The following is a 72089-nucleotide window of genomic DNA, read 5'->3' as shown; positions in this document are numbered from 1 at the left end:
AGAACTTGCTATGCCAAAAATTGGGTGTCCCTCTCTGATCACTGAATTACCCCACTGATTCATCTCTGATTGGGAATTCCATGCACACACCCACATACTCCCAACCCCCCACACACTGCGACTACAATCATCAAATACAACACTTCCAGTTTTGAAAGTAACCACATTGAAGACTTACTCTTGAACAGAGAAGTATAGGGTTGTGCTGTCAGCTGACATTGCAGATTTCCACATGTAATATATGCCAACACGCTTTTCTTCCCCAAAAGGAGTTTCTGCTGTAATTTTAATCTACCAAGCTATTTTCCTATGAGACGTGAGAAAGGGTCACGAATTACAGATTAACTGTCTTTCCATCCTTCCAAAAGTTTCATGTTTCACATTATTATTTTTTTCAAGTCAGGTGGCAGAAAATAGTAATGAATTAAATCTCAAGCATCTTAATTGGCAACAAATACTTGGGTCTGCAGGATCCTTCCTTGGGGACCTCCTGGGCATACAATACTATAGCATGTGTTGTTCAGGCAGGCTGAAGATCGTTTTAAGGTCAATACTATATGATGTAAAAGGTCAAGAATGGGCTATGTAAGCCAATCTACTACCATGACCTAACTTGTTCTGCTGAAGGTTATTCACTAAGGAGGAAGGCAAGACAAATGTGGCAACAGAAGTGCTGGTTTTCTCCTTCACTTCCACATTGACTTCACACTCCAGTGTGGTTTCATATTTTTTTTAAAGTGACTGCTTTTATTTATTATTGAAGAGAGTTCACGTTTGAACACCAGAAAATGAACATCTTGTCATATCAGATATTTCACAAGGCAGTGGAGGTTGATGCATTCCAGAGGCATGAAAATAGCTTAAAAGCGAAGTGAAGTTCTCCATCCCCTTTTCCCATTCTATTGTTTTGTTTTGGTTTTTGATACTAAATTTTTCAAACGTTGCTTCAGGTGGTGGGAAAACAGCAACACATTAAGGCTCAAGTACCATTTAGCATTCAGACGCTTTGGCCGGCACCTCATCTTGTAAATCTCCGCATTGCTTAACTAGCTCTAAGTGGAAACATACTTCCCAAAGCACTTTGGAATCCCATTAAGGGGGTGGGGGAAGGAACAGCACACACCTCTGGTTAACTAAGACTCAAAAAGGAATCTTTCTCCCCTCTTCACATTTCTTAGATTCTTAACCTACTTGGATCACATGCACAACACCAGTGGCGTAGCATGGGGGAAGGCTACAGGGGCAGTTGCCCTGCGTGCAAAATTGTTAGAGGCATAAAATTTCAACACCCAGTGCTGCCTCAATACAGCCTCGTGCTTCCGTCACTGGGCTCAGTTGAAAAGGGCTTCTCCATGCGAACTAGGAAACAACCTCTCCAGACAACGAAACGACTCATCTTTTCTTATCTCTGTGGCTACAATGCTCTGGGTGACATACTGCTACATGAGGGGTGCTTAAAAGACGGGTGGTGACTGGGTGGAGAAAAATAATGACATCTTCTAGTCTTCTCACCTCCTTCAGCAACATGGGAAACAGCTACCATGCAGCTGTCATGGTACATAAACTGGGAACCAAAGGAAATGGGTTTCTCTCTCTTTTTTTCTAGTGAAGGAAATGTTTACAAATTCATCTGAAATCTCTTTAAATATTGTCCTCCCTCAGCTCAAAGCACAACTTGCCACTGGAATTAGAAATAATCTACAAAAGTAGGTTATTTCTGGGAGCACAATAATTAGGAATGAAGATGGTTGCAATGAAAGTCTTTGGAGCCAGATATCTCCCCGGCAAAGTAATGTGATAGCAACAACCCTTTGGAGAAAAAGGCTAGCGGAAGCTTTTCAAAATCTCATCAGCTCCTGCCAAAAAGTTCCTGCATATAAGAGATTTTCCAATTCAGTTCTCTTTTAAATCACTTTTAAAATAAAAGGCCTTAGTGCCCTCAGAAATGTTGGCTTTTATTAGGAAGAAGGAAAGTGGACAAGCTCCAGTCTCTTCTTGTTATCAGTACAAAGGCTCACATAAAACAGCCTGAGTTGTTCCATATTGCCTAGTGAAGCAAAACTCCAATAGCTGAAAGTATACTGTGTCGACTGTGTCTCAAAACCACAAACATCCTTTGAAAAACAACCATATCAAGTTTCTGATCAGCATGGTTTGGTGCTGTTCATGGTGGATTCCTTGCAAAATAATCACAGGACTTCCTCATAAATTGATTTGGACAAAAGTGTGAGGATGTGAGAAAGTTAAAAATGTTTAATTTTGTTGTCCAGAAACATAGTCTTCCCCCCTACTCACCTCTTGCTGGTTGCTCACATTTATGTGTGTTGACTTTTTAAAGCAGCTTGTCTTTCTCATTTAAACAGAGCAGCCTTCTGGTCTTTCGTAGCTTGCATGTCAATGCCCCAACCCCTCCCGTAGTAAAATAAAGACACAGGACTCAATAAGTAAGCTTAAATGGGCAAGAAGAATGGCCACAACTTTATTGGTTACGGATGTTGAGCGGTATTGGCTTAGGCATTGGATCTAACCGACTATATGTGGGGATAACCAACGTCTGGGACAGCCAGTAATTCCGGAGTGCCTGATCCTTTGCCTTCCGTGCATAGCGCGGAAGGTTACCAAACTGTGGCAAGGTGCAGGAGCACCTGAAAACGTATTCCCACAACTATATCCGACTCCAGTACGTCGTGCTGGCAGTCTGGGAAGGGAGAACCCCTGCTGCTGAACATCAGCTAGGGACTCACCCTGTGATCACCAGTATGGGGCGTGCCTTAGGCCACGCCCCCCAGACTCATTTAACGAAGTACCCTTCAGCATTCTGGGGGAGGGGATGGCCCAACCTCCCCCCCCACACCTTTCAGCCTTCCTGAGATAATCCAATGCCTAACCGCCAAAGGAGCTTTTCAGGACTAGGCTCATGAACCATGGTGAGTTGTTGATACCCTTCCCAATCCATGGTAAACACTTTAGCTGAGCTCCTATTATAGCAGCATTTATTAAGCTCCAAGAAGGTGGACTGTCTCTCTCTCTCTCTCTCTCTCTCTCTCTCTCTCTCTCTCTCTCTCTCAGTCTCCTTTTAACTGATACCTCTCTTGTTGAGAAAATTATATCAGGATTTCTTCCTGGACCCTACTTTGGTTTCTGAGCCTGGCCTGGGGGCTAAAGCTGAACTGCAACTACTCACTAACTTTGGTGAGCACTGTTGCCAGTGCTGACAATGCCTTATTATTTTTCACTGCTTGTTGCAAAACTGTTTGCCTATTCGTTTAAGTGGCCCTCAGTGCCATTATCGCGTGGCGGTGTTATTGGCGTATTTACCAATGCTGTTAATATCTTGCCTTGTTTTAGAATAATCGAGGAGAGTTAACAATATACAACAAAAAGTGGTAAAACAAACCACAAGGATTTTTCTGGTCTCTGACCGTAACAAAGACTATTCATTCATTCATTCATTCATTCAACCAACCACAAGGATGAATAAAATCAAATTAAGTTTAGAAGTCAGAGCAACAGTTCCAGCTTTGCACCAGTCCCTCAATAAATGCATTTAAACTCCCAGGAGATCTTTGACAAATGTTTTTAATCCCCATTTTGAAGCCATGAAGTCACATGAGTGGGGTTTCCAAAGGATCAGGCGTGGGTATATATCCCCAGCTTATATGTTACTTCCATCACACAGTTCTGACAGTGCTCTGTGTGAGAGATTACTACAGATATGAACCATGGCAATGTATGGGAAGAGCCACGGTATATTTTATCATTCCACCCATGCATTCTGTCGTGGTGTGCTGAACTCAAATTATTATTATTATTATTATTATTATTATTATTATTATTATTATTATTATTATTATTGCAGTGGTATCTCGACTTATGAATTTAATCCGTTCCGAATGCACATTTGTAGGTTGAAAAATTTGTAAGTCGAAAAAAGCGATTCTCCCATAGGAATGCATTGGAAACGAAAAATTCGAAAAAATTCGTACGTCGAGTAAACCGCATCTAAAATTTGTAAGTCGAGTAAACCCCATCTAAAACTGCCAACGGATGTCCTTCGGATGTAAAAAAATTTGTAGGCGTGCGGGCACTTTTTAAATTTGTAAGTCGAAAAATTTGTATGTCGAGTAATTCGTAAGTCGAGGTATTTTTAAAATTATGCACAAAGCTTCTAGGCTATACTTCAGCAATCATAAGATGCTGTTAAAATGTGGATTTATAGTGTAATTAATGTGGCTTATATAGGGAGATGTGTTGTTATTATGAATGATATAACATACCCAACACCACTGCTGTAAAAAATAATTGTCAACAGGATAACGGAAAGGTTGGTTTATAAAGAAACTTGGGAGATAAGCGATGAGCAAACTCTGGTGCCAGAAGTGCATATGGCATCGCACACAGCATATCTCAATAAGGGTAGCAAAATGCACCCAAAGTGCATTGTAGCCCATTATCCAGATTTAATTCAGATACCCCCATCTCTATTGGAGCACAAGGGGAATAGCATTTTGTTCCATTGCCACTGGTTGACCCAATCCATTTCCTGTTGGACAGAGAAGCTATGCAGCATCTCAGTCCTCGATTCCAAAGCTCAACAGCTCAACAAAAACCTGGAGATAGTAAGAAAAAATGGATATACAATAGGGAGCTAGATGAACCAATGGTGTGACTTCCTGTGTTCTATTTGTTCTATTCCCCCCCCCCCCCACATCATAGGTGGAATCTAGACACATATAAAAACCCCTGCAATCACTGATCTCCTATTTCTCCAATGTCCAGTTTATCTTTTTTAACTGACTGGCAGCTTGTCTGTCCAGAAGTCAGAAATGATGCAAAGAAAATTGAAATCAAATTCCATTTGTCTTGAGATCTCAGTTCAGTCTTGTAGGCAGTAGAATACTTTGGCATGGATAGCAAGTGGCAGTAATCTGTACTGACATACTTGCAGCCAGATTCCCATTGTTTTTACTCCGATATCAATGGGACAGTTCCACAAATCAAGTTTTGCAGCAAACTGGTATGGCTGTCAAGAGAGGAGATGACCTTTTCTCAGTCTTTCGTATGGTTAACAACTAAAGATGTTTTTTTAATGGGCACTGATGCCTAGAATATGCTTGCTTAAATGAGCAGCCTATGATGGCAGTTGATGGATGGTGGTTACCAGCTACTGAACCCTGTTGGCAGGCTGCTATCTGCAAGAGCCTGAAAGACACTCCACTCCAGTACTGTCTGTGTCATTTTAAAAAATGGCTTCAGCCTGCTTTGCTTTTCAATAAAAGTAAGGATGCTGCAGCAATCCTTGCCTGATGGATACTGATAATCTCAAAAGAGGTGATGTCACAAATCTTGTACACAGGACATAGATTTGAGCAATGATGGGATGCAGCCGAACTATCATTACAGTAGGGTGCCCCTCAGGTGATGTGCCCATTGTTCACATCTAAATCTAATCAGGCTACTGAAAGGGTGACTATCACTACTGGCCTTCAAACAGAAAATTCTATCAGGGAGGAGGAGGGCTGTCCACTTATTCCCACAAAATACAGAGCCATACTAGGTAGAGGAAAGTAAAGGCCATGCAGCAATTATGCCTTCCTACAGCCAATGAATTTTGGAATTTGCATTGAAACATCTATCAAGAAAGTTACAGAACTCCAGATTTCTCAGCCCAAAATTGCCCTGTTTGTGTGGCATCATTCTTTCTGCTGGGTCACTTTGCTGCTGAAAATCACTGATGCTGCCAACCAGAACCTGCGGTGTGTCAGCATTATCTTCCCTTCTGTTTCCTTCTCTGCCTCTGGTTCCTGCTCCTCTGAGAGGCTTGCTGTATTGTCACTGCTTCATAAGTCCGTTTTAGGGCTCTTCTTCAGTTCCTGATTCTCTCCATCCCTGCTTGCTCAAGCAGATATCCTTGTTCTAGTTGGATCAAAAGTACTTGTAAGGACAGCTACTTGCCTGCTTGCCCTACCTGCCTAACCCAGGAGTTTTGAAGTGCCCAATTTTATTCCACATCAGGGTGGGAAATGTAACTTTGCTCTCTGTTCTGTCTTCTGGAGACCTTTTTCTTATTAATTGTAGCCAATGCATTTACTCCATCTTCCTATCTCTGCGCAACTGTGTTTTAGAGAAATGTTTTAGTCCTTCCCTAAGTCAACCTTCCAGTAAATTTGTATCAGCTGCACATGCCTGAGGCCTAATCTGCACTGTAAACTCGGGGAGAGAAAGCAGAGGAGCATGTGTCTCTCAGCAACACCTTTCCTCCCAAATCCCACACTGCCTTCCTTAGACCTAGTCATCCTCCCTTTATACCTTGCATGCTTGCTCCTTCCTGGGTGTTGTGTTTGGCCACATTCACACATACATTTAATGCACTATGATACCACTTTAAACAGTGACAGCTTCCCCCAAAGAATTCTGGGACCTGTAGTTTGTTAAGGATGCTGAGAGAGGCGAGGAGGCCCCTGTTCCCCTTGCAGAGCTACAATTCCCAGAGTTCCCTGTGGAGAGGGATGGGTTGTTAAACCACTCTGAGAATTGTAGCTCTGGGAAGGGGGAATAGGGGTCTCAGCACTCTTAAGCAACAACAGCTCCCAACATTCTTTGGAGGAAGCCATGACTGTTTAAAGCTTTATCGCAGTACTTTAAATATATGGCGTGAATGTGGCCTTACTTTAGTCTTGGTAAGAATTAATTAGCAGTCAGGAGGATGGGAAGAAGGAGACATGCACAGTCTCCAATGCCTTCCTTCTGATCACATGTTTAATTAGGGTTTTAAACACTAATTGAATCAAGCATGGTCCCCTAATTTGCATTGGGAGCCTATTATTATTATTATTATTATTATTATTATTATTATTATTATTATTATTTTATTTATTGAATTTATATACCGCCCTATGCCCAGAGGCCTCAGGGCGGCTCACATAAAAATATCACAGTATATAAAATAAAAATAAAAGCAATAACCCAATAATACCTCTCCAAAAAAGAGCCAAATTTTAAAAGGGTGTGGGATGTTGATCAGTTCAACCAAAGGCCTTGTTAAAAAGGAACATTTTTGCCTGGCGCCTAAAGGTGTATAATGAAGACGCCAGGAGAACTTCCCTGGAGAGAGCATTTCACAGAGAAAGCCCTTCTTTTGTTGCCACACTCCGGACCTCTCAAGGAGGTGGCACACGAAGGAGAGCCTCAGAAGATGATCTCAGGGTCCAGGTAGATTCCTATGGAAAGAGGTGGTCCTTGAGGTATTGCAGTCCTGAAAAACTAGGTAAAAACCAGCACTTTGAATTGGGCCTGGAAACTAATTGGTAGCCAGTGCAGTTGGACCAGGATTGGTGTAATATGCCCAGACCATCTTGCTCTGGTAAGCAACCTGGCACCAGCTGAAGTTTCTGAACCATCTTCAGATGGTTTCTATCTGTCCACCATTCCCTTTCCCTCTCACTGACTTGCCACTGGGGTTATGAGCTCCACACACCTTGTTCTCAGTCCTTCTCTTTTCTTACACTCCCAGTATTCTCATTGTGATTGCCCTTCTTCACTTTGTAGGCTGTTCTGTTCCCCTCCTTCAGTTCCCCTTTTGTCACTTTATTCATTCTCATAGGCAGGATTGCACCCTGGCTTTTTGTGATTGTGTGTGTGTGTCTGTGTGTGTGCGCGCGCTTATAATAGGTGGTTATCTGCCATTACATGCTCTTTTCAAAATAATAATAATAATAATAATAATAATAATAATAATAATAATAATAGTTTTGCTATCTGCTTTGAGGGATTGTAGGTGGAAAAGACAACTGCGACTATTAAAAGTTTAAATATTAAAAGTGTCGCTATTTCCTGATCTGACTGAGCCAAGGCTGAGCCACCTTCCACTGAAATACCTTCTCTAAGACCTTTGCCTTGCCTTAATGATGCCCAGTAGTCCAGATCCATGCTTTCCTCAGTTGGGCAATTGTCCTTCTTTGTGGGCTGATGATATCAGAATGGAAAGTGGCCATGTTATTTCTCTAATCCATGTGGATCCTGTTTACAGAAATTAATGGGGGTATCATGGGATCCAGTCATACAGCTGTGGATCTCACATTTTCACAGGCATTAACTGGAATGGCATGCACACAATTATTACACAATCATGTATGAATTTACCCTTCAGAATTCGGGCTGGGAGAGATGGAAACTAGAATAAGAAAATGGAACAGGAACCCTTTTAACAAACTCTATCCTCATTAGACAAACAAAAAGAAGGAAACGAAATAGAGAGTCATGGTTTGAAGCGGCTCACTCATCCCGAAGATTAAATTAATTAAGAGCAATCCTTCCTGAGTCATATTGTTCTGGGAGGTTCTGCAATCCAATTTGCTACCAATTGTCTCTTTGTAGAGTAAGAAGTTTCATAAAATTCTCATTAGAAAAATTAAACTCCCATTATTTTTTCATCTGATTGAATTTCAGATAGTTACATTTGTTGTAGTAATTAGACTCACGGCTATATTTTGAATGAACCAGAAAAGAATTTTAAAAAGGAGCCGTTTCAACGAACAGATATAAATGCTCGTGGCAGTCATAGTAGGCTGCAGTTTCCCAAGGCCTTTTATCTAAAGAAGTCAGAATGGTGTACAAACAGTAATTAATTTCTGAGTGAAGGCGCTTCAAGGTTTGCTGAAATCCGCAACATGTTTTTAAAAAAGGTAGGCTTGGAAATATGCTTTCAGAATATGTAACCCTTTGGCTAAAATCCTGAAGCCGCTTTCCTATAGGGGCTTTCACAGAGATCAAGGGACTTTGGGAATATTGGGTCCTAAATTGGAAAATATATTTTGTTATGCACTAAGACTAAGGGATTTTGTGTTGGTTGCCTGATGTCACAGAGGGGCAGTTGTGCCATTGGCTGAGCTGCTCTGATGTTAGAGTAGGTATGGCCAGTGCCTTGCTGTCATCTGATGAGCAGGAAATGCTGCCATAGTCTTAACTTTAGGGAGTGTTTTAGAAGGATTCAGCAAAGAAAGCAGGATTTGTCACATTTATGCATGAGTGTTCAAGGACAACACTAACCAACCTTGTAAATAAGTCCATCAAAATTGCTAGCCCACAAAATATTTGACTAGCTTATGAAGACACTTGTGGCAGCCCTGCATTCATAGTACTGTGTAGTCCTCACCTACCTCTTTCTGTTGTGGTGCTTAAGTAAGAACTGGGGTAAAAGAAGAGATACAATATAGTGAAGAGCCAAAAGCATTTCAAATATATTCTTCCTTAGTTGCACTTGGGCATCACAGAGCATAGTTGAGGACATAGGAGTTGGGCATCCAACTGCTCCCAGGGAAGAACAAGTTGAAATGTGGCAATCCCATCTCTGGCACTTTCTCTCCTTCTCCCCCTCCACTGCCCCCCCAAGTGTAGGCAACAATAAGCATGGGGTCTGCACAGTGTATTTTCATGTGGATTCTGCCAGATAAATTAAGCAGATCCTTGTGTGATCTTTAGACTAGTTTGGGGAAAGCAGTTGTGGATGTGCTGAATCAGTGCATCCAAAACCAGCCTCCCCCGGCTCCCAGAAAACAAATAAAATGAAACCCTATATGATAGTGTCCCTCTTCTCCAAACAAAGGAGCTTTCAGTCCAATTTAGATGGAGTTCATCATGTGCTTAGCATAATGTTTAATCTGGTCCCAAGTGTGTGTGTGTGGGGGAATCCTCTTTGACTTTCTCAAGTGCATCAAGCGCCATTGGATCATTCAAAGAAGTAAAGCAAACATGGCCATCTGGCTATCTATCTGCCGCAAAAGCCACAGTCTGAGTAACATACATTGGATTTAAAAACAAAAAACAAAACAAAACAACACCCCCCGTAACCTGGATTGGATCCCATCTACCTCCCCTCCACACAAAAGCACACTTTTGTGGCTGTGGGAAAGAGATTAGCTAACCACTCTGCATTATTATTGACCTTTAAATGTTTGTCACTTGAGGCTGTTTACTAAAAATTGTCAAGGGCTTTGGTTTTCCATTTGTTTGTTGGTTGGTTTGGTTTGGCTTTGCTTTCATTTTAAAGATGAGCTTAATTGGTTGCTTCAAGTCGGGACCCTTTTGCCCAAATCTCCCTTCTGCTCTTGGGTTTAGAATGACAGGGGTTGAGAACTGAAGTGTCTCTGCTGAATAAACAGAGTGCTCTGAATGTCTGGGTGCAAGAGGAACAGCTTGGGTTTCTCCTGTCTGGTTTGGATGCGACTGAATTCACACTCGTCCACCCTTCTGCTTGTTCGAGGCCTATGAAGCATGGGTCTGAGCAGTTTTGCATTTGCCCTGAAACTTCCCCCTGGGAAATTCTTTACCACTGAATTCGAACAAATGGCAATTTGTGGAAAACCCGATTGCCATTCGGCTCGATTCAGTGGGAAACCACAAGTTTCCCTGGAGGAAAGCGGCAGGCCAAGCCCCATTCTCTCAATGGATCCATGCAATAGTTTTGGTAAGAGCAGCAATATAGATGCAAGAGAAGAAAATAAACCAAACCACCCCAACCCCATTTTTAAACACCTCCACTTTTGGGATAGTACCAGTACATAAATCCTCACTGCCTCTCCAGACAATTCAACTAAAGACAATTGAGATGAGGAAATGATTTCTAATTTAAAAACTCTCCTCACAACATTTAGTCTTGAGGGTCAAATTACACATAACATTAAACACAGAACTTAAAATCCCAACCCCACTGTCCATTTTTTTTAAAATTATTTATTCGATTTATATATCACCCTTCATCATAAGATCTCAGGACAGTTCTCAGGATAAAATACAGGAGTATACAAGCAAATAATTAAAAACAAACCAGCAAACCCACTTCCCATAGACACGTGCAAAAGGCTGTGGGATATTAATCAGTCAAAGGCCTGGTTGAAGAGAAATTACTGCTATGAAGCTGCTATTTGCATTGGGGATTATCACACATGTGACAACCTCCTTATTCCCTTCCCTGGATATGCTCCTGCTCTTGATTTAGTTATTCTAACAATGAGGAGCTGTGAATTTGGAATAAATCCATGATGTTTTTTTAGAAAAGCAAATATCCGAGGGAGGGGAGAATGCTCATTTGGAAATCTTGACATTTCTCTGAATGTTTTTACTCTTGCCAAGCACATTTGCACATGTGATTCTTTGTAGAATCATAGAATTGTAGAGTTGGAAGAGACCACAAGGGTCATCTAAGTCCAACCCCCTGCAATGCAGGAATCTTTCACCCAACATGAGGCTCAAACCCACGACACTAAGATTAAGAGTCTCATGCTCTGCCAGCTGAGCTATCCTAGCTAGGTCTTCTATAAGCCCTATTCAGGTGGGCTTAATATACCTGCACATCCCGGCTGTTGATCTCATGTTCTAATTATGTTCATTTGGCTAGCCACTGTAAGACTAGGGTGCTGAACCTGATGGCCCTTTGGCCTGATCCAGCAGAACTCTTCTTATATGTCAGTGTCTCAAATTATTGTACTTCCTCTTCTTTATAACCGCACACACAGTTCCCACACCAAAATCTAAGTATCTCCTGTATTGCACCTTCCTCTAGATAAATAGGACTCTGACGATTTGACTATGCCCAATAGCTAATGATCATTCTTAAATAAGTTGCAAAAAGAAATAGAATATGCTTGTCACAATTTCAGCACATTTTCTGAACACTAAAACAGCTTGTATTGTAATATAGATTTCTTTGCAAGCAATTATTTTGAATAAAGACTTACAATAGAGGAACTGGTTTATACAAAAAAATGAGCATTTTTTAAAAATAAAAAAATAGGTGTTAAGCAGGAAGCTTTAAATACTAGTTTCAAATCTTACTCTGGGGAGAACGATGACATCATAATAAATGGTTGTTTCTCCTGTTTTGAAAACGTGAATGCAATGATATCCTGAATTAGCAATTCAACTTGCGCCTGTCAACTTTCTGTTATCTCCCGCAACTTATCATTTGAGGTAGAAGGTTTACTTTAGAAAAGGACACATTTGATTTGCTACATATCATTAGGAAGCGTAAAGGTCAATTTTTATATTGTGCTCTCCTCCTGGTTTCCTGTATATCAAAAAGAATAGCTGCAGAGAGCACTCGCTTCCTACTCTGGGATGGCGTTTATACAATTTTGTTTTAAGCCCCCAAGGGAGCATTAGAACGGGAAGCAATGTGTACTTAGCCCAGCACTCTGCTCTCTTATTTTCGAGAGGTTTGTGCAGCTGGGGAAAACATACCATTCACAAGAGAGTCCAGCATTCTTTTCAAAGTTCAGCCCCGAACATAATATTAGACCAAGGAGGAAAAGACTGTTGCTGTGGAATAAGCAGGGGTGGCAGAAGTCACTGGCATGAAATAACAAAGTTGTTGTGTTGACATTTATATACCAGCATTTGAAACTTTATGCACCAGTAGCTCTGTAGGCTTGGTCAGTTTTATTTTTGTCACTGTATCCCAGATGGAAACTGAGTGCAGAGCAGAGGCAGATTTAGGGCATGAGGGGCAGTCAAACTGTGTGTGCAGCTGAGGAGGGTTCCTTCTCAAAGCCCAGTACAGTTGTACCTTGGTTTAAGAACAGTTTAGTTTATGAACAACCTGGATTAAGAACGCTGCAAACCCAGAAGTAGGTGTTTTGGTTTGTGAACTTTGCCTTGGAATAAGAACATGTTTCGCTTCCTGCTGAGTGTGTTCCATTTGTAAATTGAATCCCCCACAGATATGGAAAAGCACACTGTCGGGGTTCGGTGCACGAGGTACCAGTTGCGGGGGGAAAGCGGCCAGCGTTCCGCGTGCTTATGAGCACGGGCGCCGGCCAAGTCTCACAATCCGAAGGTAGCTGAGTAAGACGGAAAATGACTCCGAAGGTGTGTGAGTGAATGAATGCCTCAAAATAAAATAGACGCCTCGAAAACTAATGGATGCCTCGAATCTGAATTGGAACTACTTGTAACCTCCTGCACTAACGTTTAGCAATAAAAGAAACCAAACCAAGGATGTTGTTTAAGCATAAGATTTTTCTGGCAGAAATTAAAAATTCCTAAGACCTTTTCCCTTTTCCCCAAATTGACGACAGACACCGAATATATCTTTAGTGGCTTTGGCAAAACCCGCATAGGCTCGTCTTCTGGCCCTAAGCTAAGTTTCCCTGAGCTCTCAGTCCCTGCGCGCCAATTCTTCCGCGATACTAACTAAATAAAACTAAACCGAAATATCTTCCGCAAATCTAGCCCTAGGCTAAACCTAAAAGCCTAACTAAAACCCTCACCGAAATATCTTCCGCAAACTAAACCTAACTAAAAGAAACCCATCCAGCCCGTCCAGCCCGCTCCCAAAAACCCTTAAACTAAACTTGACTAAGCTTCAACTAAACAAAACGTAAAAGAATGAACGTTGACTGACTTGCCTAAGCGGGGAGCCTCAGCCTTTTATTTAGGAACAGGTATGACATCACAACAAATAATTCAACCAATAAAACCACTGTTGCTACCCTCCAAAAAAGCGGGAAGCAGGATTAACGTTCAATTGATAACTTTGAAACATTACCGGGACTACAAGTTAAGGGCGGAATAATCCTAATGGCAAAGTGCCTCTTCATTCTTACTTTCACTTTCACTTTTAGGTGTAAGGATATGAAAAGTAATTCTTAATAACCATTAAAATAAACAAATAACCGCGGATCTTTAACAGATCCACGAAGTGTATTCCGACAGCACACCTTGGTTTAAGAATGTTTTGGTTTAAGAACAGACAGGGCCATCTTAAACTTATCTGGCGCCATGGTGCAAGGATCCCTCCGGTGCCCCCCACCCCCACTTTTACTGTCGGCCGGGCAGCAGCTGGAGGGCAGCTCATCTGGTGGGACGGAGGCTCCAGGCGTGGTGGTGAGAGTCGTCTGTGACTGGACCTAATGGTCAGGCGTCCCTTTACCTTTAATTTCTGGAATGGCATCCCCACAGAGGCTCACCTGGTGCCTACTCTGATGTCTCTTCAGCCCCAGGAGAGCTAAAATCTAAAGCCTATTTACTTATTGTTGCTTCTGCAAGATTATTACTGTAGTTGCTGTTAGGAGCATATTTTATTGCTTATAGTTGGGACTACCATTTTCATTAAGCTGTCCAGAGACCTTTGTTGTCTAACAGCATGTACAATGTGTTATCAATCCAAATCTAATGTCCCATCAGTGCTTGCCAGGTGGAACCTGCTGTATACCCTCCGAGCTGATTTGGGAATGGGGAACAAGAGGGGATGGGGGAGCACTCCTACAAGGCTTCTTAGGTGAAACCTGCCCATATGCTGCAAGCAGGGGTGCCAACTTGAATGAAGCTTAATAAAGTAATAGCCAGGGGAAGTGCTGTAGCTATGGGGTGGTGAGGTGGGCCCCAGCCAGGGGTACAGTTGAGGGGAGGGTCGCAAAATTGGCTGAAAAATATGTCCATAAATATGTCTAGAAATAATAATATTGATTATTGCCTCATAAAATAAGGTTTTAAATAGAGAGTAAATTGAATTGGGGGGGGGGGGTTGGAAGAGAAGCGGAAAGAAGAGCTAATTTGTCAGTGGCTAGGGGGCACAATCTGGACAGTTCTGCCACGGCTCTGGCCAGGGGGATGCAGGGGGCAGTTGCCCCCCTAAATCAAATAAATAAATAAAAATACTTAACTGACTGAGCAATTGAGTTGCAGATAGCTCGGTTCTGCCCCCACTAGCATCCAAGGCCTTGCAAAGGGCATCCAATGGCCTTGCACAGGGCAGCATATTAGCAAGGCCGCTCCTGGGCAGAGGTTGCCAACCTGGCACCTGCCGGTGTATATGTACTCCCAGAGGGCTTCTCTGATGTGCACAGGGTTCACCCCCTATCCATCTTCCACTGAAACTAGGCTTGGAACTAGCATTCTCTTGTAGGAAACAAGACAGATTACAGTGTGTGCTTGGTGGTGGTGTCCATGATAGCTTCTCTTGTTTACAAATGCACCCACAGGCCTCAAAAGGTTGGTAACTCCTACAATAGTTGCTTTTGAGCTCATGTCTACTATGAGTTTTGAACTTGGATGTTCCTCAGCTCATAAGTCATATTTCAGCTATGGAGCTTCACCTGTTCTTAAAGAAGCCATTCATTTTATATATTAGTGTCAGTGTTGCTGCCCTTGCCAGTTGATACAATAGCCCCCACCCTCAGAGACAACCTCATCATCATCATTACCATATGAACAAATATCTTCTTTTGGGGTCCCCAATGATGTTCCACAGGACCTCCTCAGTGTGAACCCTTTACTTCCACTGTCAGAGACAGTGGGATTGTAAAGTTGGAAGGGACCCCAAGGGTCATCTAGATCAACTGCCTGCAGTGCAAGAATCTCAGCCAACTCATACCTGACAGATGGCCATCCAAGCAATTATCAATTACTGAGTATCACAAGTGGGAGAGGGTTATTGTGTACTTGCAGGTTTCCCATAGGCATCTGCTTGGCCACTGTAAAACAGGATGTTGGTTCTAGATGTGACTTTGGCAGAGATCTTCTCATGGAACCTCAATGCTACACCTCCATTTAGAAGGGAAAACATTCCTCCATCTGCATCCCAGCCCCCAAGCTGTCAACAACCAGGTTCAGAGAATGAGGGCCAAAGAAATGAAGCTGGGCAACACTTCAGTTGTGGCCCTGTATCTGCAGACCAAATCACTGCAGAGCCATCCTGCACTATACTATACCCCTTGCCGCTTTCTCTGCTTTGGAAATTGTGCAGTAAGTTTGTCATCATTTGTTCTACAAATGGCTTCAGCTTCTCTTTTCGTAGTAATAGATGTTGCTGTGGAAACCCCTCAAATGATTCTCATTCATTTTCACAGAAAATGATCTGATAATTTGGCAGCTAAAAAGACTTTTTAGTCATTAACCCTCTTAAGTAATTTAATGCTCTGGGTGCCTTAATACAGAAATGGCAGTGGGGAAGGTTGAACAAGTTTGTGAAAGGGCAATGGGTCTGTCTTTGTTTTAAATGATGTTGTGAGCAGAGGAGGAGGAATTTACACAGTGCAATCCTCCACTCAAAAGTAAGTCTCAAAGAGTTCAATGAGGCTTTGTCCTAGATAAATTGAGAATACGATGCTTTTACTCCTCATCCGCCATGCTCCCACCACTGATGTTTGAAGCCATGTACACATATCATTGGCTTCCTTCCAACTCTACAACTCAATGAATCTGTGATTTGTATACTGAAAGCAAAATGTTGAACAGTAGAATCATATGAGTGGAATTCACCTAGGGAGCCTCATCAGTGGAAGCCTTGCACAAGGACTTTTGCTTGTGCAATGGGGCTTCCCCCTCATGAGTCCCCCACATTCCCTGAAATTGGCTTGGAAGGAGTCAGGAACAGTGTTCAGGGGAAATAGAGGCAGATTGTTCTCTCTGGAAAGCTAGAACATACGGAACATGCATAATAGTGCAGTGTTGAATTCCACCTATGTATTTACTCAGAAAATAACCCCATCTCTTTTCAAGGTTTCTTAGGGTGGGTGGGAAAGGAGCAATTGAGAATTCCTAAGACATTGATACCCCTTTTGAGATACAACCAGTTAGTTTAGACCTCCAAAACTCTTGGGCTCATTTTGGATGAGGAGAACTTTTGAAGTACCTCTAGAAAACCCAGCCAGCATATGTGAGCTTGCTTTGCTTTTTCAATTACATGATGTAATGCCTGCCTTTGGGGCATACGTGAAGAGCCACAATAGTGCTCTGTAAATAACAAGCCCATTTTAAGGATTTCAAATCAATTTCTGCAGTGCAATTGGCTGACCAACCACCAACACAAGCAGCTGCCTTGTTGAGCGTCTAGACTGCCTAATGCAGAACACACAGAAACAAAACGGGCACACACAACCCGCCCCCCATATCCTCAGTTTAAATTGTGAGCAGAAAACCATTTTACGGGCCAACAGAGCTCACCTTTGAATACATCCATATACTGAAGGCTAGCCAAATTCATGTGGTGAGCCAGATGTTATTGAACTTCCAAGCCAGCACTGATCTATTAGTTCACTAACATGGCGAAAATATTTCCAAGTACTTGTGGGAGAGATCCTTTTAATGTTGTAGAAATATCTCACAACCCATGTACCATCTACTTGTATCATCTCCATCATCATCATTAGTAATAATAATAATAATAATAATAATAATAATAATAATAATAATACAACACATTAATGTTTGATTCACATGTGTTATATTTTCACCATCCTTATATAGTCCTGTAAATTAGGTTAGTATTATTAACCCCGCATTGCATATGGGGAATGAGTAATAATGGCTTGCCTAAAATGGACAACAGCAGAGATGGGGAACCTGTGGCCCTCCATGGGTTCTTGGACTGCTAGAATGGTCAATGGTCAAGTATTCTGGGAGTTTCAGTCCAACATGTTCCCCATCCTTGGTCTAGGGTGTTCATCCCCTAAGTGAGATTCTGGATGGGTTACAGCTCCATGTGTTAGACAGCAATCCTGTACACACTTAGCTGGGGAGAAGTCCCATTGGTGATGATGAGACTTACGTCTGAGTAGACATGTATAGGAGTGCACTGTTAGCTGCTGCATTATTGCTGTATAGTTGTCTATCACCTACCACATGCAGAGATCAACTTTAATTTGCACGTGATTTAGAGGTACTGTAAGCCTATTCAGGGCCCCAGGTGGTGCTGTGGGTTAAACCACAGAGTCTAGGGCTTGCTGATCTGAAGGTCAGCGGTTCGAATCCCTGCCACGGGGTGTGCTCCCATTGCTCGGTCCCAGCTCCTGCCCACCTAGCAGTTCGAAAGCACATCAAAGTGCAAGTAGATAAATAGGGACCGCTCCAGCGGGAAGGTAAACGGCGTTTCCATGCGCTGCTCTGGTTCACCAGAAGCAGCTTTGTCATGCTGGCCACATGACCCGGAAGCTGTCTGTGGACAAACGCCGGCTCTCTTGGCCTATAGAGCGAGATGAGTGCCGCAACCCCAGAGTCGGACACGACTGGACCTGATAGTCAGGGGTCCCTTTACCTTTACCTTTAAGCCTATTCAGGTGTGTGAAGCTTTACTTTGGTAGAAGAAAAGGCTAGGGAGTAAACCCTACACATATCCAGAGTGGAGTCCCTAAGACAGTTGGATGGCGCCTCCATCCGGTAACTCCTGCAGTCAAGCTGCTGCAAAATGTATCGCTTGCTCTGATTTCCTTTGAACCACATCAGCAAGGCCAAGAGGGGAGTCATGTCATCTGGACAGACCAGCCCAGACTTGCTAACTCCTATGGTCCCTTTGGCTCCACCAATAAAATATTTAAGGGGGGCAGGGCCCCCAAAAGTTGATTGGCATTGCCATTCAAATGGTCTGCGTGCATTGTCTTGTGATCAATTATGTGAGGAAAGGCTTACCTGCCCCCCATATTGTATCTGAGTTGGCACCCCTGCCTGACCCCAGAGAGATGCTGCTAACACAGTGGTTTGACTTGACCCCCCAGAGGCACACTCCATTGTTTCTCAGGACAGACAGGTGCCAACAACAATTCAGGTCTTCCAAGCCTCTCCTGTGATGAGAGAGAACAAAGATGAGTATGCTATCTATATTGTCCGTCACCTTCCCTGTCACTCACAGAACTAGGCTTCTTCTGAGTTTGGGCCCTCTGTTTTTCCAGGGTTCTAAATCAAGCGTTGAACCCACATGAGAAGAGCAGTGTCCACACTGCTGAAATTTCCTTACAAGCATGTGTACACAGACAGCAGTGTGCCAAGATGGATCTATCCTCATTCTCCCATAATCTCCTTCTATGTTTAAGGAATTTAGAACGCCTAAAAGGGGATTCTATATTCCATTAATTGCTACCCCCATTTTGTTTTTATAGCGGTGGTGTCGATGGGCAAGATCTGTTATTGTTTTAATCAATAAACAATTCTTCACCATATCTCTTTGGCAACTGTTTCTTGACCTAAGAGACTCTACAACCAGAGGCATCAGTAGCTTCCAGTAATTTTCATGACACAGAGACAGAAGAAATCAAATATCTCATGTAAATATTGCAATTTTTAAACCCTGCTGCTGGGAAGGAATATATTCTGAGAGACGTTACTCCACGTAATATCAAATTTGCTGTTTATGCTATGTAGAAAAGAAAAATGAAACAAACTAGCAACTTTATAGAGGGCAAACAATCAGATATCTAAAGTTCAGGAATGGAAAACCCATAGTGAATATTAGACCGAAGCACATGAGAGCACCGCTTGACCAACATTGAGTACACAAATCCTATAGTTGAGTTATGCCTCCTAGAAATGTATGATATGGGCGACTCCTAAGTCCCCCCTGTGGATCACAGAGATACAATGGCAGCAGGGGAGGCGATTGCAAACCAGGTGATGCCTTTGCACTCTTGGGAAGCTAGCAGCAGTAGAACTTGGATCATGTCAGGATGACATCAGATGGAGAGAGAAAACTCGATATATCTGGGTCTTGGAGTGCGAGGAGCAGCGCTTAGTTGGAATCCTGACTCACTCAAGAGTTGTTCAGTCCTGCATCCTGTAGCAAAATATTGTTACACCTGCAAAAGAGGTGTGGAATGTAAACACTCCTAAAGGTGTGTGCTCCATCCTCTTGGATTTGAATTGATGTTATGCATATACTGTTGTTCTTCTAAACTCTCTGTGTGCATGTTTTTGTACAAGAAATTGTTTTAGCATTATCTATCTATGGAATTTTTATTATAGTGTTTTGAGTGGGGTGGTGGCGGTAAAGCTGTATGTCTCAGTTCCTTCTAATTCCTGGATCCAACAAGGATTCAAGTGCTGGAATAGTCAGGGAAGTTTCTTGGTAATGGTCTGAACATGGGTTAACAAAGGAAGTGGCTGTGCGCCAGAGAACTAATAGATGGGCCACTCTCCTTCAGCTGTCTGGTAGTTTAGACAAATGGCAGAGTTGAGGTGTGTGAGCTAAAAGCTGGCAGAAACCAGAGAGAGAGAGAGAGAGAGAGAGAGAGAGAGAGAGAGAGAGAGAGAGAGAGAGAGCTGTTTGACTTCTGCTTGAATCCAAGGCAGCTGGTATGGGAGAAGCAAGACCCTCTTAGAGTATTAACACTGTGAGCCCCTCCATCGTCAGCTCAGGTTGTATATATGTGTAAATAAACCATATATCCTAAAGACACCACAGTCTTTGCTGTCCACTCTAAAGAAACTGAGCCTGGAACTCCCGGAATCTCGCACCACTCAGAGATTTGGGTGGCATACAACACTGTTATAAATTGCTTTGGGATGCTTTATGAGAAGCAATTCCTAAAATAAATAATAATAATGTTCTAAGGCCCTGTTCAGGAATTTGCTAACTGTGCCTGTGAATGGGCTGCAGGGCTGTGCTCTACCCCGCCCTTCCTTCACTGAGTGGAAAGGTCTGTCCTCCCCATGGGCATCCTGCACGATCAGGTTTCCTGGTCATGGGGGTAACTAAATACATCCTTGCAAAATGCAAGTCCCTGTTCAGACCTGCCCACTCAATGCTGGAAGACTGGGGCTAGAGGAGACTAGGTCGACACATGCTGTTGCTCCTTAGATACAGTCAACGAATGCCTGGCAAGGGCATAACTCTACAGACCATCACGACCCCCTAGCAGGAGTATGTGAGTCTGTGCCCGGGGTCACTGACCTCATGCCTGCAGAAGCATGCATGGGGCTACATCACTTTGCCTCAGTATCTAGAGAGGTTATATTCAAGTCATGGGAACCTATAAATGTTAAGAGTTGAGGCATGGGAACAGGCAGCAGAGAGACAGTAGCTAAGACTAATAACAACAACAAATAGAGAGATAATTAACATTTATCTCCTCAGAACCCTTTCTGCTGTTTTGCCTTGCTTTGCCAGGCACAAACACCCACTAGGAAGCAGTAATTGGGCTGTTAGATTAAGTTGCTCACATGATAAATCCTTGGCTTCTGCTAAACTATGTGGGCTGTGATTGGGGGCACTGAGGAGACAAAACCTGCACCAGAGATTGGGGTCACCAAAGCAGCAGAACAGATTTTTGCCCCCTCCCCTAAAGGCTGCTCATTTTACATACACGCATATACTCACAGTCATAATTATGAGTGGCTTATATATTTTGACTAGCTGCCAGCCAACGATAGATTTTTCTGCTACACAATTATTATTATTATTTTAAAATGACATCCACAAGCTCTCTTCTGCCCCCATCCCACCCAAGCAGTTTTAATTCAATCACCATTATTCAAACCTCAGCTTGGTAATTAAGCAAATTACTTCAAATGGGGTAATCTGATCTAAAATCTTTTTCTGCTAATCTGCAATGAAGTAAAATTTGATAATAAAAAAAAAACAAAGAGACTGGCAGGTCTCAGAACTCCGCACTGAGTACAGAAATTAACATCTTGGCACCTTTCAATGTAATGATGTTCCCGACTTCTTGAAAAGCCTGCATTCATTTCCTCATAATGCAATATTTTTTTCTCTGTGTTTCAGCTTAATTACTCCTTTGAAGGATCAAAGGCACATTTTATTAGTTTCATTTGGTGCCTACAATGTGTAAATGCAAAGAAGGATGATAAAACATGCGGCTACGTGATGATGAAAACTTTAGGGCTTCGTATGATGTTGGCAGAGGCATATTCCTATACTTGCTTTTGTTTCTTGATTTTCAGCACAGTATGCTACTAAATGGAGTTTTCTTTTGGATAGACATATGTAGGATTGTGCTGCAAGTGACCCCCCCCAGGGGGGTGAGGGCAGGAAGGAGCCATTTGATAACCTGCACTAATTACTGGGAACAAATATTTGTTGCATTGATACCTACAGTTGTTTAAATCTAATTTCGACATGCTGATTTCATATCTGAAGTTCGTTTTGTTCTGTAAGCTCTAGTTTGTTTCTTTTTTTTCCAATTCATGTTTTTCACTTTTCACCATAATCTTTGTTTTTCACAATGCAAGAATTCAATATTTTATTAAACACATAGCCAAAGTATGACTATAAATGTAAGTGACTTATATAGCATTGAAAATGACATGTATATCTATGTACGGTTGGAGGTATGCAAAAAATGTATTCCCTTGGGATGCACAGTATCTACAAGCTGTAGGTATGATGTATCTGGGGGGTGGTCTTGGGCTACACCCCTTCTGTGATGTATGTATGATGTATGGAGGGGTGATCTTGAGCTCCAGGGCAGGGAATTTCAAAATGTCTATATAAGGGCAGACACACCTTTGTTCTGGGTCCTCCTACTCTCTCCTGCATGTGAGGGGAGCACCCTGTTGCAACAGCTTTAATAAAGATCAGGCTTACAAGCTGCTTTGCTTCTCAATATTCTCTGGTTGGCCTCTGTTATTTTCTCCTACCGATAGAGAACCTACAAAGGGCTCTATAAGGGCTCTTGTGTACCCCATAAGGGAATAAGGGCAGATTTTGTTTATAACAGTGTAAACAAGCCCGATGCCTTTTTGTTATGTATGTGGCTGCTACGCAATTCCTCATCAAAGATGCAATATAACAGCATTTGTAGGGCGTGCTGCGACAGAACCCCTCTCAAATCCCCCCTGTTACTATTTATTTCTCTGTGGTGGCGTGCCGTGTACTCTTACACACCCACTCCAAAACTTGCCCTTCTCTGAATTTTGTGATACAGCTGTCTACCAATAAACATGCCAAAAAAATGTGTGCATTAGCAGGAGATTCAAAGAAAAATGTGTGTATTACAGAGATATGCAGCAACCACAAGATTCCCTTTGTATCTGTTTTTGAAGCAGTCTGATCTGTTTTGGATGCATTCTGTGTCATTCTGATTCGATTCACTATTCAGGAATGAATTTTTGTTGTTCAGTCATTCAGTCGTGTCCGACTCTTCATGACCCCATGGACCAGAGCACGCCAGGCATGCCTATCTTTCACTGCCTCCCGCAATTTGGCCAAACTCATGAATTTAATAATGCTAAATTGAAAAAAAAAATTGTGCCGACTGACAATAATGGTACACTCCTTATATCTGGGATGGCCATCCTCTTCCATGGAGCACACAGTTTTGGGAGGGACACACATGGAGAGGTGAGGGAGGAAGAGGACACCTGCCTAGCCAGCCAGATAAAAAAAAAATGGCTATAATTCCCCCCTTTGCATATAAGTGCATGAAATATGTAAGCAAATGAAAACTTCCAAAATTTTATATACAAGCATGACATTTTCCAAAGCAATCCTTGAAATTATTGTTTTAACTTGATGAGGTTGATGAGAATTGTCCATTATAAATTCCTAACCACTCTCAAAGAATTAGTTTGTAGGGTTGTCTTGGGTGAAGAAATGTCCATTAATCCACTTTTATTTCACAGGGTAAACATCTTTAGTCATTACATAACAGCTCTTGAATAACATTCTACAATCCATGTAGGACTGAGATTACACATGAAAGTGTGCTCAGTATGCTCAGCTATTTAATTTGCCACTTTACAAAATGTAGGACACACATATATTAGTGAGTTTATAAATTAATTTCATCTTTTTTTTTTCAATTCCATATCCAGAAATTAAAATTCTGTAAATTTTCTAGCCATAGCTTTAGAGAGGTAGTCCACCCTTTCCAAAATGTACTAGCATTGCCGTTATTCCATATCTAGCACATTGCATATTATAAATTTCTTTTATCAATGTGTTCCTTTGATGTATAATGAAGCTTTGAGCATATTCCTCCACCGGAAAAGCTGAATTAATGAATCACAAAATTACATAACCTGCACTGGAAGCCCCCCCCCCTTTAATATCTTCAGTAAAACATGTGGAATATCCCACAGTTCTACGTTTGCATTAAAATTTATTTTAGGCAATCAATAAATCAGTGACAACTCTACACGCAATATTGCAAATGGATGTTAACTAACACACACACACACACACACACACACACACATTATTGACATATAACTAGCTGGTAAAATGAAATATGGAAAGCATTTGTGCTGCATTTAAGATGCATCTTAATCGTGATGCTACAGTTAGGGAAATCTACTTGATTTGGTGGGAACATTATTACTGAAAGAAAAATTGTTTTACCCCTCACCACCACAAAATTACTGATCATATATCTGCTGCTCTAGAACAGCGTGCATGAATTTTGGGTGAATTGGAATCAGTACCCTAAAACAGCATTTCTGTTGGCTTTCTGTCTTAATTATTGTTTCTGGCACCGCTCAACCCTGCAGGAAACAGGATTTAACCTCAGCTGATCAGCCGATGTGGGGTGGGTCCAACCCTCCTTGGTTTGACTGTGTCTGTGAAAATCCTGCAGGGAGCCCCCAAATTCAGCTCAACCATTCAGAAAGCAGGATTTAACTTCCCACTCTGATAGGCGGGAGTGTGTGCGTGTTAAATCCTGCTTGGTGGACTGAGTGCACACATTCCTATGCTCAACCTTGCAATGTAAAGGAGGTACCGAAACAATTTTTAAAAAAACAACCTCATCTTTTGTGCACTGTTTCCCAGCTTTTATACAGCACCGTTGTGAGCCCAATTGCTCAATTGATTCACGTTCCTGATCATAGATGAACACAAGAACTACAGCAATTTCTGCTTCTGCGTCCATTTACAGGGGAATTCCCTAACACAGCTTGTTCTCAGATCACAAATAGATATTTAAGGGGTGGGGGGGAGGAATTCCTCAAGACTCCTTTGATTGTAAGAACATCCACATTTTCCAAACCTCTTCCGTGCCACAGTTTCCTTCAGCTGCTACAGTGCTGTCATCCTCCTGCACGACCTGGGTTCTTACTCTTTTGATTTCTTTCCAGAATTAGTCAGATTGGGGGTGGGGTGGGGTGGGGGGTGGGGTTCCCAACCACACAGGGATCAAGTGATGAATGGGATCGCATCACTGTAACACACAGCTAATCAAATTTTACTGCTTAATTGAGTTCTTTGGACCTCCATGACAATAAGTGAGAGACAGAAAAAATGGCTATGCAAGTAAATATGAAAATATTTTCACAGGTGTTTTTTTTATGTCAAACTTTTTACCAAACCTTGGTAAAAATGTATCAAAAAAACAAAAAACTGAATACTTCTTGAGTCAGTTGTACAAGTTAAGAGCTGCTTTTACCTCTTCTAGAAAAAAGAAAAGAAAAAGCTTCCTTTCTTTACTTGGGAGATGAAGCTATGAGGAGACTCAGAACAACAAAGGAAAAGTATGTTTAATAAAAATAAGCCAAGTCAAAGAATCTGCAAAGTTGAGCACAGAAAGCAATATCAGCTAATGGAGGCATGTTCAACAATCCTTTAATAAAATATGGAATCTGTCATTGAGAAAGTCTTGACTCGTTTTGCCCGAGCCTGTCTTTCATTCCAGGGGAAATTGATGGATAAGGAGGGAATATTTTTAACTACAGGTATGTATTCCAGATCTTAAAAGACAACTCATGGCATTGAATTGTAAAATCCCTGGAACTATATAAAGTGAAATTTAACCCGTTTGAACTTTCAGAGGAGAAAACTTCAGGGCATATGGACTATGCAGGAACTCACAGTGCATGTGATGTTATCATATGTTATCTGGGCCATTCACATGTACATTCATACATCTGTACATTATTATTATTATTTGTTAAATTTGTTAGTTGCTTTATTTTGCCCAGGGCAACCCAAAGTGACTTACAAACCAGACAGACAATAAACCACACAGATACATTAAAACCAAGAGGGAAGAGACTTATAAAAGGCCAAATATAGTTAAAGGCTAAAGGCCTAGTTATGGAGGAAGTTCATTGCCTGGCTGTGGTGTTTCACCCCTAAAGGTTCTCCAAGGGTTAACTTGGCAGGGAGGAGATTGACCAATGGGCGCTCTCCAGGCAATTAGAGTGTGGAAGGATGGCAGTTAGAGAGGACAGAAAAGGCAGTTAGAGGTTGGAAGTTGGGCAGTTGAGTTGAGTTGAGTTAGAGAGGGATAGAGAGCCAATGAGCAGAGCTAGAGCAGGTTGAAAAATTAACAGGAGGCATTAGGGATAGTTATTGGAACTAGCAAAGAGATATTGACAAGATATTATCTAAGAACGTAAGCAAAGCACTGTATTCGAAACCATAAGCTTGTTACTGTGTGAAAAATAAACTTATTCTTTTTGGTTAAATTTTAAAAACCTGACTGGACTCAGTGATTTTACCAGGGAGGACCTGGTTGGTGGCAGCAGGACAGTGGGACTGTGGTGGCACAGGGATCAATAGTCCGTTAAACGACCGGGGACCCTGTGTGAACGCCACACTGGCACCTAAAGATGTGTAGTGAAGGTGAGCCTCCCTGGGGAGAGCATTCAACAAATGGAGAGCCATTGCAGAAAAGGCCCATTCTGGTGTTGCCTGCAGCTGTGACTGCCTCTTATCCGAATGTTGCATTGGGCAAAAGGCCCTTCTTCTGAGCTACGCCAATAAAACTCAGAGACTAGAGGAGCTAGGAGTCCATTTTGTTTTCTTTATTGCAAAGCAATAAGGGTTACAGTCGAATCATTTCGCAAGTCCGCAACCCTGCCCAAAGGTCTGGGCAGGGGTATTTATAACATTTCAGACAAAGCATTTCAATTTAACCAATCATATTTCATTACTTCATTTCAGTTTAGTATGCATGTACATTACCTAATCTAATACGCATGCGCGATAAGCATTGTTAACTAAACCTTGATTCTCAGAGATTGTTACATCTTCGTTAGTTTGCATGCATGGGAATCTGTGTTAGGCCTTTGTGCATGGGAATCTGTGTTAGGCCATTGTTCTATGTGTCAACTTATGTACTAGCTTTATGAATGTGATTGACGTATTTGCTGTCCTTCTTTCCCAGTAGGGAAGGTCTCTTGCAAAGAATCATCAGTTTCCTTAAAGCAACAGGTTACCATAGCATTTCTATTATAGCATAGTCAATGATTTATTGGGGTTCACATTATATTCATTGTGGCCCCTTTGGGCCACTGCTACACGAGGACAAAGCATCCTAGGGATTGGATGTTGCATAATGGCCAGAGGGTGTTCCTCCTCACTTCTACAAAAATCCAGGCTGCTTGAAAGGCCAGATTCCACTAAATAGTTGCACTAGCGGGAGCCAGCTCAATGATTCCCACTTGTGCAATGGGGTTTCCACCCTCTTCTTCCCTAGAAGCCCCCCTGTGTCCCCCAAAGCCAACTGGGACGGGGAGAACCCACACAACAGCCCACAGGGGGAGGGGAGATTGTTCCACCTGGCAAGCGGAAATGGTTACACCGATCGAATGGTTGTATTAGCTTTATGTTGAATTCCACCGTTTGTTACCATCTGTGACCCAAATACAACAAGCCTTCTAGCTGTGGTTTCTGAGCTACATTCCTGGGAGTTCCTCTGTGAAATGATCAGCAGTGACAGACAGCTTCCTTAAAATATAGCTTGCTACTAGGAGTGCAGAGTTACTATTGCAAGAAAGAACTCGCCCAGTCAGGGTTGGGGAAAAAAGATTTTAAAACAAACAAAATTGGCCAATATCTTGGTTTATTCCAAGTCTGATTCTGAGCCCAATTTCAATCTCTGATGATGTCATCAGGAATGTAACAGGACCTGTTCTGTCCCTGAACACACACACACACACACACACACACACACACTTATGAGCTCACAGTCAGAATTATATTAACATTGCTTTGACAGTCATTGGTTCTCTTGACACTTGCCCATCTTGGCATAAAAGAACAAGCCAGGAAGGGCTGGCCAGGCGAGTGCAGACAGTCAAGAATGCCTCATTTGAGGAAGCTATAATCTCCTATAATCAATCTAAAAGTGGTGGAGAGGGTACATATCCTCTTTAAGGGGACTGTCGTGGTCTCTCTCTCAGACCTGAGCAGCACCCCCGGACGTTTAACGGTCTATTGGTAACTGCCCCAACGACATATGGTATATCCGCTGCCACCAGCCAGTATTCACTCTGGCAATGAATAACTCACTTCAGATTCAGATTGTGATAAAAATAAAACATAAGTTTCTTTATTGTTTGTACAAAGCGTTATGGTTTCAAATGACTTGGTAAAACGTTTAATATAACTGTATGGTTATTCAGACAAGTATATTTCAACTCTCTACCTAGTATTCCAATAACATTCCCTAATGCCTCCTGTTAATTATTCACTCTGCTCTAGCTCTGCTCATTGGTTCTATCTCCCTGTCTCTATCCTTCCCTAACTCAACTGCCTAACTAACTTCCAACCTCTAACTGCCTTTTCTATCCTCTCTAACTGTCATCCTTCCACACTCTAATTGCCTGGAGAGCTCCCATTGGTCAATCTCCTCCCTGCCAAGTTAACCCTTGGTGAACCTTTGGGTGAAACGCCACAGGGACCTACCTGGATTCTGAGGTTTTAGATAACTACCACCCATTATCGACTCTCTGCACTTGCCCAGCCAATCCTCCCAATTTGCTTTTTTTTAAAATAAGCAAACATTTTCCAATAACTTCCACCCTGAGCCTTATGAACTGTGGAGGAGACCCTACTCGTGCTCCTGCCTATGGCTGTGGTTTGCATTTCAGTGACCTGGGATAGGAACTTATCTTCTGTGGCACCCTGGTTGTAGAACCCTCTTCCATTCAAAAGACCGCCCTCGTGTTACCAGCCATTCATCATCAGGAAATGATGTTACTGCTCCTTCAGAAAATGAGCTAAGAATGTTCTGGTTTGTCTTGATTTTTAGTTGTGTGTGTGTGTGTGTGTGTGTGTACACACACACACACACACACACACACACAATGTGCTATTGTGTGTATTCCTTACAATTGTGCATATTCCTTTTTTTATAAGAATTTATTGACATTTTTTTACTTATAACAACATAGACCCATATCCACCCCTACATTTATACACATACAAAACAAATACAATTTATAAACCAAATACAAACATTGCCAGGATTTTCCTTCTTATTTTAAACATCTCATACAAAAAAAATTCCTTTTTCTTAATCTTGACGGTTGACTTCCCCTACCTTTTCACCTTCGATTTTATACCCATAATCTACTTTTTAACCTCTTCTTCTAAAAATTAAACACAATTGTATATATAAAATAAAACAATCATCTTAATCATCTTAGTCTATAAACTTAATCATCTTATACTAAATTTACTAATAATACATCATCATAAATCTTCACCAATCGTTCTTATCAAATCTACACTATCTCCTCTGTCCTTTAATCTGCTGCTAATAACATAAAAACTTCAAATATCTCCTTTCTTATTAAAAAAAAACAAAAAAAACTAAATATAGCTGACAGTCTTCACCCTCCGATTTCAAAATGCCATAACAGACCGTTTTAGATTTTACTTAATACTTCACCCCACTCCCCCTCTGTCCATTGTCCTTCTCCTGATGACGCCAGAGCCAAACTTCCAATTGCCTTCTTTTTCCAAATGTCCACAGATCCAGGCACAGTTCAAAATACTCCTTGCAATGAGCCTCAGGGTATCCATCTCATCTTCTTTCAGCTTCTCCGTTTCTTTACACCATTCCTCTTCTTGTTGTAAATATCTTAATTCTTTGTCCCTTGCCCCCGAGCTCTCACCTCGGGGTCTGGATATAGCAAATCTTATCGTCGTCCTGGGGCTGCCACCCCCAAGGAGCGAAACTTTTTCCCGGAGTCGCCCTGTCATTTCTCTCCATCCTTCCAGCAACCCTCTCAGCTCCTTGCCAAGGTTTTCTTCCAAAGTGTCAAAGTTTTTAAGAGCCTCCTCTGTGGGAAATAAATTTCTTTTCAAATCCCCACACAAGACTTTCACTTTCCGATAAAGTAGTTCCAGCCTCAAAGCATTGAGCCTTTGTTCATCCGTTAATCCAGAGTTCAAAATAAGTTCAAAGACACAGTCTAACATGATGGTAGAGGGGGAGGGAGTGAGTGTCAAATTACAATTCCTGTCTCTATGTTCTTCCTTTTATAAGAGTTGTTTTTCACCTCAGTTTAAACTTTCCGTCGCCATTTTTCCAAGCCGGAGCGCAGATACCGCAGCTTTTAAACGGAGATATTTTCCGCAAATTTACTCCCCCCCAAAAAATTTTAACAGTCTCATGTATCAAAATTCAAATACTTTGTAACCAGTTCAGTAGCAGCAGTCACTCAAATTGGTTAATTTCTTTCACTCGAAGGGAGGGAGGCAGGCTGCCTTTCTCCTTCCCCCCGGATCGTCCAAAAAGCAAAATATCTAGTCCAATCAAGTACTCACGACCGACGGGTTTCTTTAGATCCATACATCAAAGGTAGAACTTAGACGCTCATCACAGGCTTTGCCGCCGCATTTACATCCCGGTTGGGGCATGTCCCCTATAGCCCGGCTCCGTCGTCCCTTCACCCCCACTCCCCCTTTACAGGGGGAGCGAGGGAAGGGTTCGGAGCCACAACGGGCACAGCCGGGGAGCCCAGGGTGCGGGACGCTCTTCCCGCACCCCACCGGAGCCCCGCTTTGCGGTAGCGGGGCTCCAAACCCCCGGGATGGACTGGGCGCTTCGCAGCCGAAGCAGCCCACGACCACCCGCAATGGCGTCGCCACCGGAAGTCGACAATTGTGCATATTCCTTACAATTTGCAGACCTGGGATCTCCTTGGGATGAAGGGTGGTTTAAAAACATAACAGAGGGATAGAACATATTAGAATATATGCTAATTCACCATGAATACATTGTACATGGTTATTCTGAAGGCTGCGTATCTCTCATCCATAATGCACATGATTCCCCTCCTGTCTGTAATAGATAAGGATCTGCTGAGCTCCCTGGAGAAATGTCACTTACTGAAACCATTTTTGCTTCCCTTGAAATTCCTTGGAAGTCCCTTCATGAAGAATGAGGCTTTAAGGCTGTAGGCTGCAGGGATTTGTTGCTCAGAAGATGAATGGGACTCACCTTCTCTGTATCAGAACACACTTCTTTGCGGTGAAGCAGTTCCAGTGTCAGGATTGCTGCTGCTGCTGCAGGGAAATCTCATAGAAGAGATGGGACAGGGAGGAATAAAATGAGCACAAAAAAGGACACTTACCTTGGGAATACAAAAACTTTGAATGGGTGGTGTTCCAACATCATCAAGAGTTAGCAGAGGAAGTATTCTGAGATGCCTGATCCTTGACTCTCAGCTTGCAAGTAAGGGCTTCAGCCAATCTGAGATTTATAGATGTACACACAGAAGGTCCCATGTCCAATCCTTAATATTCCCAGTTAAAGAAGATCTGATTGCAGGACAGGGGTAGATCTCTGCCTGAAACCTTAGAGAGCTGCTTCCAAAGTAGGCAATATTGAATAAGATGGACCAGTATTTTGACTCAGGATGAGACAATTTCATATGCTTGTTTCATTATCCTTTTGTGACCTCACACACAGGTGTAGAGATGTGGTTGCCTAGGTAATATCTGTGTACCTTACTTATGGAGGTTTTCCCAGAAAAGGATTGAGCTGTTTGGTCCTCAGAGAATTCTGCTAAGTTACAATTTTCAAGAAGATAAAGTGTTTTCTATGTTTTGATCAGGAGCCTCAAACATATCACCGTAACTAAGGTTAAGTGTATTAACACAATAGTTGCATGGAAAACTTGCCTTTGTAACTGCATGTGAAGACTCACAAATGTCACTGGATCTGTAGCTTGGGCTAAGATGATGATGATGATGATAATTTTGTACCCTGCCCCATTCTGGGTGGCTTCCAACAGAATATAAGAAAACATGATGATGATGTTGTTATTGTTGTTTTATTTTTTATTTTTTTATTTTTTTGTTAATACCCTGATCCTCTGATTGGGTTGCCCCAGCCACTCTGGGCATCTTCCAGCATATATAAAAACATAGTAAAACATTAAACCTTAAAAAGCTTCCCTAAAGGTCTCCTAAAGGTTATATAATTACTCATCTCCTTGACATCTGATAGGAGGACATTCCACAGGGTGGGCACAGCTACGGAGAAGGCCCTATGCTTGGTTCACTTCTTGCCATGAGGGAACCACCAAATATTATCTGAAAGGAAACTGCATTTTGTTTCATCCACATATTAGTCTAGGTCAGTGTTTTTCAACCACTGTTCCGTGGCACACTAGTGTGCCGCGAGATGTTGCCTGGTGTGCCGTGGGAAAATTACTTTATATATAGTCAATATAGGCACAGAGTTAAATTTTTAAACATTTTCTAATGGTGGTGTGCCTCGAGATTTTTTTCATGAAACAAGTGTGCCTTTGCCCAAAAAAGGTTGAAAAACACTGGTCTAGGTGGAGGTGTGGATCACAGCAGTTTTGAATGAGGATTTGCTAGGGAAAAATCCCTCGATCATCCCTAGTTCCCAAGCAGTCTCCCATCTGACTGGCCCACACCCCTACCCATGGTTGCCTGTACTAGCTATCAGAACTAAAGCTCGCTGTTGGCTGAGAGACTTCATTGCACATATCCTTCCATAGGAGTACTGCAAGTGAATCACTAATGGCCTGCGAGGTCACCAACCATGTTTGTCATGGGCTTAGCTGGACAGAGAACAGTGTCTTGGGAAATTTATTTGCATTGTGTATTTGCAGGCTCTGGGGCACACCCATCAGTAGTTTAATTGGAAATGGACTTGACTCATTGTCTATCTTATGGCAGGCACATGGCTTTATAGAAACGCCTTGGCCAGTAACAATACAAATAAAGTCAAAGGTAATTCTTATCAGTTACCCTGTTCAATAGTTTGTGACTGCCATTAGTTTTTATTACACAGAGAAGTCACTGCCTATATATCTTGTAAATGTGAGGCAGCTCCCTGCCTTGCATGTTGATTTGGTGGGCTTGGTTGCTGTCTATTCTCATTGCTTCTTTCTTTCTTTCTTGGTCACCATGGTGTGTTAAACATATCAAGTGACTGGTGCCTTTTGATTTTGTTTCCCAGCTCCCCACTGCTCTACTGGAAACCAAGGACTAAAATTCTAAATTAAAATTCTAAACCAAGCCTTATGAGCAACAGTCGAAGAAACTGTATATATAGAGCCTGGAAAGGAGGAGACTGAGAAGAGATATGATAGCCATCTTCAAATATATCAAGGGCTGTCACAGGGAGGAGGGAACAACCTTGTTTTCTCCTGTTCTGGAGGGTAGGGCTCAAACCAATGGCTTCGACTTACAAGAAAGGAGATTCCGAATGAACATAAAGAAGAACTTTCTGACAATAAGAGCTGTTTGGCAGTGGAATGGACTCCCTCAGGAGGTTGTGGACTCTCCTTTCTTGGAGGATATTAAGCAGAGGTTGGATGGCCATCTGTCATGGATGCTGTAGCTGAGATAACCGCATTGCAGTGGGTTGGACTAGATGACCCTCAGGATCCCTTCCAACTCTACAATTTATGATACTATGATTCCATGAAATCTCCTGACTGATGTAGAAAGCACATGTTTTTAAGATATAAACATTGATACATATGGCATTTCCATTCACCAATCCTTTGGATTTGGCACTAGGCAGTGGCTGTCAAACCTTGGCTGTCAGGGAACACCTCTCACGTTGACTTGTTTGCCAAGGAGGTCCTGTGCATCCATCACAGAAATGTGTATTCCGGGAGATGCTTCAGGGCACATTGCCATACATTGTTGGGTGGGCCTCCCTGTGACCACATGTGAACTAAAAGTATGCTCTCAACAACTGTACACGGGGGAAGATAAGAAGTGGCATTGCAAGCTGGCACGAAGCTTGTCCTCCTTTATTAATTTATTGCAAATTATGAATGACTTCTCCGTAAGTCTTGAAAGACGATAAAACAACAAAAATATACCATATTGACCTGAATATAAGCCTCACTTTTCCCCCTCCAAATTCTGACCGTGAAAAGTTAAAGTGCGGCTTAAATTCGCGATCTTACAAAAATTGGCTTTTACGATATCACTGCTGCAACAGACACACGGTAAAACAGAACGGGTGTGAGCGCCTGCGGAATTTTAAAGGTGCGGCTTATATCCGGGTGCGGCTTATATTCAGGCCAATACGGTATATAAAGAGATTTAATTTCTAAAACAAAGTGATTCCTTTTTCAAAAGTCAAATCCGATACATATAGACTGGGATAAAGAAATCTGCCATTAATAGGCTTGTTGAAAAAGTAAGGTCATCAATGGGTGTTGCAAAGACAACAGAGACAGCATCTGTCTGAAATGCAGCAAGTTCCAAAGGCAGGTGCCACAATCTTGGCTGTGAATTCTAGAAGATCTGTTCTCTGCCTTGCAGGCCTTTTCCCACCTGGCCTGGGAGGGTGGGGACCTGACTGACTCCAGCTACAGAAGCTTAGGCTGCTGAACAGACTCTTGGGTTGGGGTATTGTTTACAGGGGGCAGGGTTGTTGGGGAGGTAGTTGCTGTTATTGATAAACTTTTTGTATCTTTATTTTAGATCCTATTATTATTTATGTGGAAATTGTTCGGTTTGGTTGTGTATTTTTTTGATGTTTTACTTACTGCATATGGCTACTTTTGTTAGGCTGTAATTATATAATTTTCTCATGTTGTAAACCACCTTGAGCATGGATTGAACTATGGAAAGGCAGCATACATATGTATGCTGCCACATGAAAGGCCAAATTTTGCATGGAACAGACCACTCGATGAGATAGTATCTACAAGAGGCCTCATGCTGCAGAGTGCAGTGATTGATTGAATGTTTAAGGGGCGAGGCGGTGTTTTAGGTATCCTGGTCCGAAGCTGATGGAAAAAACATCCCGGTGAGTAAGCAAGGCACAGCATTTTTCCTTATTAATCTTCTCATCCAGAAGCACAAAACATTTCTGAGAAACACCAGGAACCCATAAAATACTAGGACTATTTTCAATGGCTTTCCTGTTCCACTTTCCCTCTTAATTAGTGATCTTCTTGTATGGTTAGGTGGGGTTTCTTTCCAAGAAACAAACAAAAAAATAAATAAAAGAAAGACAGGACCCCATAAACCATTGCATTAGATTTGGCAATCTCAATCCACAAGGGAATGAGAGAAAGAGCCTCATAATTCAGTTGACTTGCATTTCCTGCTTATAAATGGCTCGGACCAGATGATGGGAAATGGCTAAGGACAGGAACAGGATTATGGAGGGTGGGGCTTGTCATGGGCCTGTCATTTCCTATCTGCTAAATGTGACGTTGTTTAACTCTGAGTTGATACAGCTGATTCTGTGGAGCATAATATGTGGTCTGAAGCCTGGTTTAATTTAATAAACTCACACCATAAACATCGAAATCAGATTGATTATATTCTCTGCAGCCAAAGATGGAGAAGCTCTATACACTCAGCAAAAACAAGACCTGGAGCTGACTGTGGCTCAGATCATCAGCTTCTTATAGCAAAATTCCAGCTTAAACTGAAGAAAGTAGGAAAAACCACTGGGCCAGTAAGATTCAATCTAAATCAAATTCCTTATTTCCCTCGTCACCCGAACTAAATGGTGTCTCTCCTGTAAAAGCACACCTTGTCTTTTAAGCAGGTTGTACATCCCACAATATAAATCAGATTCAAGAATATGTCGCTCCAACAAGGTATCCTTGTCTACACCACTATCACCTCTTTGTAGCATTTTCAGTTCGTGAAAACTCTTGCTTGGCACACTTCCAAAACCTGTCTTCAAAATGAAAAGTTAATGCATTCTTAAAAGGTGGTGCTTCATATTTGGTTTCAGGCAGAACTCTCACTTATAGTGAATAGTTCTGCTTAGTGTCTCCCCTCTCCCCTCTGCAAAAGATGCAGTTATTATCTTCCTTATTCCATGAAAGAGGGGGAGAGACCCTTAAAAAAAAAAAAAGCTGGATTACTTTAAGGCTTCAAGACATTATGAGGTATCCATCGATTGTGTTTGCATGTGCTTCTGCTTAAAATATGGCTGCCTCCTAGACCTCATAGCTTCCTGAAAGCCCCTGAGAGAGAGGACCTCAAAGTGCAGACAACCCTGGAGGCTGTCTGTGGAGTGCCTTATGTCTGGTGACAAAAGTTAAAAACAAATTGAAAGGAATTCCTTTTGTCCCCAGTAAGCTGAAACTGACACGGGGACAAATAGAAGAAGACGCCTTCACCCCGTTATGGCTCCCCTTCATCACACACACAGCCCAACAAAACAACGACAAAAATCTACCAACAGCATACAAATCAATATGGCTAATCTGATCAAAAGCACTCACCCACCCCACTCACACAGGAAACCAAAGACCACCACAGCCAACTACAAATGATCAATCACACCCTACGCCAATCCCGACCTATCTCACCACCAAAGGAGCATAAGTGAACAACAGAGAACCTGCACAAACAACGCTGACACCAAACCCTACATATATTAAGTAAAATAGAAACATAGTCACCCCACCCCACCCATCCCACCCACCACTTCCCCCCTTTTCTCCCTAATGTCTCAACAAACGAAATTGACTTGTAAAAGTGTTACATGGGAAAAACACGAGAGAGACATTGCACTACCTTTGTAAATCAAGAAAATCTTTAATAAAAAAATAAAAATAATGTTATAGAGACTTAAGGTAAATATGAAATCTGTGCACCCCCTGAAATTTCCTCCCCAATAGTAATGGTATTTTCTTTTTGCCCCTCCTCCCTCATAAATGGTCTAAAAGTGAAACATATTGGCACAGGCTTAGTTTTGCTCATGCAAATCCAGTAGCTGCATGAGCAATATACTCAGAGTTGCATGTCTGGCACACAATTCTCCAAGCTTGCTACTTGCCACAAAATCCCATTCCCTAAGAATCTCAGGTGTTTGTGCTTGTTTATTGCCTTTAAAATACTCAGATTTTTGAAGATCTGTGAAGATATTCATGAAAGTGCAGGGACAGCACTTGCTGAATCTCAAATCTCAGTTGAATTGATGAATAAAATTTCCTGTGGCTTGAAGGCAGGACTTCACTGCCTTGTATAAGTCCATGTTCCCTTTTCACATGCCTATCAGCAAAATAGTAAAAATAACAAAATAAGTTGATTTATACAATGTGCATGCATTGCAGAATTCATATCGTAATTGAATTTGGGCTACCTTGACAAAACCTTTCGAATTGTTATAGTGCAGAGCACTCACAACTTGGGTATAAGATATATTTCTTGTTTTGGTCATCCCCTGGGCTTTCAAAACTGATGACAACATGCACATGACCTTAAGGGCACTTACTTGGAAGAAAGGTTCAATGAGGGCAGGGTATACAATATCATCTTCGTGTTTCTTAAAGACACAATAAAAGAAACATATGAGAAACCTCTCAAGATACACATCAGATACTCTCAAATTCTAATAGCTACTGTGTGTGTCAGCAATCAAGTAGTGTCAAATGGTTGAAACTACATCGGAGATATTGTTAAGTACTGACTGCTGCTGTCTGTCAGTTATTAGATACTGTCAAATGTTGGCTGCTAAATGTTGGGGACTGTTCAATACTATCTGTTGGCTCCATTATGGTTCTTCAGGTTCCTTTCAGTGTTAACTGCTACAGCGAAGTACTGATGCAGAATATATCAAATATCTACCCACTATTCTTACATCCATAGGACATTTGTTTTGTTTTTTTCTAATTTTATTTATACTTTTCAGATATATACATTTCATTTATTTTACAGTCATTTTGACATTTTAAAACTTGACTTCCTTCCCCCTTTCTGCGGTTCCTTAAATTTATTTTTAGTATCTTCTGCATCACCAAATTAACTTAATTTACTCATTTATTTATCTTCTTTAAATATATACTCTCATGTAACTGCAGATTATTACAATAATCCTGCCAGTGTTTTTATCCATTTACAATTTGTCTGTAAATATTCAATAAACCATTTCCATTCTTTTATATATAAAAAAGTTTGTTATCTTGATTTCTTATTCTTCCGGTAAGTTTCGCCATTTCTGCATATTCCATAAATCTTTGTATTCATTCTTCCTTTGCTGTGACTTCTTCTTCTTCTTTCCATTTTTGGGCAAGTAACATTCTTGTCGCTGTGGTCGCATAGATGAATAAATTTCTATAGAGTTTCGGGAGTTCTATCCCTATAATTCCCAAGAGAAAGACTTCTGGTTGTTGCTTTTTACAAACATTATTTTAAACATCCATAGAACATTCAGATGACATTTCTTATCTAAATTTTCAAAGTAGAATTTTGAGGAAATGTTTGGAGGGGCTTTAGCACTGATGGTATTTGTTATGCTGCATAGATGCAAGAGGCCTTACTATATACAACAATACAACTTTCAAGGAGGACAGTGTTTCTTATGTTTGCACCTCTTCACCATTGTAGCACGTGTTATAGAATGTGACTCCACCCCACTGAAAATGCATTGTGTGGCAACAAGCTTTCCATGTGGAGGCCTTCTGCACCCAATTATTCCCCCCCCCTTCCAATAAAGGATGGGTGGTACTAACTGTCCCATTTTACGGGATATTTGTGTTACTCTGTACTGGCAGAGTGCAGGAGATGAGTGCATTGGCTGCTTAAGAGAAATGCTTCCCTACTCTAACATACGTAATTATGTAATTCATTATTACTCTATTGGTTCTTTACAATGGAAAACATACAGTGGTACCTTGGTTTGCATACATTTTGGATTACAAACACGTCAAACCCGGAAGTGCGTGTCCCGGTTTGCAACCTTTTTTGGATTACAACCCATATTTTTTTGATCACAAACAAATTTTTTTGGGCGGCCCCATTGGCGAAAGCGCGTCTTGGGTTACAACCTGTTTTGGTTTACAAACAGACCTCCAGAATGGATTATGGCTGTAAACCATGGTACAACTGTATAGATATTGTTTATTAGAAGAACATTACTTAATTAAGCATGAAGAGTTTAATCCAATCATGGCCCTCCAGTGATGGAAGATTCTTTGATCTGGAGGAGGTTTCTGTGAGCTAGGGAGGGTGATTTTCACAATTTCCCACTTCCTCCTGCATTTCCCTATGCCATCTGCTACAATGCTGTTCCAAAGAGTCATCTCATCCTCCAGAGCAGATTTGAGAGGGAGGGTGTAGGAGGAGTGGGGAATGACTGAGAATCACCTACCCGCTCTTCTACTCATGCAAACTTCTCCTGGATCAAAGAGCCTTCTGTCAGCAGAGGGACACAGTTGGATACAACCTTTACTTTGTGCTACATTTGAGTTCCATTCTTCAATCTGAAATACTCTTCTCTGGGCGTATTCTCGGTGAGTTTCCAGGCATTGTGTAAGATTCTTTCATTCAGAGCTGGGGCTGGTGGCTAGGGATGGGAAAGGATAATTAGCATGCTATTTTCCATCCTAAGTCCTATGCTCATCTATCAGGGGAATGGCTGATTTCCTATTTATTGTGTCTCTCTGTATGACATTGTTTCCTGCTCCAGAGGTTCCTCTGATGCTTCTGAGTGTCTTTTCAGTGGCTACAAGGGACTGCAACAGATAGAATCACTGGAAAAATCCCTTTACACACTTGAATTACTGCTTGCTGCCCATTCTATATCCTTTGCATATGAATTACTGTGCACAGTCCAAGTGTCAGGGACTGTGCCAAGGAGGGCTGCACTGAGGAGGAATGGTGGAAGCCACCCCCTCCCCCTGCTCCTGCTCCTGCTCCTGCTCCTGCTCCTGCTCCTGCTCCTGAATCTTCCCAGGAGCAGGAGGACAGTATAGATTTGGAACAGTGGTTTGCAGAGGGGCATAGTTCAGAAGGCAGGAGCTGGGAAATACTAGATGGGGAACAGCTAGGTGAAGAAACACTGGAAGAGAGAGAGTTAACAGATTCACAGTCACTGGATAGCTTTCCTCCGATCTCCCCAAGGTCACGAAGAGCTCAGAAAGTTTCAGAACAGAAAGCACAGAGGGTACCAGCTCAGATTACAAAATGTAGCAGTGAGTAGATTAATAGGGACGGAAGGGGTGTAAGCTTAATTGGGAGCGCCGCCATTCTGGGTGGACACTTTATTTTGTCCTTTGCTGTGTTTATTAAAGAAACTAACTGGTAAGAATTCCTTTCATTTGATCTGCTCATTTACAACCACGGGGGAGGAGCCGATTCCCCGAAGCCTGACACCAAGTAGGTAGGCAGGTAGAGTTTTGAACCACATTGGGCAATGTAGACATTCTTAAAATAAATAAATTTGTGTCCTTTGGGATCACAGATTGCATATGAAGGTACATCCAGATGCACATCTGCATCTCTCTCTCTCTCTTAAATCATTTTTTATTGATTTTATTTTCTTGTAACAAATATCCAATATCATTACAATACATTCATTTTCCAATTTCCCCCCTCCCTGTTGACTTCCCTCAGCTTCCATTTCTAGTATATTACATCAAATGATACATTCTGCTGTTTGTATATAATACTATGCTATCATATTGTTATACTTCTTGTTCTCTATAAATAAAATTGCAAATGTTTATTTAAATCCTGCCAATGAGTCCATGTCCCCCTCTTGCAAATATATTGTAAAATCACTCTTGTCCTTTTTACACAGTTTGTCTGTTAACTTTGCTAACTCTCTGCATAGTTATCAACCTTTCTTGCCATTGTTCTTTTGGTGGTACTTCTCTGTTCTTCCAGTTTTGTGCTATTAAAATTCTTGCAGCTGTTGTAGCATACATAAATAATGTTCATTTTTCTTTCGGCAACCCCTGTCCTAAAATACCTACCCAAAAAGCTTCTGTTCTTTTTTAAACAAATATTATTTTAAACATTTTTTTTCAATTCATTGTATATCATTGTATATTTACGGATCGCATCTTGTTGAAAGAGAACGACATGGAAATTATGTATAGGTGCTACATCACACCAGTAAAACTGGCAAAAATGTATAAAACAGAACAAAAGAACTGTTGGAGGTGTAAGGAAGGGGAAGGTACATTTTACCACATGTGGTGGGATTGCAAGATTATTTTAAAAAGGGGGAATGATGAACATCTGCATCTCAATGAACATCTGGATCTAAGTCACCCATTGCCCGCCTCACTTACTTGGCAGAGTGTTGATACAGAGGAGGCCTATTTCTTCAGCTGCCGACATTTTACCCTGTATGGCATTCTGCAAAGAGGCCAATTCAGTCGCTGCCTCAAGGACATTCCTGCATCCTCTAATCTCTGCTTATTACATACAGTCCAATGGCAGCACACATTAGCCTCCATGTTAAAAACACCCTAACATGATTGAGTTCCTGCAGGCGAGTGCAAGTTGTCACTTTGGATTGTCGCTTCTTTCAGCAACGACTCTTCTGCGGTTTGCTCCGGATGCATGGCAAACTGTTTCGAGGGACAGGAAGTTTACACTTGTCGTGGTGTTTTGGCAAGGAGAGACTTGATCTAGTAGCAGAGGAAGGGTAAAAAAGAAGAGCGAGACGTACCCTTAAAAATAGAAAAATAAAAGCACAGAGTTCTGTTTTCTAATAGACACATGACCTTCCTCAAAGGTAAAATCCATCTACAACTGTCTCCGGAGGATAGAAGCAAAAAATATTCCGAAGCACTTAAGTAGTGAGAATTAGAACTTTGGCAGCCTGCTATTGCAGGTGAGCTAAGTAATTTATGAAGACTATGTCACCCTGTTATTTTAGGCTGAATAATTACTCTGACATTCCAACATCACTTCTTCTTTTTAACAGAAAGCAGCCCTTTTAAAATTATATCTGCAGCTCTTCATTAATCTCCGAAAAGCCTGGTGGGATGAGAACCGATTGCTGAATTAAATAATGTTCCTATTTAAAATGATTTTCATTCAAATGTTTTTGGCACATCATTAAGGATAACCCTTCTCATGGTAGTGCAAGAGAGTTTCCACCCTCTGTGATATTCCATATCAGGTATATTATGACTAGTACTGCACTGAAATCTCTCCTCCAGTTTCTCAAAAGTTTTCTTCCCCTGTGAAAGAGGCTTCATTTTCTCTCTCTGCCCATGTCTTTTAGAATTTATTTAGGGTTGTGAGAGTTTGAGCTTCCTTTATCATTGTGAGGTGGTTGCGGAGAAGCCTAAACAGGTCATCTAATTATTCCATCTATTTATTGATAGACTTGGGACCAGAATGGTGGAAAAATGTCCCCCAGAGCCCACAGCCTCACTAGCAATGCCATCTATGCAGAAATCTGAGGGGAAAGTCTCTTACATGCGATGAAACAGATTTGTCAGGCTTAGATTTCCCCAGGGATTTGTCTCCCAAGAAGATTTAAGGCCCATTGTGTAAATAATAGAGACCAGTCCTTCACCTTTGTGATGAAATGGACTCAAATTAATCAGAAATCCATTAGCCTGTGCTTTAAGTAACTTATCTGCCAATATGTGACAAAGTTGATAGTTGATTGTAGTCAATTTATGACCAAGTGGGAATAATGGTGAGTCAGTTGGGGAAAGGCATTCTTGCCAATTCTTCCAAACCTTAAATGTGTTTGTTTGATAATTTTTGAATGCAATTCCTTTTATGCAACCAAATAAGGTAAAATGAAGTACATGGTCTGCTGCAGCTTTACACATAAGAAACATTGCAGTATATTATTGAGCTTTAGCACTTACATCACATGGACTGATTGACGGCAAATGGCATTCTTTGGTTTTTGTCATACATCATTTTGTCATACACTGAGAGGAGTGAGGTTACAGGGAACCAGGAAGCGTGCCTTCTCGGTAATCATGCCCGCCCTGTGGAACGCCCTCCCATCATATGTGAAGGAGATAAGTAACTATGCAACCTTTAGTTTTAAATGATTGATATTTTATTATGTTTCTGTATATGCTGGAAGCGTTCCAGAGTGACTGGGGTAACCCAGTCAGATGGGTGGTGTATAATAATAATAATAATAATAATAATAATAATAATAATAATAATAATAATTTATACTCCGTCCATCTGGCTGGGTTTCCCCAGCCACTCTGGGTGGCTTCCAACAAAATATTAAAATACAGTAGTCAAACATTAAAAGCTTCCCTAAACAGGGCTGCCTTCAGATGTCTTCTAAAAATCTGGTAGTTGTTGTTCTCTTTGACATCTGGTGGGAAGGTGTTCCACAGGGCAGGTGCCACTACTGAGAAGGCCTCTGCCTGGTTCCCTGTAACTTGGCTTTACACAGTGAAGGAACTGCCAGAAGGCCCTTGGCGCTGGATCTCAGTGTCCGGGCAGAACGATGGGGGTGGAGATGCTCCTTCAGGTATTATTATTATTATTATTATTATTATTATTATTATTATTATTTCCACAATGCACAATAGCTCTGGTGAACATTTCAGATTGACCAGTAAGTAAGGGAAGGGAGGAAGGAAAGACAGTTTTCAGCAATTGTGAATACCTTTGGCTTAGTTCTACTCAGAGCAGTTTGTAAAGCTGAAATGCTACGTTTTCCTGGTGACGAAAGAATAAAACCCAGCTTTCACACTCACAATATTCTAAAAGGCTTGAACCGTATTAATTGATTCATCAACAAAGCTAATTGAAAGGCTACATGCATAAATGGCTTTGGGAGCCTGACATAAAGTGGCTCATTAACTTTAGCCATACAGAGTAGCTAATGTTCTAAAAGGAACATCTCCCACTACTGGCCCCGGAGGAACGCTTCCATCCATTTTTAAAACTGGCATACAGTGCATGCCTATGTGGAAATTGTAATGAGATGCTCACACACAGGGAGAGGGTCTTGTGCAAGGATGATGTAGTTCTGAAGCAGAGCTAAGCTGCAGGATATAAATATGGCTGAGATGTCTGTGATGCCACAGTGGTGGCTGGTGCCCATTAGAACTGGTAGACAGGTCAACAGCGGCAGACAGGTAAACAGTGAGTGGAGCCAGAACCAATGGCAGGCAGAATCAGTTAATGCAAGCTTTGTTCTCCTCCTGCTCCCTACAAGGGCAACATTGAGACTACAAAGAAAAGGAAGCTGCCAGGCAGCACCCCAGACTAGTTATAGGAAGGCAGGCAGGCAGATTGGGGTGGTGGGGTGGTGGATGAGGGCAGGCTGAATGCCCCATTTGTTTCAATGCACTAGGCTCCACTGTGATGCACATACCACAATGGCTGCCCCCAGGGTCTCTACCAAATTCCTTTAAGATAGAAGACCTCATATAAGGAACATGCTTAAGTCTAATTAACACACCAGGGGCAGACTTTGGTCTTTCATATTTCAGTGGTGCCCTGTCCAAGCCCATAATTTGGCACCCTCCACCTCTCACCTCCCATTCTGCTCAATTCACTACGTCACATTTTTGCACATCTTATATTAGCATTTGTGCACATGCTTTCCCCTAATGTGCATGTTTGCTTTCGGGTGTGCATTCCTTGGTTGGGGAACTGCAACAAAAAAAAATCAGAGAGGTGTGAATTTCAAAATATAAGCTGTGTTCATGTGTTGGTTTGGGATGTGTGAATTAGACCGACTCTGATTAAAATGCAAACTGTATGAGTTTCTCCCTCATCTCTGCCCACCATCTGCTTCATCTTTCACTGGCATCTTCGACATGTGCAGAGCCTCATAATCAGACCTTAGCACTGAGGGGCAAAATCAACGTGTGTGTGTGTGTGTGTGTTTGTGTGGAGTAACATGGAGGAACATGGCAGTCTGACCCAGTCTTTCATTCCTAACCAATCTCACCCTCCCATTGGGTGCAGGTCTTCATGTGGGACTTTGAAACCCTGCCCATTGTGTTGGATGATGCTCTAGATGTTCTCTTCTGAGCAAACAGTCCCAACACAGAGTCAAGGCTAGGCAAAGGCAAGATCCTTTCCCCTTTCGGTGTTGTTGAATAATGAGAAAATATGCTGCAATGCAGCATTTCTTGTTTGTTACACACAATGAACCTCTTTGGCATATTTGGAAATATGCTTCAGACAGAGGCACCCCTGGACGTTATGGTAAGGTTTTTTTTTGCCATTTGCAGGAAAGAAAGTTCCCTCCTGCCTTTATGGAGTGCGACATCAATATTGCATAAGGATCTTTGTGAATGAAGCAGCAACTGGAGAGACGGATGACCCATTCATGAAAGAAATGGAGAAGTCGGAACCTTCCCAAGGTATTGTATCAAAATGAAATGAATATTGCAGGAGGCAGTTAAGCACTCCCCCCCCCCCGCCGAAAAGCGCTACCCACAGTCTTTTTTCTTTTTTCTACTCAGCCCACAACACATTTAACCCAAGACCTCTCCCTGACCGCTGGAACCTTTTTATAGTGCAAGGGGGGGAGGAGGAGGAAAATGCCATCTGTCTCTTTGTGAATGCACATTGGTATGTCTGAGAGCATGGGGGGGGGAGAGACTTGCTGGTACAATCTCTCTGCCTAACTATGTGAGATGATGGCAATTTTAACCGAGAGAGGAAGATTTGGATTTAGAACAGATTAGAACAGGGGTGGCCATCTCTCAAGAGACTGCGATCTACTTTCAGAATTAAAAACTAGCAGTGATCTACCCCTGGTTTTTTTTTTGGGGGGGGTCCAGCTCAAAGTTGTTGAGCTTTTTTTTGGGAAGGAAAGCTTCATTTGGAGGGGGGGTTCAGCTCAAAGTTGTTTTACGGAGAAGAAAGGCCCCATTTAGGGAGCAGCTCAAAGTTGTATAGGTTTTCTTTGGGGGGGAGGAAGTTTCATGGGGGGGTTTAAAGGCAAGGGACGAAGGGGTAAAGTCACTTACAAAAAGATCACTATGGATCAAAACAGCAGCACAGAGAAAGCTCCGTCTTCCCTTCCAGAGATCATACAACAATGGAGGGTGGGGCGAGGGGGCGGGGCAGGATTCAGTTTTAGTGACACTAAGGAAAGGGAGCCAGAGATCGACCATGATCTACCAAAACCTCGCTGGGATCTATCAGTAGATCGCGATTGACTTGTTGGACACCCCTGGATTAGAACATACATTTGGTGCAGTGGTGGGGATTGCCCCATTGCCAAGACTGGCCCATCTATGCACAACATTGCATGCTCTGAAGTGGCAGTCTCTCACCCAAGCCCGAGGCAGGGATCTTTCCAAATGTTTGTTACATGATATTATTTAAAAATGGGAGAGGGGGAGCTGGTGACCCATCAGTTGTTGCTGGATCCCATAATCCTTGACCATTGGTCATAGTGGTTGGCACACATGGGCATTATTGTCCAAAGTTTATGAAGGGTACCAGGCTGGGAAAGACTGGTGGATAAGGCTGGTCTTCTGTTTTCAAAGCATGCATTGATGGAGAGAGAGAGAGAGAGGAAGTCACTTCAGGATACAGAATTCCAAAGAAAAACCAAACAACTTATGAATAACATATTGTCCATTCAAATTAAGGCTGCAACCAGAAATTTTGATTGATTAATCATGTGAGTTTTAGTCTTTTAATGAAATATGCATAAATGTGCATATTGGGTAAACAATATTTCTGAAGTAAGAACTATACATTATTTGCGTCTTAGAGGAGGAACTCATCTGTATGAGAAAATGGAGGATGCCTCTTTTACAATGGTGCTTGCCACCTTCAGTTTTTAGAAGCGCACACACACACACACACACACACACACTGCTGTCTGAATAACCAGCTGAAAAAATAAGCCTATGCTGCCAATACTCTTGGTAAATCAGTATACAATCAGCAGCACAGAAACGGCGCACACAAATCTACTAAACCATTCCACGTATAGAATTCTATATTGGTATTCCAATCAACAGGAAAGCAATGCAAAAAGTCAAAAAGTCAAACAAAGAAGCCACAAACAGAAAACTCATTCAAATTGGTACAACAGGACAATTTCAGTCTTTAAATGTTTTTAGCCAGGCTCCTGTAGATATTGACGAAAATAGATCCAGTCAGATGATATGTACAGATGTTAATAGATGAAAGTAAGTCCAATCAGAGGGAATATTGACGATGTGACGCACAATAGACAGGGTGCCGGCGTTTGTCCCCTGTTTCGCCCACGGACAATTTTGGGCTTCTTCAGTAAATTTTGGATTTACTGTATATTGATTATCTGTTATAATTGTGAAGATTATGGTGTCCAGCTGATGAGAACCCCAAATTCACAATCTCAACTTTGGGGTTTTCATCAGCTGTGCACCATAATCATCACAATTATAACAAGCAAAGGCTTGACATATCTCGCTTTGCATGTCGTGAGTCTATCTCATATATTAAACCCCAGTAGCTAATGAAAACAAGTGCTTACATAAATGGACTTTTCCACGATATTCCAATTTTTCGAGTTTCACCTGTATACCACATTTATCCCCCCCCCCATTTCATCCTCACAACAACCCTGTGAGCTAGGTTAGGCTAAGAGATGGTGACTAGCCCAAGGGCACCCAGTGAGCTTCATGGATGAGTTGGGGATTCGAACCCTAGTCTCCCAGGTCCTAGTCCAACACTCTAACCATTATGCCATGCTGGCTTTCATTGCTATGTGGGATCTGCAACAATATGCTGCTGTCTGGAGTGTTTATCCTCAGGATTCCTGTCCATTCCCTCTCCGTCCATCCCCCCCCCCCATTTTTACTCTTGAGTCAGCATTCTATGCCCACTGATCATGCTTAGTCCTCACAGAGCTCTTTCAGTGGTCCTGCCCCCCAGCAAGGGTTCCCCTATATTTCCCATACTTCTGTAAAAAAAAATTGTTTCCCCAGGTCCACTGATGTCTGTTTCTTGGGTATGAGTGGTGCTGTTCTGTCTTCATGAGCAACACCACACATAGCCTGATCATTGGAAGTAGAGGGAGATACAGACTTCCCTAGGAAGGGAATTCTATAAAAAATATTTTAGTACCAATGTTATACCCATTTTGTCCCCCCCCTTGTTGTTCCTTTCCCTCCTCTGCCTCCATGGCTTTATTGTTTTGCTCTTTTCCAATATATGTTGTTACCTGTTGTTCCTTTCGAGGAGGAAACCCTTTCAACAGACACAGATTTCAAATAATGTTTGCTTGCTTTTCTGGAACACTGTGTGGGAGATTAAAGCCCAATCCCTGCCTTTATTCTGAACATCCTGGTTGTTATCAGTTTAGGACAGATGTCATGCCATTTTGAGGTTGCTTGTGTCTGTCTGTATTATACCTTGAATTAAGCTTTCATTCCATTGTCTTTTGAGACATTAGTAAAAAAGAAGAAGAAGAAGTCTAATTTTCAGGAACAGGGCTTTTTAAAAAAATGGTCTGATGAATATACTCTTTGCATGATAATTTGCTCCTTTAAACAATTTGTAGAAAGTCAAATTTATTTTCTTTTTAATCATCTGCCATTTGTTTACACCCTCACTATACTGAAAGCGGTCCATCTTTGCAGCCATGTGGCTTCTGATCTGAAAACATCACATTGAAATATTGCTTTCTAATGGAAACAAGGAAATCTTTTGATTCCTTTCCAACATAAATTCAGTACTGAAAGCTGGTTTAGTAGCTAGAGATGTTGTATTTGCATGAGAGCTCTGTAATTCATTTAATCCATCCATCCATCCTTTCTTTCAAGATGTCTGCAGCATCCACAATAGCATCATCCAGTTCAACATTGCAAGGCATTGCACAGAACAACACGCTCTGATCCCCTCAGCCCCAGCAAGCCTCTGCCATATCTGAGGCTCATAGATCCTCAAGGCCTGCTGCCATGTTTCTTCTGGTAAGGGCTTCATTTTTGGCCTGGAGAAAAATGTCTTCAAAAATCACAAGCCAGGAGGACTCGGAGAGTCTGACCACAGTATACACCAGGGGTGAAACATTTTTTTTTTAGCCAAAGTAGGTACAGCAACAGATATGACTCTTACCTCTGTGCAATTAGTTAGGGGCTTCCATGCATACCCCCATGCTCACTTTCTCCAGCCTCTCCCATGGTTGCCATGGTGCAGCAAAGATGTGGTTTGGGCTTCTTGAATTTCTACCTCTGAGAATATTTGCCTTTTTTCATGGCCAGTTCACAGCCATAATTCCTCCAGCCTTCTGCTGTTCTGGTGCTCTTTTTTTACCCCATTTGTTAGGGCTTATTTTTCTTCATTACATTATCGCTGCCGATCAGGGACCATGCGGTGATTCTGATGATGCCACGAGGCTGCAAAACAAACCATAATTGGCTACCTTATGGCACCATGAAGAGCAAACGAGGCTCGTTGATAGTGAACAATTGTTTCTGGATCATTAACACTGTCAATTTCAAGAGGTCAACATGCAGGTCACTTTTAGAACCAAACTGAAAAATCAACCAAGCAAGGGGAGCTATTGACCAAAATGCATCACTCTTTTGGCTCGGCCCTTGTCAGAACAGAGCTATTCAGATAAGGATATCTGCATGACTGCTGACCCAGAAAACCAAACATACAACATACAACTTTACCTGTGAGACAGGTTAAAAAGCAGAGAAAAGCAAAATGCTTCTCTTACCTATTTAGAAACCAAAGCAGGCATGGCAACACATCAAAAGTTCACTCTGTGCTTAAGGGTGTGAAACGAAAGGGTAATAGATAGATGTGTGGCGCATCAATGGGGTTCTTCTCACAGCTTAACCCTTGGGGCAATCCTCTGATGAACTGGCAGTCACTTTTCATAACATGCATATGGATGAATGATTAAGATGATAATCCTGACACGAATGTTCATGCTGCAAAGCCTAGTTGCTGAAAACCTTTGCAGAAAAGGTTCGCCTTGCTTCTTTAGCTAGGGTGTATTTAAATGAGCATTTTGTAGGTGTGTATATGAAGAATGGGGAACCAAAAATTTTCAGAGGAAAACATTCTTCTGAATTATATACCTATTGTATGGAAGCTGACAACTGGACAACAAAAGTGGATTCTACATGTCCTAATGGTGGCCAAGAGACTGGTATTGACGAACTGGAAGAATAAAGATATGACCCCTTTTAATCAATGGATTGATGACATGACAGCACTCGCAAAATACGAACAGGCTGCTTAAAAATGCAGGCATTGTTTGGACAAATATATTGACATTTGGAAAGAGTTTTTACAGAATACAGTAAGTTATAAATATACGTCTTATGGCAATAATATTGTTCATATATCTATATAATAATTTATGGAATTGTAACTGATTATATTTAGCGTATTATACCATTTCGTACAAAGATTACCATAAAAGGGGAAAGGACTTAACAGAAGCAGAAGACATCAAGAAGAGGTGGCAAGAATACACAGAGGAATTATACCAGAAAGATATGGAGGTCTCGTACACCCCAGGTAGTGTGGTTGCTGACCTTGAGCCAGACATCCTGGAGAGTGGTCAAATGGGCCTTAGAAAGCACTGCTAATAACAAGGCCAGTGGAAGTGGTGATATTCCAGCTGAACTATTAAATTTTTAAAAAGGTGATGCTGTTAAGGTGCTACACTCAATATGCCAGCAAGTTTGGAAAACTCAGCAGTGGCCAGAGGATTGGAGAAGATCAGTCTACATCCCAATCCCAAAGAAGGGCAGTGCCAAAGAATGCTCCATCTACTGCACAATTGCACTCATTTTACACACTAGCAAGGTTATGCTTAAAATTCTACAAGGCAGGCTTAAGCAGTATGTGGACCGAGAACTCCCAGAAGTGCAAGCTGGATTTTGAAGGGGCAGAAGAACCAGAGACCAAATTGCAAACATGCAATGGATTATGGAGAAAGCTAGAGAGTTCCAGAAAAAACATCTACTTCTGCTTCATTGACTACACAAAATCATTTGATTGTGTCGACCACAGCAAACTATGGCAAGTTCTTAAAGAAATGGGAGTGCCTGATCACCTCATTTGTCTCCTGAGAAATCTGTATGTAGGACAAGAAGCTACAGTTAGAACTGGATATGGAACAACTGATTGGTTCAAAATTGGGAAAGGAGTACGACAAGGCTGTATATTGTCTCCCTGCTTATTTAACTTATATGCAAAATTCATCATGCGAAAGGCTGGACTGGATGAATCCCAAGCCGGAATTAAGATTGCCAGAAGAAATATCAACAACCACAGATATGCAGATGACACAACATTGATGGCAGAAAGTGAGGAGGGTGAAAAAGGATAGCGCAAAATATGGTCTGAAGCTCAACATAAAAAAACTAAGATCATGGCCACTGGTCCCATCACCTCCTGGCAAATAGAAGGGGAAGAAATGGAGGCAGTGAGAGATTTTACTTTCTTGGGTTCCTTGATCAATGCAGATGGTGACAGCAGTCACGAAATTAGAAGACACCTGCTTCTTGGGAGAAAAGCAATGACAAACCTAGACAGCATCTTAAAAAGCAGAGATATCACCTTGCCAACAAAGGTCCATATAGTTAAAGCTATGGTTTTCGTAGTAGTGGTGTATGGAAGTGAGAGCTGGACCATAAAGAAGGCTGGTCGCCAAAGAATTGATGCTTTTAAATTATGGTGCTGGAGGAGACTCTTGAGAGTCCCATGGACTGCAAGAAGAGCAAACCTATCCATTCTTAAGGTAATCAGCCCTGGGTGCTCACTGGAAGGACAGATCCTGAAGCTGAGGCTCCAATACTTTGACCACCTCATGAGAAAAGAAGACTCCCTGGAAAAGACCCTAATGTTGGGAAAGATGGAGGGCACAAGGAGAAGGGGATACAGAGGACAAGATGGTTGGACAGTGTTCTCGAAGCTACCAACATGAGTTTGACCAAACTGTGGAAGGCAGTGGAAGACAGGAGTGCATGGCGTGCTCTAGTCCATGGGGTCACGAAGATTTGGACACGACTAAATGACTAAACAACAACAACAACAACTATATATATTTCTTATTTTATTTTTCCCACTTTCTCACTCTTTCTTTTTTCCTCTTATATTTTCTTTATCACTACTTTATTCTCTAGAACAGAAATTCTTTTAATAAAATATTAATTAAAAAATGAAGGCTGGGGAACCCATGGACCTCCTGATTTTGTTTGACTACAATTCCCATGACTATTGGTCTTGCTGGCTGGGGTTGATGGGAACTGAAGCTCTGCAACATCAAGAGGACGACAGGTTCACCGTCCCTGGTGAATATACCTAAGCTATTTCAATTGTGAAAGACACTCATCCCCCTCTCTCTATAATTTCTAGAAAGATTTAGTTACTTTGAAGCGTTTGTGATTTCTTTGCCCCTGCCAGTGGCAGTCCATGATGTGGAGTGAGAGTAGAGAAAGACACAGGGGACTAGATATTACAGAAGGACAGTAGGCAAGTTAACATGGAGCTGTTGCCTAAAATGGCAACCCCATGCGATGTGCAACATGCAATCGCATCCAGATAAACAGGTTCTTGAGTAATGTGTGCATCATACCATTGCACTCAACAGAGAATCAGGATTGCCTCTGGCACTTACAAGGTGTGGTCAGAAAGTTTGGTGAATGGTCACAGAAATTGGACAACGAGAAACATTCGAACATACAATCGGCATAGGAAACCCACAAAATGCTCACAATTGTGTACGGAGATGAAGGTGTAACTCGAAAGAGAGTGTATGAGTGGTTTAAGCGTTTCCATGAAGGGTGGCAAACCATCGAAGATGACCCTCGGTCTAGCAGACCATCGATGAGCAGAACGGTGGCAAATATCAACAGAGTTCATGAGTTATTGATGCGGGATTGGCATTTGTCCATCCGAATGCTGGCAGAAGAATTGCATATTCCATGTGAAATCACTACTGAGGTTACTGAGTTGTCCTACCCTCCATATTCTCCCGATCTGGCCCCACCGAATTTTATTTTTCCAAAACTGAAATCTGTACTGAAAGGGCTCAGATTTTCCACGTCCAAGCTGCTGTGATGAGGGAACTGAAAACAGTATGAAAAGAGGACTTTTCAGAAGTTTCCAACAGTTCTACGAACATTGTCAATGGTGCATTGTATCAGAGGGGGCCTACTTTGAAGGCCTGTAAGGTATGTATGTTCAAATATTTCTCACTGTCCGATTTCTGTGACCATTCACCAAACTTTCCGGTCACACCTTGTAAAAACTGGCCTGTCATCTTGGACATGTTCCTCACTTTTAAAGAAGGTACAATAGCCACCAGAGAGAAGCAGCTCAAGGGCAGGATGCGCACCTTCACCAGCAGCTTTGTATGGTGACAGAGACAGGATTGACAGGGTTGGCAGTGTCCAAGTGCATGGCTGCAGAGTGGGCAGTAGTTCCCTAAGTAAGCCAATGACATCAAACAGTCCACTGGTGGTCACTAGATGCTGACTTACACACACATACTTTTGGTGCCCACCAGTTGCACTCAGTGGCATTGGTCATTGACTATCACTCTAATTGCTCTCCAATCACTTTTGCTGGCTTGCTGATCTCCCTGCTCTAGATGTTCCAGAAGTCCCAATCATTCAGTTCTCACCCATGCACCCTTCTGAGCCTGCAGCAGAAGACCAATGTTCCAGTTTGTCAAAGGCTCGGCAAGCCAAGATCTTAGGCAAGCTGAATAATTCAAAAAGAAGCCACAGGATACAATCTATTCCCCAACACAAGTCCACCAGCTTCAATGGATTTAAGATTAGTTCTCCAATGAATAACTTTGAATGCCAAATGCGATAATGAAAAAGAAAAATCTGCTCGCAGCAAGTGCATGAAAGAAGGGGAACTGTATTTAACTTCAACTGGGGGGAAAAATAGTGAGGAAAAGATGCAAAGGCTATAATAATGGTTGGATCTGACGGGGTAAAAATTATGAAACTCATTTATGCACTTCAGTATTACCGCAGGGTCAATTTGTTTCCTTGTGTAAAACTCAGAGCGTAAATTATACATTGTCACCTCATTGTTGGTGACACGATTGTCCTGCATTCCAGCTGTGCGCTTTAATTGTAAGATTTATTTTGACATGAAAACACTGATCCAGATAAGGGGAACAGAAAATGTCAAAGCAGAAAATAATGTGATCACATACACACACACAAAAATGAGGTTTTCAGAAATATTGGTCACAGTGGGTAGACAGACGTATAGGCAATTCTGCAGTGGCAATATAGAATAGTGATATCTCTGAGGCAGCTTAAAGCAAGCATGAAATGATTCCTTTTTTTGTAAAGAATAATAGCCATAATTTCATCTCTAATGGAACTTACACAAAATAAAAAGTTGCTAAAATAGAAGAATGTCACTGGTTAGAGCAGTTGAAGGGTGTGTTATGTAGAATAAGCATTATTTCTTTTTATTTTTTTTGAGGAGCTGACAAGACCTGGGGATTGAAACTTCCAAGAGTGTCTCAAGGCTAAAGCCAATTCAAAACCACTCACTTTTGCTACCTGTGAAAATGTTTGCTTTTTTCTTATACTTCACTTTCACTCTCATCTCCAGTGTAATAATAAGAAAGCCATATCTTATTGGCTTTATAGCACTGTGACATCATACCACTCACTGCATGGTTCTTGGCAGCATGAGGTCACCCATGTGATCCAAGAAATATTGCCATCACATTCTGCCAGTGATAACATTATGTAAACGGATCTAATTGGCTACCATATTGTTGTGATTTCATCCTGGCTGCTGGGTGATCACTGGTGGTGTAGCATCACCAACATGGCCAATCCAGAGAGGAGGGGGGGGGGAAACCCCATATGTCCAATCCATGAAGGAGAGACAAAGAAATGAGACAAAATTAATAGCAACCATTCACTGAGTGGCACTGAGAAAAGTTAATATTTGACACAATTTCTATTTCCACCAGAATTATTGAGTATTTGGTTGTTGTTGTTTTTTTTAAAAAAAATGACTGGTGTAACCACAAGATTAATGTTCTTCTGAGTAGTGAATATATTTCAGATCCCACAAGGTTATGGGTTTAGTTTTAGGTTTTTCCTCCGACCTTGGGGAGTCAAAACAGTCATAGGCTTGGATCCTACTAACTAGGCTTCTCTAGAGGGAGCAACCTTAGAGTCCTACCAGCAGAGCAGGAGAGGTGATTTTTCACTAATTCTCCCTTTCCTCTACAGCTGCTTTTGCACCTCCAAATCTGTCCTGTTCGGAGAAAGGACCAAAGTGATACAACATTAAATGACTCTGTCTTTTATAGCCTGAGCAAATGCCAAGGCCTTCACATGGCTTGCTATCAGATAGGAGCCACCCCAGAGTAGCTGTAATGTATTTCTGTGTTGTTGTTTTTTTGCTGTTGTTGTTGTTGTTTGTTTGTTTGTTTGTTGTTGTTTTTTTGCTGGAAGCTGCCCAGAGTGACTGGGGATGGGTGGGGTAGAAATAAATTATTATTATTATTATTATTATTATTATTATGCTTGAAAAGATTAGATTGCTGCTCATCATCTGCCTCAGTTCAGCAGGTAGAAGGACCTATTGAGGGAGCTCAATAACTGGACAGGTTCTTCTTTATATTAGGGGAATTGTATACAGATGTGTACATTAAGAGAAATTCACTGATAAATTTTCATGAGCATGTAAATAAAAAGTAAAAATGATGTGGAAATGTGGAGAACTGAACGTAAGACTGAAAAAAAAAGCAACAGAGAGAAACTAAAATGGACAAATTCTCCCATTCCTACACGTGGGAGCAGACATGAGTTGATAGAGACCAGTAGTCCCTTGTATAGTGAAATTAGGCACTTCCCCCTCCATGATCAGTAGCAGGATACATATTTAATCCCCCCCAGGAAATAAACTAACCAGTACCTTGGGAACTTCACACTGTACACAGTAGCACACTGCCCACTCGACGTTCCTTCTGGGGTGGGGTAAAATATCCCCTCTAGCCAGGTTTAAATAGCTACTGTCACTCAGCTGAGTAATTTGAAAGGATAAAACACCCTGAGATTTGCAAACAGACTTATGTTTATAGATATTGTGTTTGCAGTTGGAATATCACTTGTATTACCTTACTGGGAATTGAGAGTGTTAAAAAATAATTATTATAGATTGATATTTAACTTGGCAGGTTTTTGTATTTCATCATCAAGATCATGCTGGGACCTAGATACCTTGCCAGGTTGTGTGTGTGTGTGTGTTTTAAAAATATATATATTTGTGGGCATCGGGAACCTGTTATGCAGCTTCCTATCATTTCTGGATCAGACTTCGGGATCCAGTGGTGGGACGTTCATTTCACTAGCAGTTAAATCATAGAATCATAGAGTTGGAAGAGACCACAAGGGCCATCCAGTCCAACCCCCTGCCAAGCAGGAAACACCATCAAAGCATTCCTGACAGATGGCTGTCAAGCCTCTGTTTAAAGACCTCCAAAGAAAGAGACACCACCACACTCCTTGGTAGCAAATTCCACTGCCGAACAGCTCTCACTGTCAGGAAGTTCTTCCTAATGTTTAGGTGGAATCTTCTTTCTTGTAGTTTGAATCCATTGCTTCGTGTCTGCTTCTCTGGAGCAGCAGAAAACAACCTTTCACCCTCCTCTATATGACATCATTTTATATATTTGAACATGGCTATCATATCACCCCTTAACCTTCTCTTCTCCAGGCTAAACATACCCAGCTCCCTAAGCTGTTCCTCATAAGGCATTGTTTCCAGGCCTTTGACCATTTTGGTTGCCCTCTTCTGCCCTCTTCTTGCTTTCCCCATAGTTTCCTTCCTTCCTTCCTTCCTCCCTTCCTCCCCCCTTTTTTGTTTTCATTGAGATTCCATCAGTTATAAAATAAAGAACAGCTAACACAGGATACAGGTTGGCATGCTGAGCATATTAATACTGTTAACTGTTTCCCTTTTACAGCATCACTAAGCTTTGACCTTACTTCCTAAGTAGGTTGGACCAATAAAGAACCCTGAGCACCAGGAGACCACCTTTCACCTGCCTGCCCAATGACAAATGTTCTAAAGGCATGTCAATGTGGGTGCTAGCTGTGTGCCCAGATAAGGTCCTTTATCAAGGTCCCATCTCCATCCATTGCTAAATGGTACAAGAGAATAGGACCCATCCACTGATAGCCCACTCCATCCCATTCTGTTTCCAAGTTAAAATGACTTCAGCTTAGGGCTCGTCTACATTTCCGCTTGTCCCCCGCCTAGAAAGCACAGGCGTGAGTGGTTTTACCTTTAACCTGCTGCTCTCCCCTGGAAACCATCTCTTTTGCACTATATTGGAACAAACAACCATCTATAGAAAAACCCATTGTCAGGGTACGCAGTGACTTGCAACCATTGATCTGCTTGATAAATTATTTCAGAATAGAGATACATTAACTGAGAAATGATTGACTAGACATTTAGAAAGCATGTCAACTGACAAATGTTGGGGCAGGCCAAAGGCATTTGGCCACTCAAAAATAAGATGGATGGTTATTTGTCAGCAATATGAAAATTGCTGAATAGGAAGCAGTTCATAAGAACGTGGTGGAAATGATAATCTGCTATTTATTTATGAAATACAATTATGGGGTGTGTGTGTGCTAAGAGGATATAAGCTACTTGCACTAGCAGACAATGGAAGGGTGCATCCAGTTAAAGTTAGGGGAGCACATTTGTGAGTGCTTCCTGTTAGGACATTTCAAAATTTAACAACCTATATTTCCCAACAGCATGGGGCTGGGCAGAAAGAGTTAAACACTGCCCCACAATGAGATTGGAAGTTGTCTCCTTCCCATTCACTGGACTGATTATCTGAAGAGCCAAAAGGTGGTGATAACCACATGCATGTATCTTGTATACGTGCATGTGGTGTGTATGCATCCGAGTGTGTGTCAGGGTAGCCACAGTTGCTATAAGCATACAGCTGCCAACTGATTGCCAAGAACAAATGCAGCTCCTGCCTCCCCCCCCCAAAGGTTAGCCAGCCTTGAGTTAAGAGCTACAGTTACTCAGGCTTATTTGTCACCATGCTTCTTATTTCATCCACTTCTTCCTCCCTGTTCCCCTTGTCAGATTGCTCGGAAAAGTCAAACGTATACAGCAGAAATGATTGATGGAGGCTCATGGGGCACACAGTTTTGCATAGCTAGCTCTGAGGAGGGTCAGCAAACCAGCTAGACAGCAACCCAATCAGAGAGGCTGATTGTAAACAGGAGGGAGAGAACCCTTGTTTGCCATAAAAGAAGGCAGCAGAGAAGCAGAGGCAGTGGGGACAATGGAGCAGGGGGAGGCTAAATCAACAGTACTTGCTCCCCTATTCCATTTACTGCCACTCAGTGGCTGCCATCCTCTTCCTAACTTCAGAAAGTGGGGTGCCATGGGAAAGGCCTCTAGTGATGAGGCACATAAATAGAGCACATTAACGGATGAAGGTTAAGACATTAGTATTTCTGGAGCAGACCCAGAACTCCTTGCCTTCTAAAAGATTCTACAGCACTGCTGGGCATGCATGCTCAATTGCAAAGGCCTGTTGACATAATAAAGTCTTCAAGAGACACCTGGAAGCCAAAAGCAAGGATGCCTGCACTATTCGCCCAACCTCTGACTGAGGCCTGTTGGACTTCTATAACTTGGGGACTGATCAATCTCTGGGTGATCTCAGTGACTGGGTTGTGATAGAAAGGCTTGGGTGGTCCTTAAAGTATATTGGATCCAAGTTGTTCAGGGCTTTGTATGCCTACACAAGAACTTTGAACTTGGTGCAGTTACCTTTAGAGTGTTTTGCAGCAATTGTCTTGGTGATGTTTACAGCAAACCTGTACATCATTATTTCTATTCTAAAAATGGAAGGAAGAATAATGGCTCACCCCCTCAACTAGCTTGTGGGAACATAGGAAGTTGCCTTGTACCAAGTGAGACCACTGAAGCTTCACTTGACTAGCAGCCGCTCTCCAATATTTCAGATAGAGTGCATACTCCCAGCTAAACCTTGAGCTGCATGGGAATGAACCTGGGACCTTCTGCATTCAAAGCAGGTGCTCTGCCAATGCCCTGATGTCCACTGAGCTCCCTTTGTGGCTGAGGAGAGATTTGAACAAGGCACTCTTCCCACATCAGAGAGCACACTGTCTTTATCACTCTGCCGCTGAACCAGCTCTTGCTTTGCAAATGAGATCCCTTCACCCTGAAAGTTCTCAAACCAATTCTTGGTTCATCTTGCAGCATTGCTGCCTTCTTTTGTAAAGTTGGCACATTCCCGGAGAAGTAATTAAAGTGCCTGGTTTGTGTGTGTGTGTGTGTGTGTGTGTGTGCTTTTTGATTTACTTATCCAGGCACGAGTTTTTCCCTGAAATGAGCAAAGCCTTAATGACATTGACAATTGGAATATGCAAGAGATAAGGCAGTTCAGCGAGACATGTGGATGGAAAGCTGTGGCACCCTGGCTTATCTAGGGAAATGCTGAGAAGCAAATCCCTGGGAGGTTGGTGATTTCAATTAGCCCAACCAAAACAGCTCCAATTTATCTTTTCCAAGAGTGGATCTTCCAGAGACTTTGAATTACCAGGTACAAAGCGGGAACATTTCACGAGTGCTTGAGCACAGGGCCGTCAATTTGGGAAACAATCTTATCTTTCCTACTTTGCATACAACAAACCCTACTTCATTAAAGAAATCTTTATTTGGAAAAGAATGAGGTTTTAAAAGGTGCTTTCCTAGCAGAAATAGTGGGCGGCGAGTAGAATCACAAACCACCAAAGGTAATGTAAGGTTTCAGCCAGTTTCAGCTGATGGATTAACATCATTCATATGATCAAGGTTTCAGAACACTTTGCACTGCTTTCCTTAGTTCTATTTGTGTAGCACGACTAGTAGCCATTGCTTAGGGTCCTTCTCCCTAGTCTCATAAAAAAGAGACAACACTAAGCTAGTTGCCATTCTCACCAAATCTTGAGCACTTCCAGGCTGTCCACTATTTTTGGGACACACACCCATAAATTCAGGGTGCAATCCACTAAACTACTGGGAGGTTTTTGTGTAAGAAACGGTCTGCCCCCAAAGTTCAGATTTACTGTGTTAAAGAAAGGGGAGGTGCACTGGAAAGTGTGGTATAACACTTGCATTGAGACCACATCATCTAACTTCCCTACAAACAAATCAGAATGAATGCTCACTAAGCAGTCAGCATCATCTAATCTCCCCACAAACAAATCAAGACTAATGCACAATAAGCAGGACATCTGGAAGAGCCCCCTGTGATTTCCCTATGTTAACTGTACATGGTATATGTTGTGGTGGAAACATGGAATAATTTGGCTCATAAGAGCAGTATCATGAAAGGAAACATCCTTATTTGTGTGTGTGTGTGTGTGTGTGTGTGTGCGCGCGCTAGCTCTTAATAGTCATATTTAATGTGCTTTTTATTTAACGAAAAGTATCAGTATATAATCTGAGCTATAAAATATGCTTGTTGACCTAGTGAGCTGTTTCTATTTAGGAATATTTAGCACAAACCACTGGGAGAGCAATCCACCAGTTCCCCTTATCAGTCCCTTCAAGCCACTGGCCTAAATAGCGATTACATCAAAAGAATAATTTGGAGAAACCTCTGAAGGCAAGAATTGCTTTGAACCTTATTATACTGTACCAGTAAGATTAATTTGCTCCCATTGATCTCCTCAAAACTGTTGTAATGATGCTAGGCTGACAAGTTAAATACTTTGGGAAAGTGAAGGGGGGGGGGGAAGCTCATTATCTTCCTTGAAGGATGATGATAAAGTAGAAGTGTGAGGAAGCTCGCCCTAGAAGTAATTGAATGGAGCCTGGCCATCGGTACGTCCAGAAGTCCTTCCTATGAGCGTTGGTGATTGAGCCATTTAATTATTCACACTGAGTTAGGAGGAAGAAAAATTTAATAACAATTAATAGGTGGAGGGAAGCCATGGAATCTTCCCCTTTGTTTTAGAATACATTGTACTGGCCAGGTCATACATGAGGTAGAACTTGCACAATTGCCTCTAGCAATACAGGAAGCTAGTGGGCTTGTGGACTAGCCAATTCAAATTCCGAAGGGTTGAAGTTGGACAATATGTTCTTGGTGGCTACCCCTCCCTGAATAGGTCTACCTCTTCCCTAACTTTGCTGGTGTTTATTCATATACTTCTTTGGGCCCAAATTGCACCACCTCTCAGAAGAGGACACAGCCTTATATTAGCTCAATTTATCCCAGAATCGTCTAGAAATGCTGGGGAGAGCCAGCCAAATCATGAACTTTGGGGTCTTAAAAAGCCCCCTCAAAGGAGAGGCACTGTTCTAAACCCATCTTTCCCCCCCAGCTCAGATAAAAACCTGAACCTGGTGAGCGTTCCCTCCTCAATAAATCCCTGCTGCCCTCCTTCATCTCCATGCCCCCCCCCCAAACACAAGTGTTGCACCCATTGATCAGAAACCACTTCAAGCACAGTTCAGTAGTAGCATAATAAATAGTTGTTCCCTTAAAACTCAGACAACCTCATCTAAGTGTCTTTCTCCACATCATGCTGGCATCATTTTTTGGCCCTGTCTCTTTCTCTGCTCCTTTAGACGTGGCATCTCATAGAGGAGAAGAAACTCTTCATGTACACCACAGCTATGGCTAGCCAAAAGATGGAAAAGTGATGAGGTACCAACCAAGGAAGAATGGCAAGAAAAAATGATGGAATACGCTGAAATGGAGAAACTGACTGAGAGATTAATAGATAAAGACAATAAAGACTTTTTAAAAAAAAGACTGGGAACCATTTATGTGTTATTTACAAAAAAAAATTGTAAAGAAATTGACTCATTAGCAGGGTTTGATTAAACACTTACAATTAAAAATAAAATAGATGTTACGAACAAGAGGTTAGAAGGATAAGAATATTAAAAATTCCAATAAGAGAATGCAATATTAAGAATAACAAAATAAGCAGAAGAAATAAATGTACCAAAACACACACACCAAAAGGTGATGTTGGGGGAAGTCGTGGGTGGGAGGGGGATTTCGATACTGTTTTTTTTGTATTATACATGTTTGTGATAATGATGAAAATATAAAATCCAATAAAAATATTTTTAAAAAATAAATAGATGTGGCATCTTATGAAGATTATGTGGCAACCCCACAGCAGCCATTTTGTGTTATGCCAAATGCCCATGGCAGCTGTTTTGTAATATGCCATGTCCCCATGGTAGCCTCTACTTGTGGAGGCCCTCTGTCCAACTTAGTATTACTTGCCTGCAGTGGTTGAGGGTATGTGGATTAGTTTAGTCTGCATCAAAATACAAACTGAACCAGAGCAGTCTCTAATAGCCCTCTTGTCCTCACCCCTGTCTTTATTCATCACACTTTTTTTTTCCATCCCACACGCCTCCACTCCTTTCTGCTTCTTCTCTAGATTTATCAACAGGATGCCCAACAGTTATGTAAGTGGAGGAAGAAGCCTCTGAAAACTCTGAAGAAGATGAAATCTTCCATTAAAGCTTAACTCTAAATGCAAAATTCTTCCCCTCTTTTTTCCATGAAAGAAGAAGCCACAAGGCTAAGGAGAGATCTGCTTGAAGAGATGAAAGGACAGAGGGGATTATGTGGGAAATGGATATTTCAGTATAAAACCTTAGCAACTGTCTCCAACCTGATAATGATCAAAATATCATGGAGCAATTTAATTTCTCATTTTCAGATCTAGGAAATGTCCTTCAGCAAGAATGCATTTTCTTCACAGTGTATTAAATATACTGAAAGGGGGAGGGGGGACTTTCAGTAAAAGTCTTGCAGACTTGTATTGTTTTATCCTTTTTATTCATTGCCTTTTTTTTTTTTAAAAAAAAAAACAGCTTTATCTTCTATCTCCTTTGCAAGGGATTCCCACTGGGATAATAGTGTTGTGGCTGTCAGACTCCCCTTTTCTTTATTATTTAGGACAGGCATAAACATAAAAGCACAATAGATACTCTCCTTTCCAGACATTTGGACCAAGGAAGGGATATATCTCATGTCACCTCCAATTAGTGCTGATCTGCTGGGTGGTGGGTCGGGGGGCAGTTTTGCAAAACGAAAAGAAACTTTTTTATTGAAATCCAAAAGGTGGGAGCTTTGGGTAATTTTTTCATTGAGAAAGGGCTTCGAGGCTGCTTGACTCTTTAGAGTGATCACTGAATGGTGCAAACATCACCTGCATGATCACATGACGCTCTATCAGTGAAGCTCAGTTCCTATGTGCATGGATCACCAATAAACTTTGCCTGATGGTGGAGCAACATGGGTGCCCTCTGCCCAGTCCACTAAAGAGATTCTGTCACTTGTGGGTTGGGGACTTTGCATGATTACTCAAATCACAGGGAGGGCATTTTTTAATTTTATTTTTTAAATATAATTGGACTTATTTGTGAAAAGTCAGACTCAATGGGCAGGATTCAACTAAGCTGTTGTGTGCATGGAATAAGGGAGCATGTTCTTGGAGAAAAGGATGGAAAAAAGTGGACCAAGTTCTCCACACACATTCCCCACTTAGCACTACACTGAACTCCACCTCATGTGCTTAGACCGTGCACAAATCTCTTGCCAGCTCAGGTATGCATGCACTGAGCCTTAAGCCTGAGAGCACATGGGAAGATGGAGGGATTGTGTTTTGTGGGTCAGGGAGAAGAACTAGTAGTATCAGGCAGGGGGTGTTAAACTGGCAGCGTAGAAATTATCTGGTGACTCTGGATTGGAAGCCTGATGGTCAAGCTGAAGGACCCAATCAAGAAGTCCTCAGTCCAAGCAGTATCACTCACACATTCAGTGTATAGCACTTTGAGTACACAATCTTTATATATGAGCTCTAATTCTGGTCAACCCTTATCTTTACACGTCTCCTTGATGAGGAAGCTCACTGAGAGAGTGTGGCATTTCCGTTATGCCCTGGACAACATCACTGAGGGCATGGCAACAACTGATGTGGCCCACAAGAGGGCTCAGAATTACCTAGGCTAATTTCCAGCTCTGTTTTCCCAAGCCCAATCATAAGCCAAAATGGGAAGGCAGGGTCACTCAATCATTATGTGTTGCTGTAAACAACAACAGCAACAACTTTTTTTATTTATACCCCACCCATCTGTCTGTGTTGCTCCAGCCATTCTGGGTGGTTTCCAACACATATAAAAACACCCAACATAAAAAACTTACTGATACAGGGCAGCCTTCAGATGTCTTCTAAAAGTTGTATAGTCATTTATCTGCTTGACATCTGACGGGAGGGTATTCCACAGGGAGGGTGCCATTTCTGATGGGAGGGTGTTGGGGCACAAGAGAGAGGCAGAAAATCTAAGCTAATGAAAAACAGGGAAGCAATCTCCGGTTTGGGGTAGAGGAATCACAAACTTTTCAAGCACTTTATCATATTATACTAACATTGGCCCAGACTCTTATGGTGATAAGAAATCCCCAAACTCTGTAGGAAAGCTCTCCACATTCTTCCAACTTCTTAGTCATTTGTCAAAAGAAAGACACTAAATCTGGATTTAAATAGAAGTGTCCTAAATTGAGATGGATCTGCTGTCTATCATGGAGCAATGAAGGCCATAGGAACAAAGTGGATAATAAATTATTGACTAAATATGGCGAAAGAAGTACCCATACTATCCGCAATCTAGTGTCGTTCTACTTTTTAGAATTATTTATAGTCCCACCTTTCATTGTGGAAAAATAACAAGGTTTACTAAACAAAAACAGTACAATAAAATAACAATAAAACATGAACTAAAATACCCAGAGTTCAATAAAGTTGGTACTAAGGATCAGTGTCCAAGGATGCTTGCATGAACATGTACGTTTTTACCAGCCAGCAGATTATGTGCACCATAAGTACCTGCTATATCTCTAAGGTGAGATCATTGTCCAATGTTGGGGACACTGCAGATAAGGCCCTTCGTAAAAAGGAATGCGGATACTTGATTGGTCACACAGGTGGGGTTATGTAGATGAGGATTCCCCCAGGCATCGATATGTGATGCCAGACTAAGTCACAAGTCAGAATGGATTGCCACAGGATGCTTCCAATGATAGCAATAAAATAATCATAAGTAGCAGCACAATGGTGGTGTGGGAAATATGGATAGTCATTGGATAACACTGCCTTGAGATTTGTTTTACAATCAAGCAGTGTATAAATTCTAGATTTTAAACAAACAAACAAACACTTTATGATCTATGTAAAAATATTAACTCTTGAAGGAAATCTGTCCCAATGGAGGGTGTTAGGATAAATTGTTCGGATGCCTTGAAATTGGCAGGCCATCAATCTTAAACTCTAAAACGTCAATACTTTTCCCTGCCCCCTTAAAAGCATTGTCCAAAATGTTACCCACTTCCGCAACATAGCTATGTTTACAGCAGGATGGTGGGGAAGTGTTGCCCATGGTGGTGGACACTCCATATGGGCATCTGATAATGCTGGTGCCCCATTCACCAACTCCTGCCCTTTAAAAGGGGGGGGGTAACTATCCATGTCAAAGAGTTGGGTGATTCAATGTATGTATGGAATGCCTGAATGGCATGTAACATCTGTGTGGTGGAGGGTAGAGGTGCCCTTGTTCCACCAACTAAAGACTACAACCAGCCCAGTATAGATGGCTGAGGCTGACTGTTGTGACCTCTAAATGCAGAAAGGAACAATAAGATTTGAACTACCATCTGCTAACTCTTCAGTTGTTCTGCATAGCCTTTTTGATCTGTCCTTAAGAGCACATCTCATATAAAATATACCCTAAAGTGGATGATTAGCAATCTATAGGTTGTATTCAACTCAGAGTAGATTCACTGAAATCAGTGACGACAACTAACGTAAGTCAATTGGTTTCATTGGGTTCACTCTGAGTAGGATCTGGATAGCAACGAGCCTTAGCACATATAAAAAGGAAGAAGGCGAATGCAGGAAGGATATACTTGGGGCTTGTTTACATAATAAAATCAGCCGTGACTTGTGTGGCCATTTCCAAAGGTCAAAACTAATCAGTGTCACCCCACGCAAGTTCTTTTTAAATGAAGTTTTAATAGCATTTGCTATTATCATTCTAAATAAATAGCATTTTATTCAAATCTACCTTATTGACAGATAGATTGTCTCATTCACCTCTGCAGCGGGCAAATGAAGAAATGAAAAACTAAAAAGCAACGAAGGAAAGGGAACTGATATCTGGCTTCAGAAGAAAGGCTCTGCAGGATACAAATAAGTAAAACATGGGGATGCAATGAATTGGAACTGAATCTATTTGCATTGAGGACTGAACACGATGTGCTCAGTGGGGAGGCAAGAAACACTTGACTGAACAATAGAAAAATAAGTTGAATATCCCTAGCAATATTTCTGTATTTTTTTAAAAAATGAATTTCTGTTGTTAAGCTCTCACTCATATATTTTCCCTGATGCTGCTAACTCAGATTCCCCTCCCTGCATTCCTCTTAGCATTCTAAAGGCATTCTGGGGGGAAAAAATGTGTATTTTATTTTGTGTACATAATTACATATTTATTAATTTCCATTTATAAATGTAAAAGAATTACAGAAATAAAGAGAACAAAAATATAATCAAAGTAACCAGTTACAATTTTTTACCTTAATCTGAAATCCATTTAATCTGTGGCTTGCATCCAATTGCATCAATCATATTTATGATGTTTCTATATCCAGTGGGGGCTTCTATCACTGAAACAATAGTAGGGGGCCATTTTTTCCACCCCCTTTGCAGCCCCCCCCAAACCTGCTCCATAAGGTTGGTGGGCCTTTCAAAACAGCATGAGAGGTTTGGTGGGGGGCCTTCAAGGGAAGGGGCCCTTTCTGCTGGTGGAAGTCTCGGCTGGTTCAGTCAGCACAAAGCGCACCACTGGATACAACCTTGAATTTCCAGTTTAGCGTTAGCTCTGATGGGGCAAGAGTCTTTAGCTTTAAAATGAAAGTTCAGTGCAGAGCCGACAGAACATTTTGAGTTTCTCTAGTATGTGCATTTTTAAATTCTGCGTGAGCTAGAAAATGATTCCTTGTTAGGAAAAAAAAACCATCAGGACTATCAGGGTACATTGTTAGTTTACCCTCAGAGGTCATCAGGCTTATTTGATCACTGGCACATCATAGAATCATAGAATCATAGAGTTGGAAGAGACCACAAGGGCCATCCAGTCCAACCCCCTGCCAAGCAGGAAACACCATCAAAGCATTCCTGACAGATGGCTGCCAAGCCTCTGCTTAAAGACCTCCAAAGAAAGAGACTCCACCACACTCCTTGGTAGCAAATTCCACTGCCGAACAGCTCTCACTGTCAGGAAGTTCTTCCTAATGTTTAGGTGGAATCTTCTTTCTTGTAGTTTGAATCCATTGCCCCGTGTCCGCTTTCACCCTCCTCTATATGACATCCTTTTATATATTTGAACATGGCTATCATATCACCCCTTAACTTTCTCTTCTCCAGGCTAAACCTACCCAGCTCCCTAAGCCGTTCCTCATAAGGCATCGTTTCCAGGCCTTTGACCATTTTGGTTGCCCTCTTCTGGACATGTTCCAGCTTGTCAGTATCCTTATTGAACTGTGGTGCCCAGAACTGGACACAGTATTCCAGGTGAGGTCTGACCAGAGCAGAATAGAGTGGTACTATTACCTCCCTTGATCTAGACGCTAGATGTTTTGGGTCACTGAATAAATGTACTATCTGGTTCAACTACTTGGTGTGTTTTGGTCTGGGTAGACCCCAAATCTCTAAAAACCAAGCTAGCACCATGCACCATGCAATACACAATGCACCATGCAAGCTTGTTAGCATGGAGATGGGGAACAATAATAAGTCAGTGCAAGCTGGGCAGCACTTTAAATGGGAGGTGCTGGGCATTCATATAATGTTGTGAACAAACCATGTGGAAAATCATTCTCTTGCAAAAAAAAAAAGGGGGGGACATATCTGCCTTTGTGTGTTAGCATCCCAATCCAGCCATGTCACTTTTTAATGAGGCAGAAAGATCTGCAGGCAATAACACACCAGATTTCACATAGCCCTCCGGGAAAGAATTCCCCCTGCAATCTACAGCTCTCGCTGCGATGTGACCCAGCCCATCGTCAGAACTGCAGTGCACAGCAGCTGCAAAGAAAGCATTCAAACGGGGTTCGAGTAAGTTGGAAATAATTAGGAAGAGAAGAATTCATCATACAGGTGTTAAGACTTTCCGCTTGCCTTTGGTCTTTTCTTCCCTCTCCATGATTTTCTAGAGATCCCTCTAACATGCAGTGGGTGGATTTCCCGTTTGAAAAGAACGCCAGCCCTGACAGCTTGGAGAAAGGAGAGTAGCACCTCATTGTAGCAAGAAGCCAATGTGACATGCTTTTTAAATTGGAATAATCCACCTGCATTTCCATCCCTGTTGTTGTGCCCTGTTCTTTTCTGTACCAAACTCGCTGGAGAAATTGTTTTCCTTTCACATGGGGGGGGGGGAAGTGTGACTGTCCTTTGTCAAGTGGATGTTCTCTTTTGATTATCACTTTTCTCCCCTCTTCCCTTTTATCTCCAATGAACGACAGATTGTGTGGGATTGCTATTTTCCTTCCAGTCTACCCCCAAAGTAAACGATTTCTCCTTAAAGATCTGGAAGGGGCTAGACAGAACTGCCTTCTCTGTAGTCGCGGTCTTGTAGACATGCTTATGCCATTGATGCTAGACCTCCCATCTTCTTGCTAAGTTCACTCATTTACATAATTAACTGCTTGTTTCATTCTCACCACCATTAAAGGAGAATGTGTCCCCACCAACTTCACCCACCAACCAGTCTCCAGTGGTCCTAGGAATTATGAAGGAGAGGTGCGTGGAGAATTCTGGAGCTCAGTCCTAATAGTGGTGACAGCCAGCTCTTAATTGTTAAACACGGAGCTGCTACTTGCTCATTTCTGAACTCCCATGTAAATCATTAGCTTTTATAAAAACTGGCACATTCTAGACTGCTGAGAGTTACAAATTTCTGAGGCTGTTATTTCACTACGCAGGCAAAACTCTGTAGACTACCCCAGATGTACCCATCCAACTCCAGTGTATTCAATCAACTATTCCCCCTGCTGTCATTTTACCTGCGATACACTGCCATATTGGTAAACCCTCTGCAGGTATCCTATTTCCAGGATAACATATGGCTGGGAAGAGTAAAGATAAGCATTCTACCTCTACCACCACTCCATCCCCACCTTCACCCTCCATAGGGTAAATTCTGACAATTATGAAGGGTTATCAAGATCAGGGTTCAACAAACTTTTTCAGCAGGGTTCTGGTCCACTGTCCCTCAGACCTTGTGGGGGCCCGGACTATATTTTGAAATAAATAAATGAACAAATTCCTATGCCCCACAAATAACCTAGAGATGCATTTTAAATAAAAGCACACATTTTACTCTTGTAAAAACACCAGGCAGGCCCCACAAATAACCCAGAGATGCATTTTAAATAAAAGGACACATTCTAGTCATGTAAAAACATGCTGATTCCTGGACCACCCGCAGGCCAGATTTAGAAGGCGATTGGGCCAGATCTGACCCCTGGGCCTTAGTTTGCCTACTCATGATCAAGATTAAAGCTAGGAATTTTCTCTGACACCCCTCCCAAGTCAGTTCAGTTCTCTTGCAGAAGCTACTCAAGCTGTTTAGCTCATGCCAAAGCCAATTCCAAATGTGAATTTTAGTGACTTTTTATAGCGGAGCTTTCTGCATTAGACGCTCCATTTTTAAATCCACATTTAGAAGGAGATGCTTTGAAGCTAACATTTCCTCTAATGGAAAACTGCTTCTTTGGCTGACTACTCCTGCTGTGATATGTCCCATATGACTGAGCTGGTCACTTCACCGCACATTATGCCGCATAACACTACAGAGTACGCTATCCCATTTTAAAGTAGATTTTCAGAGCTGTTGAAACATGAACAATTTGAGGTCAACTTGTGCCGTTTGCATTGTAACCAGAAGGCAGAAATATGCCAGAAAATTGGCTGGTTTTCAGGGCTGGCACCAATCCAGCCAGCAGCCATAATTTCCCTTTTTATTCCTCTTTCTCTGGTGTGTTATAATTCTGAAACTTCACCTTCAATCATCATTTCTTTGGGCTTGCATTCTATTCCACCAGGTGAACAAAGGCGCCAACAAACTTACTGGTCCTTTTTAAATGAACTTGCAAGCAGGAGCAGACACTGGAACATCAATTGTGTAACTGCTCCAGTCTCTCCTCAACATTATTTATTGCAAGAGTCGGTCCATCTGCTTGTATGGGATTGTTGTGCTGTAAGGAAAACAACAAAGAGCCCTATGGCCCCTGTGAGTTATTTGCTTAGAAAATGCAAGTGCAAGAGAAAGAGAGGAGGAATATAGTGGAAAAGAGACTGGGCTGTGAACCTTGAAGTTTCTGATTTGCATTTTGCTTCAGCCAAATGCTCAGTGGCTGTTCTTAGGTAAACCCTAATCTCCTAGCTGCACATCTGCAATGTGATAAAAAAAAAAACATAATTGATCTACATTGTTGTTGTTGTTGTTGTTGTTGTTGTTGTTGTTGTTGTAACCCTAATGCTTATGTAAGCATTATTAATAAGAATTGTTGCCAATGGCAGCATGGTCCTATGCGTATTGAGAAAAGAGCCCACAATCCTCACAGCAAAAACAACCAACTGCAGGAACCAAAACTTTTAGACTTGTGATATCTCAAATAACAAAACACCATGCAAACAGTGAACATAGACCAGGCACCCTCAAACTCAGCCCTCCAGATGTTTTGGGACTACGATTCCCATCATCCCTGACCACTGGTCCTGTTAGCTAGGGATGATGGGTGTTGTAGTCCCAAAACATCTGGAGGGCCGAGTTTGGGGGTGCTTGAGCTAGACTATACGTATTACAATGAAAAAAAAAACTGTTTTAAAGTCTATTTTGAATTCATGTAGCATTTATCAAGTTTGTACAGAGTATCCTAATTCAAATTGGACTTCTGGAGGGATGCTAGCAGGTTATTCACTTGGTGAATAGCAAAGTTTCTTCTCTTGCAAAGTTGTCCTCAAGAGTGCAGACTGGACTTTTTGCCCCTATATCAACTGGTCATTCACCCATTCATCTTTCTTCCATTCCCAGGGAAAGATGAAGAACACTAGCCTATACATATTTATTCAGAGGTAAATCCCATTTTCACCGTGGGATTTGCCTCTCAAAAACGTGCATAGAATTACTGCCCTAGGATGTTTATGTCCCACTGAGGGAGAAAGTGGGATTTGCAACTCTATACTACCTGCATTTACTAATAAATAAGCTGCAATGGTTTTCAAAGGCCTTGCTTGCAAATAAGAACAGTTAGGATTGTACTTTATAATCCCATGTACATTTACTTGGAAATAACTTGTTGTTTAACTATGTGCACATAATAAAGGGGTAGTGATAGGCATAAGCAATGCAGCATATTGTGTAAAGGTTGAGAATTGCTGGTTCTTGTTCTCCAACTGTCAACAACAAAAACACTCTGTTTAGATTTTAGCTCTTTAATACCAATCAAAGCTCCCAGTTGCTTTGCACCTGGATTTCACCCACATTGTCCTCATGAGCCACCTCCTTACAGGTCGTTTCCTCTCAAAGCAAAATGGTATATTTGAAATTAACGCAATTATCTCTCCTCCCACACAAGTACCAACGACAAGAACAGCACTTTTTTAAAAACACACACACACACACACACAACCCTTTATTAACATTATTAGCAACCCAAAATTTGCAGCAGCAGGATATTATACCCATCTACGAAGCAAGCAAACAACAAATAATAAGAAAAAGAAATGGAGACATACAATAATATAAATCAAGACATCCACACTTCTGAAGCTGGAACGGATGGTGATTGTTGAGCATCCAAGGACTCAGCTACACAGCTGCAAATAAAACGTGCAAAATACGTGACACCAGATGGCGATGGTGAGCCTTATGGAAAATTCAATGTATTTTTTTAAAAAAAGCTTTTAAAAAAGCATTTTCAAAGTGGTTTTTATATGTGTCTAGATGCCACCTAAGTCTGAAGCATAGGAAATAAAACCCCACCAGATGTCATACATATTTGATCCTTCAAGATGACATTTTCTAAATTTCCATATTGGACTATAGAATATTAGAATTCCAGATTTAAAAAAATTATGGGCTGTAACTAGGTATGCAAGAAGGCATCCTTTCCCATTCCTGCAGCTGTTGCATGCAGCACTATTCTGTTCTGTTGCAGCTCATCAACAGGGTTGATGGTCAAGGGTGATGTGAGTCGTAGACTAGCAACATCTATACCCTTCAACATTTCTCATTTGAAAACAGAGGTCCAGAGGGTGACAACATGAGAACGGGCCTTCTCTGCAGTGGCTCCCTGTCTGTGGAATGCTCTCCCCAGGGAAGTTCACCTGGTGCCTTCATTAAACACCTTTAGGCACCAGACAAAAACACT

This window comes from Lacerta agilis, chromosome 5 (genome assembly GCF_009819535.1).
Source record: "Lacerta agilis isolate rLacAgi1 chromosome 5, rLacAgi1.pri, whole genome shotgun sequence".
NCBI classification, from domain to species: Eukaryota; Metazoa; Chordata; class Lepidosauria; order Squamata; family Lacertidae; genus Lacerta; species Lacerta agilis.
Note: the sequence above shows the minus strand (reverse complement) of the source record.